Raw genomic sequence first — 72089 nt, 5'->3', positions numbered from 1 at the left:
ATTCATCCCACAGTCCCAAGATGTACTGAAGTAGGTTAATTTGTCATTACAAATGGTTCTGTAATTAGGCTAGGGTTAAATAGGTGGGTTGCTTGGCAGCATGGCTCACTGGACCACATTGTATATCTAAATAAAATAAATCTGTCTTTAACAATATGTTAATATGTCTGTCATTTGTTAAGCGACTGTCACTTAATGCCTTCACTGGTCTAATCATGAGCATTTTAATGAGGGCCAATTAACATGACCATTAAATTTATTGTCTTCTCCCTGTGGCACAGAATCTGAATGTCCCACACCCATTGATTTTTTGTTTGAATGGCCTTAAAGTACCAGTGGAAGTTAAATTGTGAGCAGCGTTTTTGAACACTGGGTTTCTTTTGATTAGTACTCACTATCTACATAATTCTATTATTCCTATAACATTCAAAATAATCATAGATCTCACCCACCCTGGCAATTCTCTCTTCTGCCTTATCGCATTGGACAGAAGATATAAAAGCATGTCCCACTAGGCTCAAGGACTGTCATCAGACTTTTGTATGGTAAAATGGACTCAACCTCACTACCTACTTTGTTATGTTCTTGCACTTGATCATTTCACTGCACTTCATTCCATTGGTAGATTACACACTTCATTTTGCATTGCTTTTATTTTATCTTGTATTGCCTCAATGCACTGAGCAAGGAGGCAATTTGTACAAACAGTATGCAAGGCAAGCCTCTTACTGAATCTTCCTATGTGACAATAAACCAATACAAAAACATTTGGTCAAACACCTCCATTTGCCTTGCTGTCACATCACATTTCCCTTGACCCAATATTGAACCAATGTGGTGCTGTGCAGAAGTCTGAAGCATGTATATATTTACCAAACATGACAAAATCTGCCAAAGCTAGAAATCCAAAGCACACACACAGAATTCTAGAGGCAGCATCTATGGGAAAGAGTAAACAGTCAATATTTCAGGGCCAAAACCCTTCTTCAGGACTGGAAAGAAAAAGGAAGTCAGTTTTAAAAGGTGGGGGTGGTGAGGAAGAAGCACAACGTGATAGTTGAAACCAGGAGGCCAGATGGTCTGCATCCCAGAGTGCTTAAAGAAGTAACCCAAGAAATAGTAGATGCATTAGTGATAATTTTTAAAAACTCCTTAGATTCTGGATTAATTCCTGAGGATTGGAGGGTGGCTAATGTAACCCCACTTTTTAGAAAAGGAGGGAGAGAAAAACCGGGAAATTATAGACTGGTGAGCCTGACATCAGTGGTGGGGAAAATGCTAGATCGGTTGTCAAAGATGTGATAACAGCATGTTTGGAAAGAGGTGAAATCATCGGACAAAGTCAGCATGGATTTGTGAAAGGAAAATCATGTCTGACGAATCTTATAGAATTTTTTGAAGATGTAACTAGTAGAGTGGATAGGGGAGGGCCAGTGGATGTGATATATTTAGATTTTCAAAAGGCTTTTGACAAGGTCCCACACAGGAGATTAGTGTGCAAACTTAAAGCACATGGTATTGGGGGTATGGTATTGATGTGGATAGAGAATTGGTTGGCAGACAGGAAGCAAAGAGTGGGAGTAAACGGACCTTTTCAGAATGGCAGGCAGTGACTAGTGGGGTACCGCAAGGCTCAGTGCTGGGACCCCAGTTGTTTACAATATATATTAATGATTTAGACGAGGGAATTAAATGCAGCATCTCCAAGTTTGTGGATGACATGAAGCTGGGCGGTGGTGTTAGCTGTGAGGAGGATGCTAAGTGGATGCAGGGTGACTTGGATAGGTTAGGTGAGTGGGCAAATTCATGGCAGATGCAATTTAATGTGGATAAATGTGAGGTTATCCACTTTGGTTGCAAGAACAGGAAAACAGATTATTATCTGAACGGTGGCCAAATGGGAAAAGGGGAGATGCAACGAGACCTGGGTGTCATTGTACACCAGTCATTGAAGGTGGGCATGCAGGTACAGCAGGCGGTGAAAAAGGCAAATGGTATGTTGGCATTCATAGCAAAACGATTTGAGTACAGGAGCAGGGAGGTTCTACTGCGGTTGTACAAGGCCTTGGTGAGACCGCACCTAGAATATTGTGTGCAGTTTTGGTCCCCTAATCTGAGGAAAGACATTCTTGCCATAGAGCGAGTACAAAGAATGTTCACCAGATTGATTCCTGGGATGGCAGGACTTTCATATGAATCGACTAGGCTTACACTCAGTGGAATTTAGAAGATTGAGGGGGGATCTTATTGAAACATATAAAATTCTAAAGGGATTGGACAGGCTAGATGCAGGAAGATTGTTTCCAATGTTGGGGAAGTCGAGAACGAGGGGGTCACAGTTTAAGGATAAAGGGGAAGCCTTTTAGGACTGAGATGAGGAAAAACTTCTTCACACAGAGAGTGGTAAATCTGTGGAATTCTCTGCCACTGGAAACAGTTGAGGTCGGTTCATTGGCTATATTTAAGAGGAAGTTAGATATGGCCCTTGTGGCTAAAGGGATCGGGGGTATGGAGAGAAAGCAGGTACAGGGTTCTGAGTTGGATGATCAGCCATGATCATACTGAATGGCGGTGCAGGCTCAAAGGGCCAAATGGCCTACTCCTGCACCTATTTTCTATGTTTCTATATTAGGAGATGGGAAGGAGGTGAAGTAAAGAGCTGGGAAGAAACTCTTCTTACCTGCCTATCACCTTTCCCTGGTGCTTCTCTTTCTTCCCTTTCTCCCATGTTCCATTCTCCTCTCTTATCAGATTCCTTCTTCTCCAGCCCTTTGCCATTTTCATTTATCACTTCCCAGCTTCTTACTTCATTCTCTCTTCCCCTACCCATCTGGCTCGACCTATCACCGTCTATCATGTCCTCTTCCCCTTCCTTTGCAGTTCTGATGAAGGTTCGCAGCCTAAAACATTGACAGTTCATTCATTTCCATAGATGTGGCCTGACCTGCTGAGTTCATGTAGCACTTTGTATCATGGTCCGGATCTGTTCCCCTTTAAATTTAGTTAGGTTGCTTTATGATCCAGACCATTGACTCTTTGTTCCCTTCCAATTCTGTTTCACGTTGATGCACCATCAATAACTCACTCTGAGACGTAAAGGCGAGATATCAGCTTTTATTGACTGGAAGAAGAAAGAAGCGGTGATTGACCACCATACTACATGCTGGAGACTGAGAGGCCGGGCTCAGGCCTTGATCGCCTTTATACAGGGGTCAGTGGGAGGAGCCACAGGAGCAGTCAGCAGGGGGGGTGTCCAGACAGGTATATGTAGTTCACCACACATGTGTCCCTTGAGCTGGCAATTAAGGTGATCTACTCTTGACCCGAACTGGCAGCTTATAAGCTTTAGCTGTTCGAGGCAAGAGTGTTAAGAAGCCTTAGCAAGTCGCCGTCGCCACGACAAGCCATGGTGTCCATATTTCTGGCTGTGGCGATCTATGGTGTCCACATTTCTGGCTGCGGCGATCCATGGGGTCCATGTTTTCTGGCTGTGGTGAATCAAGGTCCTAGTCTCCTAGTCCAAGGTCCGCGGTGGTCCCACTCCCCAGGGGAAAGGTCCCAGGGCCGTGGCTGTCCATGTTCCCACTGTCCAAGACATGGCCACGGCGATCCCAGTTCCCAGTTTCCAAGTTCCAGGTCCGCGGCGATCCAAGTCCCTAGTCCCCTAATCTGAGGTTAATGTTCCTTTGTCCCCCTTGATTTCCCAATTTTCTGTGTAGCAAGTAATAAACGTTATTTTATTGTACCTAAAAAAGACGTGTTTGTGTCCTGCTTGTGGCTCCTCTCCCAGCGTCCTTGTCCCCACCTCGTGACACTTTGTGTGTGTTGCTCAATATATTAATTATTGTTTATGCTGCAAGGTTTGAAGTTTTGAGGAAAATAAAAATACAAATTGGAACCTTCATTTGTGACAGCAAACTTTTATTCTGTATCTCAAAAAATTTTTGTAGAGATTCTTAATTCTGTAAGGACAGATTTCCAATCTCCAAATACTGTAGTGCAGAGGACTGTAGTTTGTTTTTACTTTTAAAAAGGACTATTACTGAACTTACAGTGAGGGTGCATTCTTTGCTTGGAGAAAACTTGATTTAGCATTTCTGCTGATGATTTACACCATACAAGGAGCAATGGAATGCATTGCACTTTAGGACAGGCAACATGTGTCAGTGCATTGAGAAATCCTGTTGGTTTGACAATTGTTGACATTATTTCACACCTAGTAACATCTCACTTACTGAGTGTCATTCATTGCAAGGCAACTGATTTGAAGTTAACCTAAATTATTGCTGGCTCATGAGAGATGCCTTCCTAATGGAGAGGACTGCTGCGCTAACAGAAGTGTGAAATAACTGCGACAGATGGCAGAACTGTTGTGTAATTCTTGTGATGAATGTGCTTGACCTTCAGTGTGGAGTCAAGTGCTGTCTCAAGAGACTTCTTATGCTTTTTGCTCCTTCCTCTACTTACAATGGCAGCCTTTGAGGGAGAGACTCCAATGAAACATTGATGAACATGAGCAGGTGGAAGGAAACATCTCAATGTAACCACACCCACCACCATCCACACCCCCAAAAAGTCTTTAATAACATGATGCCTTAAACACAAGGTATATGGACAACTAAGATGATGTTTGCCAGATTGATTGCTTGACCAATGCAGTGTGGCACCAAAGAAGGCAGTGCAGAGTGGTGATGGAGCTAAACGATGACTCCTTTGCTTGCATCTTCAGAAACAGCTCTATTTCCACCTTTAGTATGTTTATATTGCTGCCGCTTACATGCAGGAGGGAGGGGAGATGGGAGGGGGAGGACTTCAGGGTTCTAACATTTAACTGTCATTCATTCTTTGGGGCACTCCTCTGGTTTCGTGGATGGTTGCGAAGAAAAAGCATTTCAGAATGTATCTTGTATGCACTTCTCTGACATTAAATACTATCTTTGAACCTTTGATGATATCTGATTGCTGTGAACAGAGCTAAACCCTTGAACCATCAGCTCCTGGCCCAGTATGGCTTCACTAACCACACCACTGAACTGATTCCACAATTTATGGACTCACTTTCAAGGACTCTACAATTCATGTTATCAGTATTGTTTATTTACATTATTTTTGTTTTCTTTTTGCGTTTGAATAGCTCTCTTCCTTTTGCACGTTGATATTCAGGGTCATTTTTCATTGCTCCAGCAGATCCTGCTGCAGAACGCTGGAGCAGTGGCTGGAGAGGTCGCTGTGAGCCAGTCGAAGTTGGGGGCCGGGGCTTTGCTGGCCATTCATTACAGCGGACTCTTAAACTCCTCGGAGTGAAAGGACTACAGTGCAGAAGAGCCAACAAGAACATTCTGGAGGCTGCTGAAAAGGCCTTGAGGTGGCTGTGGATCTGGAGGGCGGATCTACGGATTGGCACGCCACTTGGACACCCCCGACTGGGTCGCCTGGGCGAGGGTGCCTGATGATTAAAGACCCAAAACATCCTACGACCCCAGGTTCATCACTGAAGACATACCAAGAAGGTGTATTCTACAACCACCTTGTTCTACTGCGAATGCCTGCAAGAAAATGACTCTCAGGGTAGTATATGGTGACATATATGTACTTTGATAATACATTTACTTTTGAAATGAGTTTCTTGTAAAGATATAAATTAGCTGTATTTGTCAAATGTACATTGAAACATACAGTGAAAAGTGTCATTTTGTGTCAACAAACAATACAGTACAAGGATAGTACTCGGGGGCTGCCCGCAAGTGTTGCTACACATCTGATGCCAACAAACCTTGCACACAACTCACTAATCATAACTGAATATCTTTGATGTGAACGGAAAGCGGAGCACCCAGAAGAAACCCACGTAGACAAGAGAGAGTATAAAATTCCTCACAGACGCCAATGAGAATCAAACACCGATTGGTATTTTCTAGCACTGTGAAGCATCACAAGGACTGCTATGCTACACTGCCACTCTGGCACTAACTTCATTGGCTGTTTCACCTTATGTATTTTGGACTGGTCTACCTGTTCATTGGCTTAAATTCAAGGATTTTTACCAGGGAGTTCCTACAGCTGTGGAATTCATTGGAATGAACCTTTTGCAGATCAATTCATATCACTACCTGCCATATGCCAAGGTGCTCATTATTTTGAGATGCCCTTGACACTTGGGGCATTGGCTTTGAAGGTGATTATCCATCGCCCGTCTGAGTTGGAAACTCAGAGTTGGAAATTCTTGAAACTGGGGCTGAGAGGGAAATGGATCACCTATGATGAAATGGGGGAGCAGACTCGATGGGCCAAATGGTCTAATTCTGCTGCTATATCTTATGGTCTTATTTGTAACAAGTTGTACAAGTAGACCTGCAGAACAGGGGAAGCAACTGTAGGGATCAGTGCTCGGTCTATTTTTGTTTATCATCTTTGTTACTGACTTTGATGATAATGTGATAAACTGGATCTATAGGTTTGTGGAATGCACCAAGATTGGGGGTGTGGCAGTGATCTTGGTGTGTCATCTTGACCAGCTGGGATAATAAGCTGTAAAATGGCAGATGGAATTTAATGCAATCCAGTGTGAGATGTTGACAGAATAGGACTTGCAGAGTGAATAGTAGAACTCCGAGGTATGCCATAAAACAGAGGGACCCGGGAATACATAAACACAAGGGATTCTGCAGATCTTGGAAATCCAGAGCAAAATGTACAAAATGTTGCAGGAACTTAGCAGGTCAAGCAGCATTCATGGAAAGGAATAAACGATCGCCATTTCAGGCCAAGCCCCTTTACCAGGACTGGAAATGAAGGAGAAAGAGACCAGACTAAGAAGGTGGAGGGGAGAGGAAAGAATAAAAACTGGAAGGTGATAGGTGAAGTTAGGTGGGTGGGGAAGGGGGTCAAGGTGTGTGAAGCTGTGGGTGATAGATGGAAAAAGGTAAAGGAACATTGAATGCAGCAGTGATGACACACACATTTCAGGAGCTTCATTAATTACATTTAAGCATGCACTGAATGTTATAATACAAAATTAGATTTACTGTTAGAACTGTGGGTATTCATTCTATTTTGCAATCAGAACCTATTCTGTTACTTCCGATAGGCACCATTCTATTAGCAGAATGTAGTTTTACTGGTAGTCTTGTCAACTGAGAATTTTCGGGTAGATCAGCTTCGACTGGTCTACTGGTGCACTGATTTGTTAATAAATCACCCATTATTTTAAATGCTATCTTCATGTGGCCTTTTAGTTTGCTCTCTCAATTAGCATAGTTGGCAGGATTCAGCCTTTGTAAAGAATGCTATTCTCTGCTGCAGTATCTCAGAATTGCATCCTTCACAAAAAAAACATGGTTGGAAGTTCAACTTTAAATTTTCTAAAAGTACCCAAATTGCAAAATTTTGTTTGCAAGTTTTCCTCATGCTTTTATTATTTGGGATTTAGCTGCCACGGACAAGCCTCATTGGCGAGACTCTCATCTAGGTATATAACTCAATTTCAGGCCATCACCTGTGCATGAGATCAGCTTTGGGAATTTGATTTGCCTCAGCATTTTGTTTCTGTAGAGTAGGAGTTCCCAACCTGGGGTCTACGAACCTCTTAGTTAATGGTAGGGGTCTATGGCATCAAAAAAGTTTGGGAAATCCTGCTGTAGAGTATTGTGATTTTAATAAACACTTCAGATGAAATGGTAAAACATTTGTCTTTGCTTTGATATCACAATTCATCTCAAGTATCTCTACAACAAACATAATTAGTCCATGAGCAAGGACCCCAAATTTGGGCCAACAGTACCATCTGGGGAGAATAATTCTTGTAGTGATTTTTGGAAAGGTATACACCCCTAGTGCTAGAAAATATGTGATAACGTTGCAGCGGTGATAGCTTTCTGTGGATATCAGAACTGATATCATACCCAACAAGATGATTGTACAGGTCACTTCTTTGATCATGAAACTTGAATCTTTCATGCTATCTGGTGGAGTTACAATCCTGAAAGATTCTACAAGGAAATGCATTCATAAGAAACTGGAATCTGAGTTAGGCAATTTTGTAGATATATTTCTAGACGACAAAGAAAAATTGTTAATTGTTCCTGAAAGTGCATCATTAAGGGATGTTGTCTTGGAAAGTCCAGTTCTACAGAGGGAACTCAAAGTTCCGAGGGCCAAGGCAACCAATTCTGGGTATGACTCTGAGGGAAGCCAGTCAGAGTAGCAGAATAGATGTTGTTTTTGACACATACATGGAGAACTTTATCAAGAATAGTGAAAGATCTCTTTGGGGTGAAGAGACTGGTCATGAGTTGCAAGGTATCACAGGCACACAGATGGTGAGGCAGTGGAAGAACTTCCTGACCAAAGTCAGTAACAAAAATAGTCTCATTAGCTTCATAGTCCATGAATGGAGGAAGGCGGAGTACAGAGCAAAGCTACAGAAGAAGATTCTGTATGCAACTGTGAATAACAAATGTTACAGAATCACATCTCAAGCCAGTGAGGAGGTGTCAGTTCTTCAGTGTCAACAAGAAGAAGCAGATGGCCGCCTACTTCTCCATGCCACAAGAGAGGGATACCAATCTGTAGTGACGTGCTCAGAAGACACAAATGTCCTTATCATGTCTTTAGCATTTTGTGACAAAATTGAGGCTCCATTGTTCCAGAAGTGTGGTACTAGAACCTGTACAAGGCATAGTAGACATCAGAAAGGTTGCTGCACTGTTGGCATAGACATTTGTAGGGCTCTCATCGGGTTGCACAGGATGTGACACTGTAAGCACTTTTGCAGGCAAAAGGAAGACAAGTGCCCTAAAACTTCTGACCAGCAACAGGGAAACTCAGGACACATTCTTAGAGTTGGGTCGGGAATGGGACCTCTCCTCAGAACTGATGGACAAACTGGAGGCACTTACATGTCTCCTGTATGCCCCAAAAGCATCGACCACCAAGGTCAATGAGCTCAGGCATCAACTTTTCTGTGCTAAAATAGGTGAAATTGAAAGTCAGCAACTCCCACCATGCAAGGACTGCTTAACAAAACATGCTCAGCGAGCCAGCTATCAGGCTGGTAAATGGAGAAGATGTTTGGAGAAGGACCCACAAGTGCCAAGCCCTATTGGAAGAGGATTGAAGATGGAGAGAGAAGAGGAAGCTGAACCAATGGTGGTGCATAGGATGGAAGGCCAGCCAGCACCCAATGCCATCCTGGATCTTCTGGCCTGTAACTGTCTAAAAAAATGTTCACTCCCAAGATGTATATGTGTTGCAAATGGCCTCAGGTGTATTGACATGTGTAGACTGGCAGACTGTGAGAACCAGGCATCCACCTCAGAGAGCGTGGAAAGTTCAAGTGAAGGTATGGAAGATTTGGAAGACTTGGAAAATTATTATGACTATTAATAGGTTATGAAAGTATGGAAAACAAAGTATTGAAAGCAGACTTTGATTAAATATATTCATTTTACAATCAAATGGGGCCTAGGTCATGGCCAGGTAGAACCCCACATTTGAATTATTGTGCTGATATTCTATTTGATATGACAAAAGCTTAAGATTGTTTTGATTTGATACAACAATTTGGAAGATATCATATAACCATATAACAATCACAGCACGGAAACAGGCCATCTCGGCCCTCCTAGTCCGTGCCGAACTCATAATCTCACCTAGTCCCACCTACCTGCACTCAGCCCATAACCCTCCACTCCTTTCCTGTCCATATACCTATCCAATTCTACCTTAAATGACACAACTGACCTGGCCTCTACTACTTCTACAGGAAGCTCATTCCACACAGCTATCACTCTCTGAGTAAAGAAATACCCCCTCGTATTTCCCTTAAACTTCTGCCCCCTAACTCTCAAATCATGTCCTCTCGTTTGAATCTCCCCTACCCTCAATGGAAACAGCCTTTTCACGTCAACTCTATCTATCCCTCTCAAAATTTTAAATACCTCGATTAAATCCCCCCTCAACCTTCTACGCTCCAATGAATAGAGACCTAACTTGTTCAACCTTTCTCTGTAACTTAAGTGCTGAAACCCAGGTAACATCCTAGTAAATCGTCTCTGCACTCTCTCTAATTTATTGATATCTTTCCTATAATTCGGTGACCAGAACTGCACACAATATTCTAAATTTGGCCTTACCAATGCCTTGTACAATTTTAACATTACATTCCAACTTCTGTACTCAATGCTTTGATTTATAAAGGCCAGCGTTCCAAAAGCCTTCTTCACCACCCTATCTACATGAGACTCCACCTTCAGGGAACTATGCACTGTGATTCCTAGATCTCTCTGTTCCTCAGCATTCCTCAATGCCCTACCATTTACCCTGTATGTTCTATTTGGATTATTCCTGCCAAAATATAGAACCTCACACTTCTCAGCATTAAACTCCATCTGCCAACATTCAGCCCATTCTTCTAACCAGCATAAATCTCCCTGCAAGCTTTGAAAACCCACCTCATTATCCACAACACCTCCTACCTTAGTATCATCGGCATACATACTAATCCAATTTACCACCCCATCATCCAGATCATTTATGTATATTACAAACAACATTGGGCCCAAAACAGATCCCTGAAGCACCCCGCTAGTCACCGGCCTCCATCCCGATAAACAATTATCCATCACTACTCTCTGGCATCTCCCATCTAGCCACTGTTGAATCCATTTTATTACTCCAGCATTAATACCTAACAACTGAACCATCTTAACTAACCTTCTATGTGGAACTTTGTCAAAGGCTTTGCTGAAGTCCATATAGACTACATCCACTGCCTTACCCTCGTCAACATTCCTCGTAACTTCTTCAAAAGATTCAATAAGGTTTGTCAAACAAGACCTTCCACGTACAAATCCATGCTGGCTACTCCTAATCAGATCCTGTCTATCCAGATAATTATTAATACTATCTCTAAGAATACTTTCCATTAATTTACCCACCACTGATGTCAAACTGACAGGTCTATAATTGCTAGGCTTTCTTCTAGAACCCTTTTTAAACAATGGAACCACATGTGCAATACGCCAATCCTCCGGCACAATCCCCGTTTCTAATGACATCTTAAAGATCTCCGTCAGAGCTCCTGCTATCTCTACACAAACTTCCCTCAAGGTCCTGGGGAATATCCTGTCAGGACCTGGAGATTTATCCACTTTTAAATTTCTTAAAAGCGCCGGTACTTCCACCTCTTTAATTGTCATAGGTTCCATAACTTCCTTACTTGTTTCCCATACCTTACACAATTCAAAATCCTTCTCCTTAGTGAATACCGAAGAGAAGAAATCGTTCAAAATCCCTCCCATCTCCCTCGGCTTCACACATAGCTAACCACTCTGATTCTCTAAGGGGCCAATTTTATCCCTCACTATCCTCTTGCTTCTTTTAATATAACTGTAGAAACCTTTTGAATTTACTTTCACCTTATTTGCCAAATCAACCTCATCTCTTCTTTTAGCTTTTCTAATCTCTTTCTTAAGATTCCTTTTACGTTCTTTATATTCCTCGAGCAATTCCTTTACTCCATGCTGCCTATATCTATTATAGACATCCCTCTTTTTCCAAACCAAATTTCTAATATCCCTTGAAAACCATGGTGCTTTCAAACCTTTAACCTTTCCTTTCAACCTAACAGGAACATAAAGATTCTGTACCCTCATAATTTCACCCTTAAATGACCTCCATTTCTCTATTACACCCTTCCCATAAAACAACTTGACCCAATCCACTCTCTCTAAATCCCTTCGCATCTCCTCAAAGTTAGCCTTTCTCCAATCAAAAATCTCAACTCTATGTCCAGTCCTGTCCTTCTTCATAATTATATTGAAGCTAATGCTATTGTGATCACTGGACCTGAAGTGCTCCCCAACACATACATCTGTCAACTGACCTATCGCATTCTCTAACAGGAGATCCAACACTGCCCCATCTCTAGTCGGTACTTCTATGTATTGTTGCAAAAAACTATCCTGCACACATTTCACAAACTCTAAACCATCCAGTTCTTTTACAGAATGAGCTTCCCACTCAACGTGTGGAAAATTAAAATCTCCCACAATCACCACCTTGTGTTTACTACAAATACCTGCTATCTCCTTACACATTTGCTCTTCCAACTCATGCTCCCCATTAGGTGGCCTATAATACACTCCTATCAGTGTTACTACACCTTTCGCATTCCTCAATTCCACCCAAATAGTCTCCCTTGAGGAGCTCTCTAATCTATCCTTCCAAAGCACCGCCATAAGATTTTCTCGGACAAGCAATGCAACACCTCCTCCTCTGGCTCCTCCTACTCTATCACACCTGAAGCAACTAAATCCAGGAATATTTAGTTGCCAATCACACCCTTCCTGCAACCATGTTTCACTAATAGCTACAACATCATAATTCCAGGTATCAATCCACGCTTTAAGCTCATCCACCTTTCTTACAATGCTCCTAGCATTAAAATAGATACATTTAAGATACTCTCCACCTCCTCCTCTCTTTTCATCCCTAACAATGCATTCAAATTTATTATCCTTTTCTTTCTTCTCCCCTACATCTTCGGGCTGAGCGCATCCCTTCTCTATCACCTGCCTTTCCTCCCTCACACTCTGTCTATTTACTTGCTCTACTGGTGAACTAACCTCCTCTCCCATAGTTTCCTCAAATTGATTCCCGCCCCCCCATCTCACTAGTTTAAAGTCTGCCCTGTAGCCCTAGCAAACCTCCCCGCTAGGATATTGGTCCCCCCAGGATTCAAGTTTAACCCGTCCTTCTTGAACAGGCCACGCCTGCCCCAGAAGAGGTCCCAATGATCCAGAAAGTTGAATCCCTGCCCCCTGCTCCAATCCCACAGCCACGCATTCATCCTCCACCTAATTCTATTCCTACTCTCACTGTCGTGTGGCACAGGCAGTAATCTCAAGATTACTACCTTTGCGGTCCTTCTTCTTAACTGCCTTCCTAACTCCCTATACTCTCGTTTCAGGACCTCTTCCCCTTTCCTACCTAAGTCATTGATACCTACATGTACCACGACCTCTGGCTCCTCACCCTCCCTCTTCAGGATATCTTGGACACGATCAGAAACATCCCGAACCCTGTCACCAGGGAGGCAAATTACCATCCGGGACTCCCGATCACCTCCACAGAACCGCCTGTCTGAACCCCTGACTATTGAGTCCCCTATTACTATGGCCCTCTTTCTTCTATTCCTACCCTTCTGAGCTATAGGGCCGTCCTCTGTGCCAGAGGCCCGGCCACTGTCACTTCCACCAGGTAGGCTGTCCCCCCCAACAGTACTCAAACATGAGTACTTATTGTCAAGGGGTACAGCCACTGGGGTACTCTCTAGTACCTGCCTCTTCCCCTTCCTGACTGTAACCCACCTATCTGCCTCCCGTAGCCCCGGAGTGACCACCTGCCTGTAACTCCTCTCTATCACCTCCTCACTCTCCCTGACCAGGCGAAGGTCATCGAGCTGCAGCTCCAGTTCCCTAACTCAGTCCCTTAGGAGCTGCAGTTCGGCGCACCTGGCGCAGATGTGGACGTCCGGGAGGCTCGGAGACTCCAGGACCTCCCAAATCCGACACCGAGAACAACAAGCTGCTCTCACACTCATACTTCCCGAATAACTGGAAAATAACAAGAACTAAAAGATAAGCCTATTGTGCCCTCTTCTGCCTAAGCCCTCTGAGCCCAAGCCCTACACTCTGCTCCCAGCACACTCCGCTGCCCGCTTCTTAAGGCTGCGTTCTTTTTATATCTTCCCTCCTTCCCAGGCCTCCTCACGCGCCTGCGCAGTCCTGCCTCTCAGAACTCCGATCTGAGATGCAATTGGACAATTTGAAAATGGCCGCCGCCGCACTTCCTCTCAAAGCATCGCTGTCCTCTTCCAAAAGAGAACTACCTCACTCAGTCTCTCCTTTTTATATCTTCCCTCCTTCCCAGGCCTCCTCACGTGCCTGTGCATGACATTGATAAAACTTCAGTAATCTCTCCAGATGAGGTTGTTAACCTTTTTTGGTTGGAGGGGTAACAGTTACTGTTGTACTGATGGCAATATGGAATATATACAAAAAGTGATTACTTATTTGAATTCCTGAATAAGTTCTCTACAAATCCATGTGATTATATGTATCCTAGGGTATTCCTGACATTCCCAAAATAAACAACAGGCAATATTTTTCTAAAAATGAAATGATTCACTCTACCAAATTATAGCACTGTACTGTGAGTGCCAGCAATGACATAGTTTTCAATGTAGAATTTTATAAGAACATTTGATGAAAAGTGCTTGAACTCAGCTATCATTGTGACAAATTTCAATGTTGAGGGATCACTGATGACAAAGTACCACAAGGTTGAATATATATGTAGTACTCTATATTGGCCACTTTTCAGAAATGTTTATTTTAGGGTAGTGTTATAAAATGCATGACAGCATACATAAAACTACCACTGGTGCAATGCTATCACATATTTTCTAACTCTAGAGATGTAGACCTTGTCAAAAATCACTATGAGCGTTATTCCACTCAGATGGTACCGACCAACCCTGCTGGCTCACGGACTAAATCGTGGGTCACTTTTCTGATTTTGGTATCTTTGCCAAATCACGACATAACTCTGGAGAAGGAGTTTGCATCAAAACTTCTCAGATTCAAATGTGACTGCAGAAAGATCTGAGTTTTCCACTTCATTGAAAACTTGCAGAAATAACTTGTATTGTATCAAGCACAAAACATTTCTGTGTCTTGTGCACTTTTAGGTGTATTAATGACTTTAATAATATTTGTCTGATATTAGGGGAATGCATTTCTTTCTTAATTGATGTCTTCTGTAAATGAATGTACAAACCATTTCAGCAACCCCCACACAACAACAGTCTCAATTATTCACAGTAAATCCTATCCTGATAAATATATGTTACTGTTCAAAGACTGCCAGAGATATTTTTACTAACATTTTTTGGAAACGCGAAGTAGTTGCAGAGTGAGTGGAAGGACTTTTGACTTTGCTTGCTCATGTAAAGTTTAAGACAAACTGTCACCCATTTGCATCTTCTATTTCCATTTGATAAGCCTCAAAAGGTGGCATTCATCATGATGAACCCCCACCATCGAGGACATGGCCCCTTCTCATGACCTGTTATCACCAGGGTGGAGGTACAGGAGCCTGAATACAGATTTCCCCCGCTATCCGAAAGTAGAGCGTTCCTATGAAACCTTTCATAAGCCGAAATGGCGTAAAGCGATGAAGTAATTGCCATTAATATATATGGGAAATATTTTTGAGCGTTCTCAAACCCAAAATATAACCTACCAAATCATACCAAATAGCACATAAAGCCTAAAATAAAACTAACATGTAGTAAAAGCAGGAATGATATGATAAATGCACAGCCTATATAAAGTAGAAATAATGTATGTACAGTATAGTTCCACTTACCAGAATTGGGAAGGTTTAGCCAAAACCGATCTGTAGATAAAAATAGGCACGTACACGCATGCGCACACACCTGCCTGCGCAAGGCTTCGCAGTCATGGTAGTCTTTCTCGGGGTAAACACAAGTTTAAAGCGGGCGCCTTTCTCTGTAAAAGTGAAAATCCGCTTCAGATTTCTTTTGATTAGCGAAAACAGGTACTAATGTAGGTCTTTCATAAAAGCGAAGTGGCGTAAAGTGAACTTTCGTAAAGCAGGGACACCTGTATACACACACACACTCAATGTTTTAGGAACAGCTTATTTCCCTCTGGAATGGTACATGAACCCACGAATATCACCTTAGTATTTTTGCTCTTTTTTGCACTATTATTTATCTTTTTTATTATATCTTTCTCATTGTAAATATATATTTATGTATTGTACTGTACTGTTGGCACAATGAATAAATTTCACACCGTATGCTAGTGATAATAAACCTGATTTAAGGCACAGAAAATGCTAGAAAAACTCAATAGTTCAGGCAGCATCTATGAAGAGAAATAAAGAGCTGACATTTCAGGCTGAAACCTTTCCTCAGGATCTGCAGGATCTATTGTGTTGATGATAAAATTTAACTCTGCTTCTGATTATGAAGTAAATTTCCATGATATTCATGGATTCAGATGATTTAACGATCTGAATCATTCAGATGATTTAATGCAAAACTGGCTCTGGACAATGCAGATCATAGTGTGTAAGAAATATTATAAAACTTAAAACTCAGTTTACCAGAAGTCAGACTGGTCACTTCACACTGAGTGGAACACTTCTAGTTGTTGGTCTCTAAACTTCCTTCAATTTCAAAGAGCGTACCCTAGATGTATTGCTTTTGGTTCCCATAATCCTAGGTATGGTGTTGATTTATCTAAAGAATCAATGGGTTCAACAAGAGTGAACAAAAAGTACGCAGCAGACTAAGATTAGCTGAAAATCTAAACAATCGCAGAAAATAACATAAAGGTGAGGAAGACTGAAGATGCTGAGATGCCAGAATAAAAAGGTAGGGGATGGAGAGGGTGGCTAGCTGGAAGGAGAAGCCAGGTGGGTGGGAAAGGCTGGAGGAGGAGGGATCTAATACAATGTTCCCTGTAATTTGTAATGATCAGCATGCCCAAAAATCTTGTGCTATACAATTTTTTTTTTGCCCAGTGACAATATGTGCACTCTGAATTTTTAAGTGGAAGTAAACCTGAAGCTGACCATAAGCCATTCTGCTTTAAATGAACTAGCAGTTATTTCGCACTTCATGCCCTTTGCTTCTTTGGAATTTGAGATAATGAATCAATAATTTCTTTAATAAAAACTGTATAAATAAGCCAGTTCAAAATCTGCAGACTGATCATTGCAAACTCTATGTTGTCAACACTGTCTGCATTAGAAACCGGAAAGGGAACTGTGATTGTGTACGGTCGTGAAATATACTTAACAGGCCAATGAGGTAGAGGGTGACAACCTTTTATGCCCAGTTTAAATTCTTTTGTGTGTTATTAGAAAAAGATGTGTGCACGTGCACACCTGAGAGGAAACGTTGATCTGATAGGAGAGGAGAGAGGACCGTAGGAGAAAGGGAAGGAGGAGCAGACTCAGGGAGAAGTGATAGGCAGGTAAAAACCAGTGTGGGGAATAGAGGAAGAGGGGAGGGGGAGGAAAAATGCTTGGCCTCCAGGAAGTTCTGCATTTGGCCAATGGATAGGGGTTCTTAATGAAGCGGCCCCCCATTTACAATGGGTCTCACCAGTAAAGAGAAGGCTGAACTGGGAGCACTGGAACAATAGAAGACCCAGCAGTTCCGCAGGTAAAAGGTTGCTGCAGTTGGAAGGACTGTTTGGGGCCCTGAATGGAGGTGAATGGGCAGGTATAGCACTTAAGCTGCTTTTGGATAAGTGCTGGGCGGGAGATTAGTGGGGAGGGACAAATGGACGTGGGAATCGTGGAGGGAGTATTCCCTGTGGAAAGTAGAGAGGGAGAGAAGTAAAGATCTGTTCACTGTTAGGATCCCTTTGGAGATAGCAGAAATTGCAGAGGATGTTATGTTGGATGTGGAGGCTCATGGGACAGTAGGTGAAGACAAGAGGAATGAGTTGACAATATCAACAACATTGCTGAAGTATACCCACAAACAGATACATTCTCTGTCATTTTGTACATCTGGCAATCATCATGGAATTTTGACACATAACTTAAGCATAGAGCCTTTCAAATACATTTTGTTAAAGTAAGGACAGTTACTGGTAAAACGGGGCACCTAAAAAGAAGAACCTGTTGTTTTATAGATGATGAGCTGAAAATTAGTAAAAGATAAGTCATAATTGCATTGCCTGAGTATCTTACAAAAGTGATGGACATGGTGGGTGTGTGTAACTACTTGGTTAATGGCTGAGGTGGATATATTAGAGACATTTAAGAAACTCTTAGGTAAGCATATGATTGATAGTAAAATTGAGGGATATAATGAGGGGAAGAGTTAGATTGATCTTAATGTGGTTTAAAATGTCAGCCGAACATTGTGAGCCAAAGAGCCAGTAATGTTCTATGATCTATATTCTATTAACTGAATGGGTATTCAGAACTCATACTGAAGGCAATAGTCCCAATCTTCTGACCAGATGATCATTGGTCTTGGGTTAACTCCTACTTGGCTGTTACTGGAGTCAAATGAGGGACTATAAAACTCTGCAATCTTCCCAGCACATAGGGAGGGAAATTTGCTCATTTCTGCAGCTGATTAACCTTGTGCTAACGTAGTGAGCTCATTCATTCCAATAGGAAGAAGCAGTTCAGAACAGAAGTGCCATTGAAATGTAACCTATATTTTGTTGTTTCAAGTGAGTGATGCATCGATGCCTTCTAGGATGTGCTGGGACACATCATCAGTGACGCAACCTGGTATCATCGAATGTTGCGAATTCTTCAACATCAGGCGCTCTTGCCCAGGTGATCCAACCAGTGTTGTTGCCCTGGCTTGTGTCCTAGCAGCATTGGTCCATGGGTCACACCTTTAGATCCATAGCCATCCGAAGATCCATTCAGCATCCTCTATGGCTCCTTTCTTTACGACCCCAATAATGCCAAGGACAGAGTTAGGCTCTACAGAGCGAGCAGCTATCAACACCTCTACAGGCTCCCATCATGTCCTCCACCCTGTTTCTGGCACTGCTCTACCAGTTCCTGGTATTTGTCTTTCTTAAGTTCAGATGCCTCCTCAATCCGGTCTTCTCACGGAACTGTCAGTTCTGCCAAAACCAGTTGCTTTGAGATTTCTGACAGAAATTAAACCAAATTGATCATTTAATTAAATAAAATTAATATTTATACTAAATATTTACATTATTTAAAAATAACAGGGTCTTTCATAAAGACTCAATTTAAAATGTTGATTTTATTTAGGGATACAGTGCAGGACAAACCTACCCCACCAAGCCTGACGAACTGCACATGCCCAGCAACCCGCTTATTTAACCCTAACCCAATCATGGGACAATTTACTATGACCAATTAATCTAATCGGTAGGTTTTTTGGAATGTGGGAGGAAACCGGAACACCCAGAGGAAACCCATATGATGACAGGGAGAACATATAATTTCTTTACAGAGAGTGGTGGAATTGATATCTGGGTCATTGGCACTGTAGTAGCGTTATTCTAACTGCTAAGCTATATTGTAGTCCGTGCCACTCCTATCTGTATTTCTGAGAGCTATTTTGAGTTTTTAAACCACATATTTAATTCAATTTTTGCTTTACAAACAATTTATACTAGTGTAACATTTGGGGAGAAAATGTCCTTTGACTGTAACATATAACATGTAATATTAAGTCATTTCCGTTTACCTCACCTTATGTGCAAACTTCATGAAGAATGGAATTCAACTGTGTTGTTAAATACGCTTTGATTAATTCTCACTGGCTTTGCAATGCCACTGAAGATGAATGCCCATTCCTTTTCCTTGTGTTATTGCCATCTGCTTGTTCAGCAAAACAGGATATTGTTCTGGATTGTCACTCTCAGTTAACCTACTCCACCTGGACCCAAATGTAAGAGTTCAGGACCTCTATGAATCATATGGATGAAGGCACCAGCCTTTTCTATTTTAATTTGCAATTGCAAATGCACAATCTAGGCTGCAGCTATATAAAAAAAATCCAATGGGGGAACCTCAGTTGTACAATAAGAGAAGTTATCATGGCCAAGAGAGGCATGAGGAGTTTTTTTAAAAAAAAAATTACTTTCCCATTAAAATAGTCTCAGGATAGTATTGATGGTACAGAGACCAATATGAAGCACTGTTCACAAACAAAACACATTAGTAACCAACTCAGATTCAGAATCAGATTCAATTTCTCATCACATGTACATCAAAACATACTGTGAAATGTATTGTTTGCATTAACAACCAACTCAACCTACTCACGTGCTGTTGGCAGCCCGCAAGTATCTGGATCAGAAGCTGAATGAAATTTAATATTTAATATGGCATTTACTGCAATTTTTTTCCACTTTATGGCAGCAGTTCAATCAAGTACATGATAAATAAATATAGAGAAAAAGACTGAGTTACATCAGGTATATATATTACACAGTTAGTTTAAAATAAGTATTGCAAAACAAAAACAGAAATAAAAAAGTAGTGAGGTACTGTTCATGGGTTCAATGTCCTTTTAGAAATTGAATGGCAGCAGTGAAGAAGCTGTTCCTGAATCACTGAGTGTGTACTTTCAGGCTTCTGTGCCTCCCTCCTGACATTGCCACACATTTTGGTGGTGACATAGCATGCCCAAGGTATTCAGCAAAACAACCCAAGCAACAACAGCAAGCCAACAGCAACAAAACAGCAACAGCAGAACAAGCCCTTTTCCTTCCTCATCTGCACAGTCAGTCCTCCAACTCCAGGACATGCTTCCTCCAAGCCTCAATGCCAAGCAGCAGGCACGGAGTTGTTGATGGGTTAATCTGTGTGGTGACGATGGAGAAGAGAGGAACACCACATTTGAAATGGTTGACAAATAAAAAAAGTAGGGCACAGGAAAGGGAGGTCACACTAAGGCATTCACATATTGAAGTCCAGGACTTAGCATTACCTCAAAGTTCATATCTGGTATTAACACTAAATAGTGTGAAAGCAGTTTCACTTATCATCTCCCGGCTCCTTATTTAATTCTGCACTCCCCCACCTATCTATCTTCTCCCTTTACTTGGTTTTACCTATCACTTGCCAGCTTTTATTCCTTCCCTGACCTCCCACCTTCTTATTCTAGCTTATACCCCTTCCTTTCCAGACAGACAGACATACTTTATTGATCTCGAGGGAAATTGGGTTTCGTTACAGTCACACCAACCAAGAATAGTGTAGAAATATAGCAATATAAAACCATAAATAATTAAATAATAATAAGTTAATCATGCCAAGATTAATAAGTCCAGGACCAGCCTATTGATTCCAGTCCTGATGAAAGGTCCCATTCTGAAATGGTAACTGTTTATTCCACTTCATAGATGCTGTCTGAATTGCTGAGTTCCTCCAGCATTTTGTGCATGTTCCTCAAAATGTTCAGCATTTGCAGAATGCCTTTTGTTTATGGCCAATAATATACTTGTTCATACAATTGTTGATTTTAACTATTTGAAACCATTTGAACTGCCATTAGCATATTTTTCAGGTGGGAATTTTTCACTTATGGTTTTCATCACGTGACTTCCTAACATCCAGGTAGGCTGGCACCTCCGAGCTACTAAAGTCACATGCAGCTGCAGGAGGGTGTGGGGGATTCGGTGAAAACTTCAGGCTGAGTCGGGCAGAGTCCACCATGTTGCCACCTGCCTTATACCACCTCAAATTTGGAAGTTCAAAATGGAGCCTGTGATTCCCCTTGGCTGGGTATACAAAATGGGTCACAAAATCACCGTACAGACCACTCAGTCCGTGATGTTATGCAACCTTTTCACCTACTCAAGACTATCTAACCCTTTGCACTCACATAGCCCTCCATTACCTCAGACAGCCGTGGAGACCCAGTCGTTGAGTATATTTAAAGCGAAGGTTGATAGGTTCTTGATTAATCAGGGTTTTAAAAGTTACATGGAAAAGGCAGAATGGAGTTGAGAAGGATAATATTTCAGCCAGAATGAAATGACAGAGCAGACTCGATGGGCCGAGTGGTCTATTTGTACTTCTATGTCGTATGGTTTTGGCTCCAAAGAATAAACCCCAGCTCGCTCAAACTTTCTGATTAAGACATACTCTCTAATTCAGGCAGAATCCTGGTAAATCTCCTCTGCACTCTCTCTATACCCTTCCTTATCCTTTCTATAATGACCAGAAGTAAACACACAGTACTCCAATAGTATGTTTACTTTATAATGTCTACTTCAACAATCTGTTGCTTCTAACCTCTGTTAGGAATTGGAAGCTAGCTTCCTAATCAATTTTCAATCCCTAACTATTGGAATTACATTACAGACCCTGAAGTAGATTTCCCCCATAATTTCAAAGATTGACAAAATGGAGGACATTCTCAACGTCATCGAAGTCAGTGAATGGAACACTACAGCACAGAAGCAGGCCCTTTGGCCCATCTAGTCTGTGTCAAACTATTATTCTGCTTTGTTGCATTCACCTGCACCTGTACCATAGCCCACTATACCCTTCCCATTCATGTTCCTATTCAAATTTCTCTTAAATGTTGAAATCGACCCTGTTGGATCTCTGTTGTTTTTCTAATCAGAGTTCCTCTGAGGGTCAAGAATGGTGAGGAATTTTAATTCTTAATGATTATTTATTTTAAAATTTAAACAAATATGCAAATACTAAGCAAAGCAGAGTTTCAGTGAAAAGCAAAGATGTAGAAGGTGAAAATAAAAAGTAAAGATGAAGACAAAGAGTTGAGGGAGAAGATGGCACCTCTGAAAAATTCATCACTTTTATAGTCAAGATGAAGAGAAAATTCCTTAGATAAAAATAAGCCAATCACCAGTTGCACAATTACATCACATGGGTAATGTGCTGACACTTGTCCAATGAACAATGAGAAAAGTGATAAAGCGTTGTGTAACTGCTGTACCGCTTTCTGCCAGTAAGTGGGGTTGAACAATCACATACTGTGAAAAAAATTCATGAGTTTGTTAAAAAAGTACAAATTATGATTAATCTATGACTTTAGTTTTACATTAATTCATCTAATATCTATAAAAAGTATTAAAAAACAGTGGAACCCAATAACACCCATCCCACCACTTTATCCGGCAGCTCATTCCAAATTTCAACCACATTCAGAGTGAAGAAGATCCCCTCATGTTTCCCTCAAGCATTTCACCTTTCACCCCTAATCTATGACCTTTAGTTTTTGTCCCACCCAACCTCAGGACCTGATGAAGAGCCTTGTTCCAAAACATCAACTGTACACGTTTCCATAGATGCCCTCTGGCCTGCTGAGGTTTGTGCATATTGCTTGGATTTCCAGCATCTGCAGTTTTCCATTGTTTGTGATTGGAAAAAAGTCTGCTTACATTTACTCTGTCAAAACCTCTATCTTTCCTCATTCTCCTACGCTTCAGGGAATGAAGTCCTAATCTATTGAACTTTTCCCTATAACTCAGATCCTCAAGTCCCAGCAACATACTTGTAAATTCTCTCTTTCAATCTTACTGATATCTTTCTTGTATTTGGGTAACCAGAAATGCATGTAATATTACAAATTTCAATGTAATGTCTTATACAACTTCACCAATGTCTTATACAATGTCTTATCTCACCAATGTCTTATACAACTTCAACATAACATCACAATATCCCAAAGATCTGTTACACTCCATTTATTCCATTAAGTAATTCAGATGGATGCATCTTATGTAAATACAATACAAACTCCTAGACATATTAGTTGTTACATTCTGTAAATTGCTGTGGGATGATTATGCTAGGCTCTGACAAGCAACAAGCTTGTGTATAATATAACAAAAATAATACATTTAAATGAACATCACTGATTTCTACCAGTACTGTATTTTAGCAGATTAGTCGTGATTACATAGCTGATAACTATATGGTAATGCAGAAGACATACTGTCTCTTAGAAGTATAGAAGACATTATATATTCAGGGAGGTAAATCTTGTTTTCTTCTGTGACAATTTGAAGAATGATGTTTATATAATCAGAATATAATGATAACTGAAAGTATTGGAGATACGTAATCTGTTCAGTGATTAGAGAACCACTGCAGCATAACAAAACGTAAGATGGTTTCTGCTGATGAATCAAAAGCTGATTTTGTGAGAAGCTGTTCATGTATTAGTAATAGATGTTTACTTGAAATACAAACACCCAGAAAATGCAATCTGAAGAGATGGCCAGCACAGTGGCACAGATCTAGTAACCTGGATCAATCCAACATGTCAGTCCATAGCCTCCTCTTCTGCCTCAATGAAGCCACACTCAGGTTGGAGGAGCAACATCTTATATTCCATCTGGGTAGTGTCGTGGTTTCTCGTGCCCCACAAATGACCAGAGGACGCAGAAGATTCTTCAAGAAGGGTTAAACTTTAATTTGCAAGTCAAAGCTGAGACATTCATTGAGCTAGTCGCTGATTGCCCACCTTGGACATAACATTTTTTATAGCAATCTCCTGGTTTAGTTGCATTAGCATATCCAATCCGTCTATAGTTGCGTATCACACGTACATCCGCCACTATTGTTTCTACCCATTGACTTAATCCTGTTCTAATCTACATCTCTTAGCTACCTCTCATTATCACACCATTGTTTTCTACATTCTTAAGATTTCATTCTCCTACTAAATTGGATACATGCATAGCAAATAGCAAGTTTCAAAGCTGACTACATAGTTTTGGTTACACAGCAAACGATTTCAACTTTTATACTCCAATAGTAGCCTCCAACCTGGTGGCATGAACGTTGATTTCTTGAACATCTGGTAATTTCCCAACCCGCCATTTACCCTTCCTCATTCCTATTACCCTCACTCAACATATCTGCCCATCACTTCCCTCTGGTGCTCCTCCCCTTCCCTTTCTTCCATGGCCTCCTGTCTTCTCCATCTCTTTATCTCTTTCACCAATCGACTTCCCTGCTCTTTACTTCATCCCTCCCCCCTCACCTATCACCAAATACCTTGTATTTCTTCCTCCCCTCCTCCACCTTTTTATTCTGACTTCTCATCTTTTTTCTCCAGTCCTGATGAAGGGTCTCAGCCTGAAACATCAGTTGTTTACTCTTTACCATAGATGCTGCCTGGCCTGCTGAGTTCCTGCAGCGTTTTGTGTGTGTAACCCGGATCATACCTCCTGGTACTGTTCATGTGGAGTTTAGCCATGTGTCTCTTCTGGGTACTTCAACATCCCACCACATCCCAAAAATAAAAGACCGAAGTAACCTGTCTGAACGACTGGCATCCTGTTGCACTCACCTCAATAATAAGCAAATGCTTTGCGAGGCTGGTCAAGGATTACATCTACAGCAGGCTGCCGTCTACACTGGACCCCCCTACAATTCGCCTACTGACACAACCAACAGACAGATGATGCAATAGACACAGCTCTACACACCATCATCACACATCTGGAAAAGAGGGATGCTTGTGTGAGAATGCTGTTCTTGGACTACAGTTCAGCATTCAACACCGTAATTCCCTCCAGGCTCAACAAGAAGCTCAGAGACCTCAGCCTTCACCCTGCCTTTTGAAGCTGGATCCTGGACTTCCTGTCAGATTGCCGGTAGGTGGTAAGAGTGGTCTCCCTCCCCTCTATGCCTCCAACCCTCAGCACAGGTGCCTCTCAGGGCTGTGTACTAAGCCCCCTCCTTTACTCTCTGTATACCCATGATAGTGTCGCCACCCATGGATCCAATCTGTTAATTAAATTTGCTGACAACACTACACTAATCGGCCTAGATAATAATGAGGCAGCGTACAGAGAGGAAATCATCACCCTGACACAGTGCCATCAAGAAATCAACCTCTCCCTCAACGTCACAAATACAAAGGAGCTGGTTGTGCACTACAGGAGGAATGGAGACAGGCTAAACCCAAAAGACATCAAAGGATCTGGGGTTGAGATGGTGAACAGCTTTAAGTTCCTCTGCATAAACGTCACTGAGGATCTCACAACAGAACCTCTTTCACCTCAGATGGTTGAAGGAGTTTGGTATTGCCCTCCCAAATTCTAAGAAATTTCTACAGGGGCACAATTGAGAGCATCCTGACTGGCTACATCGCCGCCTGGGATCAGAACTGTACTTCCTTCAATCACAGGACTCTCCAGAGAGTGGTACAGACAGCCCAGCACATCTGTAGATGTGAACTTCAGGACATTTACAAAGACAGGTGTGTAAAAAGGGCCTGAAGGATCATTGGGACCCTGAGTCACCCCAACCACAAACTGTTCCATCTGCTATGATCTGGGAAATGGTACCACAGCATGAAGGCCAGGACCAACAGCATCCGGGACAGCTTCTTCCACCAGGCCATCAGACTGCTTAATTCATGCTGACGCAACTGTATTTCTATGTTATATTGACTATCCCGTTGTACATAATATTTATTATAAATTACAATAATTGTACATTGCACATTTGAAAGAAGACATAACGTAATGGTTTTTACTCCTCGTGTATATGAAGGATATAAGTGATGAAGTCAATTCAATTTTTTTTACTAAAATTGGCCACTATAAATCACCCACAATGTCTAAGTGAGTGTACAACCATGGGGAAGTGTAAGGAGAACACGAGGAATGGATGTAGGCTTGGTAAAGGGGGTTATTCATTGATCAGTGTGGAATGAAAGGCCATATCCGTGCAGGATGACTTCATTACACCAAATTGTGACTAAAATTTGTGACACTTGTTAGCAGAGAGAGTTCATTTAAATAGACAGAATTGTAACTTACATTCACTTCAAGGGAATGTTTTCACAGCTATGATTCATTATTTGGATAATAGCATAGATTCTGGATATCTGATTTAGGCACATTTTATTCCATGTCCATACTTTAACTTCCAAATTTATTTTTATACATTAATTTTACATTCTTATCATTGTTGATTGTTGTGTTTTGTTGCATGTCACACCCTGACCAACACACCAGGGCAAATTCCTAATACTGTACATGTAAATGTATGTAGCGAATACAGTTAACCTTGATCTTTAACCTCTACCATAAAGTTTATTTCTCTGGTGCTCCTCTGTCAAACTGCTTCTTCTGCAGTAGTGCTTGTTCTCCTTCCTTTTCCTGTCCCGGTGAAGGGTCTCAGCTGAAATGCTGACTGCTTATTTCCCTCTAAAGATGTTAACAGACCAGTCGAGTTCCTCCAGCACTTTGTGTGTGTTGCATAAGATTTCTCAGCTTCTGGAGCAACTCTGTGCTTGTCTGTTTGCGTTTCACAAATGCCTTTGGATGTGAGCACCTCACTTGTGGTATCTATTACGCAGGTTGTATTTCGGTGAGGGCATGAACAGGTGCCTATCAGAAGCATCCTGAAAAAAACTAAAGGTGTAGTATTGCCACATGGGTTCTCAACAACTGCTATCTGTCCTTCAAAGAAAGGTTCTTACAGTTAAATTTTAACTGATTCTTATTGGCTACATGTGATTTCACAAGGGCTTGAAGATTTATATGGCCCTTTAAAGTTGCTAACATTTTAGAATCAGAATCACTTACTTAATTACTGACCATTACGCAGCTGGTGTTTAAGGCAGCAATAAAGGTCCTCCATCTCTAGTGGTGTTCACGGATTCCTTCATCACATCAGTAGCTTCCTCTCAGTTTTCACTACTGTTAGTTATGCAAGTTCTGGGTGAAGACTCAGAATACCATCATATTCAGATGTAGAGGAATTCTTCATTGCTCTTTGCATAACCATCTTGTTTTATTAGTGGGGGGTGTTAGCCCTGAGCTGAACCCCTGAACCTGGAGGACCGGTGGACCACTCTTAGTCTGGCCTCTAGCCATTGGCCTGTTTGGCATGGTTGACCATTCCAAAAGCCAAAGCACAAGGCCATCGCTCCAGCCAACATAGCTCTCCAGGTCACTGAGGCATGCAAGCCTCCAAATCACAACAAGGTTGTGGTCCTTTTGGAGGAGAATCAGAAAATAGAATCAGATTTAGTATCACTTGCATATGTCATTAAATTTGTTGTTTTGCAGTAGCAGTACAGTGCAATACATAATAAAAGAACTATAAGCTACAACAAGAAGTACAGGGGCACATTTCTACAGGGGCACAATCGAGAGCATCCTGACTGGCTGCATTACTGTCTGGTATTGGAACTGTACCTCCCTGAATCAAAGGATTCTACAGAGAGTGGTATGGACAGCCCAGCACATCTGTAGTTGTGAACTTCCCATGATTCTGGACATTTACAAAGACAAAGGATCACGGGAGACCTGAGTCACCCCAACCACAATCTACCATCCAGAAAACAGTACCGCAGCATTAAAGCCAGGACCAACATGCTCTTCCACCAGGCCATCAGACTGATTACCTCACGCAGACTTAGGGTATTTCTATGTTGCATCGACTGTTCTCTTTATTATAATTTATCATAAGTTGCAGTGATAGCATATTTAAATGGAGATGTAACATAAAGATTTTTACTCCTCATGTATGTGAAGGATATAAGAAATAAAGTCAATTCAGTTCAATTCTACATATAAATTAAGTTAAATTAGTAGTGCGAAAAGAGAGTAAAAATAGTGAGATAGTGTACATGGATTCATTGTCCGTTCAGAAATCAGATTTCAGAGGGGAAGATGTTGTTCCTAAAATGTTGGTTGTATGTCTTCAGGCTCCTGTACTTCCTCTTTGAAGGTAACACTGAGAAGAAAGCATATCCTGGGTGATAGAGTCCTCAAGGTTGCATATTGACTTTTTGAGACATCACCTTGTTAAGACGTCCTTGATGCTGGCGAGGCTAGTGCCATGATGTAGCTGGCTGAATTTGCAAGTTCTTGCAGCTTTTTATGATCCCATGCAGAGGCATCTACAGAAGGTGATGTGACTTTTCAGAAGGCTCTCCATGTGGAAATTTACTTGAATCTTTGATGATATACCAAGTCTCCTCAAACTCCTAATGGAATATAGTCACTGACTATTTGTAATTGCATCCATATGTTGGGTCTTAGCTAGATCTTCAGAGATGTTGATACTAGGAATTTGAAACTGCTCACTCTTTCCACTGCTGATCCATCGATACTTGTTCCCACGACTTCCCCTTTCTGAAGGCTGCAATCAATTCCTAGCTCTTGCTGATGCTGAGGGCAAGATTGTTCAAGTTCAGATTTAGTTATCATTCAACCATCTTTGAATATAGCCAAACAGGGACAGCATTCCTCTGGGGCCAAGGTGCAAAACGCATTACCAACTGCACACAGCACACTGTACATAGCACATGGATACGATTTCAGAAAAAACATGCAGTCATAAAGAAAAAGGATAATAATATAGCCAAGTCCCTGAGTGGCATGACTTTTGATTGATTGAATGTTGTCCTGTACCAAGCAGAGGGCTGCACAGAGCAAACACCAGATGGCAGCACTGATGTTAGGGGCCAGCCTCCAACCCAGTACAGTCTCACAGAGGCCCCTGCTCTCTCCTACACTACCTCCAGTATCTCCACCCCTAGACAACTGCGTGGAACTAGTCCTCACCACAACCAAGGCAATGCAGTTCCCCTGCCATCAGTCTCCACACTCAACCAGTAAACCACACTTCAGTATTCTATGTTATCAATGTCCAACAGGTTCTAATGATCACAATAACAATATCCAAGAAAATCATTTGCACTGCGCATCTTTTGGTACAATGGTACACAAGAAGTCCAGGCAACACCACAACAAAGTTACGCAAGAAATCCAGCCCCTTCACTATCGAGCAACTGACTGGTGGATAGTCCCCAAATACATGATGTTCCAGCAGTACTTGCAATTGTGAAAAAGATAAACAAAACAAACAAATACACTTTTGATTAGATCTTGAGTGGCCACTGTTCTTGTGCTGCCATCTTACTGGAAACCTGGTATGAAATTGTTTTAACACCACTTAACCAGCTGAACTATCTTACTCCTGTATACCTCCTCATCACCATATGAAATTCTACCAACAACAGATTGACCATTGGCAAACTTATAGATGGCATTTGAGCATGCTGTGTTAAATAGGCATGGGTGCAGAGAGAGTAGAAGAATGGGTTAAGCACACATCCTTGAGGTGCTCCAGTGTTGATTGTCAGTGAGGAGGAGATGTTATTTCTGACCTGTACTGACTGTCGTCTCCCAATGAGGATGTCGCTGAACCAGCTGCAGTGGGAGGTACAGAGGCTTAGATTTTGGAGCGTGTTGATCAGTACTGATGGTGTGGAACACTGAGCTGTAATCAATAAACAACACCCTGATGTAGATATTGTTATTGTCAAGTTTTATCTACAAGTTATGGTTGAAGCAAGTCCATTTCCAGAACACGAGCATTTCCATTTTACAATTCATTATTTCATTTCCAAGTGTCTCCGCCTTTATGATCTAAAGCCTGAACTACCCACTCTAACACTGGACCACTCCCACAATGGCAGCTCCCTTAAATCTAATTTCTTTTTATTAGCCCTTTCCAAATGCCTAATTAATTCACAATCCAATGCCTCTAAGAGAAAGTGGCATACAGAATTTGCCAAATATCCTGCTTACTTCTTTTGAAATCTTTCTCTCATTATGCAGTCCAACATCTCCAAGGGAACTGTGACATACAGAATGTCACAAAATAAGTCTTATGGCCTTATTGTCTTATAGGATTTGCAGTAGAATCAACTGGAATTGTGTTTTGCTCCTTGCTATAACTTTTCCCTGTTGTTTCATTAAGTTGTCTTATCAAATGCCAAACTTCTTACACTACGTAAAAAAACAACTGAAAACCATTTGCATCAGAGCAATAAACTAATGTTTAACAGCTGTCAATCAAACAAGCTTTTATCAGTGAAACACTGCTTGTCACACTCTGCAGAGCAGATTTTTAAACAGCATTGTTACCATTTCTATAGTGAACATCTCCTTGGCATTCGTGTCAAAGTCTTCCTTACTGAGCTGCAGCTGATAACTTGGCAGGATGTAAACCCTTGTGAACAGATGGGTTTGACAAAGTGTGAGTTGGATGGAGTGTTAAATATGTTAAACTTTCTGATGCATCAGACTCATGAAGTCAACAGACCTACTAAAATCCTAAATACAACTTCTTTACTAATTTAAATATGCTGAATGCTCTTTAAAAGTAACTTTAAATGAAACCATGACATATACCAGGTGCAGAATTATGCCATTCGGTCCATTGTGTCTGCTCCACCATTACATCATGGCTGATTTATTTTCCCTCTTAACCCCATTCTCCTGCCTTCTCCACGTAACCTTTGACATCTTTATGAATCAAGAAACTATCAAACTCTGCCTTAATATACCCAAAAACTTGTTCTCCATGGCCAAATTTGCCACAGATTCACCATCTTATGGCAAAAAATATTCCTCTTCTTCTCTGTCCTAAAGGGATGTTCTTGTATTCTGAGCTTTGGTCCTAGACTCCCCCACTATAGGGGGTCCTAGACTCCCCCACATCCATTCTATCTGGGCTTTCCAATGTTCAATAAGTTTCAATGAGATCCCCCTCGTCCTTCAAGAGAGCCATAAAATACTCCTCATACTGTTAGTCAACTCTTTCATTCCCATCATTTTTGTAATCCTCTCCAATGCCAGCACGTTCTGTTTTAAATAAGGGATCCAAAACTGCTCACAGTACTCCAAGTGCAGTCTGATCCATGCTCTCTGAAAGGAGACACTTGCCACAGGAAGTTAGTGGACCAGAGTTCCTGTCAAGCTGCCGTAGTTCAGGCAGAGTAGAACTGTTTATGAAGAGAACAGAGAACTGGGAAAAATAAACTGCATAGAAAAAACTTGTACTGGATCACTGTGGCAAATAGACAAGCTCAGAGATGCTCTAAAGAAGACCCTGACATCCGTGCTTGTGCAGTTCTTGAATATATTGAACTAAATAAACTTGGAATTAGAATGAGTGTCAATGAACGAAGTCCAAAGTCAAAGCCAAATACCTCCTATATACAGAGGTACGCACAGTGTTAATGGTAAAGTTTGCCTAGATTCGGCCTGTCATCTAAACCTTGACACACTTCTAGAGATGCACAGTAGAGGGTATTCTGACTGGTTCCACCAACACCAGTGACAGGAGTCTACAATAGGAGGTGGATGCAGACTAGTCTATTCCAGGCAACGTCCTCTCCACCAATAAGCACATTTACAAGAGGTGTTGGCATAAGAAAGCAGCACCCACCATCCAGGACCCCCCCCCCCATCTAGGCTATGTTCTCTTCTCACTTCTACCAAAGGGCAGGAGGTGCAGGAGCCTTAGGTCCCACCGGATTTAGAAACAACTATTTACCATCAGGCTCCTGTACCAGTGTGGAAAATGTCACTCACCTCAACTCTGAACTGATTCCATAACCTGCAGGTACACTTCCAAGGACTCTACAACTCACGGTCTCAGTATTATTTATTTGTCTTTCTTATTTTGCACAATTTGTTTTCTGTTGCATATTGATTGTTGTCAGTCTTTTTATGTACAGTTTTGCATTTTTTTTTTGTATTTTGTTAGTTTCCCGTAAATGCCTGCAAGAGAAATACTTTGATAATAGGCTTACATAGACTTTAAGTTTAGTGATACCTTTTCAGTGCAGTGTGGTTAGTGCAAGGCAAACACAAGGAGTATGGTGTCCAATCTGAAGTGAACAGCACAGCTGCAAACCAGAAAGAGAAACCGAAGATGAAGGGGATTGGTGCAGCAAGAGTCTGAGGAAAGAAGACGGTGGAAAATCACAACATCTAAATAGCTATACAGGTGTAAATCAGTGCACAGGCATAGGCCATCTGCAGGTTGTGACCTGTAGACTCACTTTCAATGACTCTCCAAGTATTTATTATTTTTTAATTCGTCTTATTTTGTTGTTTTATCTTTCTGGATTTGCACAGTTTGTTGTCTTTTGAACATTGGATATTTGGTTGTCTTTGTTGTGTGTGATTTTTCATTGATTCTATTTTGTTTCTTGGCATTTACTGTGAATGCCCATAAGAAAATCAATCTCAGGATTGTATAAGGTGACATACATGTACTTTGATCATAAATTTACTTTGATCTTTGAAAGAGGAAGAATTAATTGGCTTTAGGGGAAGATCAATGGAAGAGGAATAGTTCAAAGCAAATTTATGATCAAAGTGCATATATGTCATCATATACAACCCTGAGATTCATTTTCTTGTGGGCATATTCAATAAATCTATATAATGACAGAATTAATGAAAGAATGCCTAACTTGGGCATTCAGCCAGAGTGCAGAAGAAAATAAACTGTGCAAATACAGAAAGGAAGAAACCATAATAATGAATAAATAAGCAGTAAATATTGAGAACATGAGATGAAGAGTCGTTGAAATTGGGAACATTGGTTGTGGGCCAAACACAAACAAATGAAGTCTGTAGGTGCTGGAAATTCAAGCAACACTCACAGAATGCTGGAGAAACTCAGCAGGCTAGGCAGCATCCATGGAAAAGAGTAAAGACCATGTTTCAGGCCGAGATCTTTCTCAGGAAACGTAGAAACATTTTAATGATGGGGCAAGGGATACTTTCCACTTTGATTCAAAAGTTATCCAAGGGTTCATGTGAACCTATGGGTGTGCCAAATCTAGTTAATTTTTCATCTGGATTGTGAATCATAATAAATTCTATTGTATTTCCTTATTTTTCTGTAAATGCCTGTAGGAAAACAAATCACAATGTAGTACAGTATATACATGCAATTTGATAATAAAGTTACTTTGAACTTTTGAAGGAACAAGCATGTGCAGTATTTCACCTTCCAGTAATCTTCCCCTTAAGCCAAATAATTCTTCCTCTTCCTCTTTGAATAATAACACATTAAAGTTACAGTTTGGAAATACTACATCAAATGCAATGTAAAAAAAAAATGAATAGAACTTGAGAGATTAAAATTCCGTGTAACTACTGTGCATTGTAATGTCATGTATGTGAATCTGTTACTTGTGTTCTCAGGGTATCCAAGTGACCAATTAAATTATGTTTATCTGTTTATAGAGCCTTGTTCTCTTGTTTCTTTTCAAGCAAGAAGTTGTGTTTGTTAGCCGTTAGGACAAGCGCTACCTTGATCAGTTGCCACTACTCTAATGGGATTCAGACTTGTAAATTTGTTCTACCATGCATGTAGTTTAGCTGAAGGCTAATTCCTATTAGTAAGGAATGCGCGCAGAATCAGAATCAGGTTTATTGTCACTGGCGTTAGGTGCAGAATTTGTTGTTTTGCAGTAGCAGTGCAATGCAGGAATAACAAATTACTGTACTATCAGTTACAGTACAAAGTATATAAATAAATAGCACAGAAATGTAACAAAGAGATGGTGTCCATGGTGTCACGCCTTGCTGCAGTACATCACAAACTCCTCAGAAATCTGCTTGCAAAGGAGAAGGAACTGTTCCTTGAACACTCAGTGTAGGACTTCAGGCTCTTTTACCCTTGTGCTGATAGTAGTGATGCTCTGCATCTAAGAAGGTTTGCTAAATTTAAATTGCCTGGACAACTTAAATGCCGGTCTAGATAGACTGGAAAGGATGAGTGTCAGGCTGATTTCGCTTGCTGCCCCATGGTGATCATTCATCTCTCGGTGGTGAACTGCTCCAGCTGCTGTACTGCTGAGAACGAGGCTCGGGCCTACTCCGGCTGCTCCAGGGAGCGTGTCTAAGGATGAAATCTGATTCGGAATGCTGACACTTGCTTTTCTACTGGCAGCAGGATTGTGTCTTATGTTTCTCTTTCTCTGCGCAATGGTTTTGGTCTTTCTTTTTTAAATTGGGTTCTAGACAATTTTAATGTTAAGCAGCATCCTTACAGAAGTATCTAAATAAAACTTGCCCTTTATTGCAAGTTTACTTAATTAACTGATGCCAAATGAACAAATTACGATAATATCATATTAGCTCGAGATATTAGGATTGCTCAGAGAGAGGGGGCTGAGCATTGAGGTATGAAGCTCAACTCAACAGTAACGGACTGGATTAAGATGTGGCACAATATATTGAACGTGAAGAACGGATTACAGCAAAATGTCTCAATTCTGGAGGGGATTCTTACTGGGAAAAGAAAAATCTCAATTAGTTACGGAGTCTGAAATGGTGCACTAACTGTGGAGGAGCTCCATATCACGCCTTGCTGCAGTACATCAGCAGGTCAATATTGAGTCCATTTGTAATAGCATTTCGCTGACCGCGACACTTCCATGGGCACCATGGTAGCGTAGCGGTTACTGCGACGCTATTACAGCTCTGGGCTTTCTGGAGTTCTGACTAAAACTCTTGTACTGCTCTGCAAGGAGTCTCTGTATGTCCTCCCCGGGGAGTGCCTGGGTTTTCCCCGGGTCCTCTCGTTTCCTCCCATTGTTGAAAGATGTATGGGTAGGTGAACTGGTCGTTGTAAATTGCCTCATGATTAAATTAGCATTAATTGGATTTGCTGGGGGTTGCTGGGGTGGTGTTGCTCAAAGGGTCAGAAGGGCCTACTCCATGTGTATCACTCAGCACATGAATGAATAAATAAAATGAACCTGTGATGCACCACCATCAATAACTCACACTGAGACGTAAGGCGAATTTGCTCCCGGGAGCCGGCGGTGGCGGGGTCTGAGGTGTCCACGGAACCGGCGGGGAATCGCGCGACTGGACAGCGTCAGCATTATGCAAAGCCGCTTCCATAGCGTTGGCCTTCTCTATCGCCGAGCGTAAGATAAAGTCTGCATTTTCCAGCAGTCGCTGGCGCATGTACACTGACCTCAGTCCCGTCACAAAGGTGTCTCGCACCAGCAGCTCCGCATGCTGTTCTGCCGTGAGCGTCTTGCAGTCACAAGCTCGGACGAGCGTCTGTAGTGCTCGGAGAAACTCAGCGCACGATTCGCCAGGCCGCTGTTGCCGGGTAGCTAAACGATGTCTTGCGTAGACGGTGTTCACTGGCCGCAGGTACTGTCTTTTGAGGGCGTCCAGTGCCCCATCGTAGGTCGGCAGGTCCCGGATAATGGAGTAAACTTTGGGGGTGACCCTCGAGAGTAGAATTCTGTGCATAATGGCGGGTTCAGTTGCACGAACCTCCTCCAAGTACGATTGGAAGCATGCAAGCCAGTGTTCAAAAGCGAGAGCTGCATCAGGGTCTTGAAGGTCCAAATCCAACCGGTCCGGACGCAAAACGGTTTCCCTGTTTTAAAACTTCCAGTCAATAAAATTGATGCACCATCAATAACTCACACTGAGACGTAAGGCGAGATATCGGCTTTTATTGACTGGAAGAAGGAACCAGGAGTGAGTGTCTATCATCCTATGTCCTGGAGACTGAGGCCGAGCGTCAGGCCTCAGATCGCCTTTATACAGGGGCCTGTGGGAGGAGCCACAGGAGCAGTCAGCAGGGGGCGTGTCCAGACAGGCACATAGTTCACCACAACCTGTTACTCAGCCTGCTTTATCCTGGACACTAACCTCCCACATGTGAAGACAGCTTTGGAGCCATATAAAATATCCTGAAATACCTGCTGAAGTATAGCTGCTGACATGCCTTCTTGGTAAATGCATCAATATGTTGGTCCCAGGATAGATCTCCAGATATCCAGGTGTTGTCAACCGAGAAGTTACCACTGATGGTATGACTGTAGGTCCAGGGGTGGGGGTGCTTGATTCTAGGCGGCTTTACATGGTCCTTATGCAATGCAGATGTTACTCTGTCTCACACAAAATGCTGAAAGAACTCAGTAGGCCAGGTAGCATCTATGGAGAAGAGTAAACAGTTGACAACTTGGGTCAAGACCCTTCATTAGGATTAGAAAAAAACAGTTCAGAAGGCTGAGTATGATGTGGGAGGAGGGGAAGAGGTACAAGGTAGTAAGTGAAATGGGAGAGTGGGCAGGGTGCAGTAAAGATCTGGGAAGTCAATTGGTGAAAGAGATAAAGGTATGCAGAAGGGGGAATCTAATAGGAGAGGATCGAAAACCATGGAAGAAAGGGAAGGCGTGGACCACCAGAGGGAGGTGATGGGCAGGTTAAGAGATAAGGTGAGAGAGGGAAATGGGAATGGGGAACGGTGAAGGAGAAGTGGAGGGGCAATGATTGGAAGTTCGAGAAATCGATGTTCATGCCATCAGGTTGGAGGCTAACAAAACAGAATGTAAAATGTTACTCCTCCAATCTAAGTGTGGCCTTATTGCGGCTTTAGAGGAGGACATGGATTGACGTGTCAGAGTGGGAATGGGAGGTAGAATTGAAATGGGAGGCTACTGGAAGTTCTTGCTTTTTCTGGTGGTGCTTGGTGAAGTGGTCTCCCAATATTCCTTCTGGGTAGCCTCCAACCTGATGGCAGGACTGTCAATTACACTTTCTGGTATATTTTATTTCTGCGTCCCCTCCCTCTTCTATTCCCCACACTGACTTCTTACTACTTCTCACCTGCCTATCAGACAGACAGACAGACAGACATACTTTATTGATCCCAAGGGAAATTAGGTTTCGTTACAGCCGCACCAACCAAGAGTACTGAAGAAATATAGCAAAATAAAACCATAAATAATTAAATAATAATAAGTTAATCATGCCAAGTGGAAATAAGTCCAGGACAAGCCTATTGGCTCAGGGTGTCTGACCATCCGAGGGAGGAGTTGTAAAGTTTGATGGCCACAGGCAGGAATGACTTCCTATGATGCTCAGCGTTTCATCTAGGTGAAACGAGTCTCTGGCTGAATGTACTCTTGTGTCTAACCAGTACATTATGGAGTGGATGGGAGTCATTGTCCAAGATGGCATACAACTTGGACAGCATCCTTTTTTCAGACACCACCATCAGAGAGTCCAGTTCCACCCCCACAACAACACTGGCCTTACGAATGAGTTTGTTGATTCTGTTGGTGTCTGCTACCCTCAGCCTGCTGCCCCAGCACACAACAGCAAACATGATAGCACTGGCCACCACAGACTTGTAGAACATCCTCAGCATCGTCCAGTAGATGTTAAAAGACCTCAGTCTTCTCAGGAAGTAGAGACAGCTCCCCATGAGTCCCCTTCTCCTTCCCTTTCTCTTATGGTCCACTCTCCCCTCCTATCAATTCCTTCCTCTCCAGCCCTTTATCTTTCCAACCCACCTGGTTTCACCTATCACCTTCTAGCTTTCCTCGTTCCCTACCCCACCCACCTTTTTCCTCTGGCAGCTTCTCGAAACATTGACTGCTTACTCGTTTCCGTAGAAGCTGCCTGACCTGCAGAGTTCCTCCATCATTTTGAGTGTGCTGTTTTAGATTTCCAGCATCCGCAAACTATCTCATGCATTTAATGCAGACAATACTTGTCACGGTCAACAAATCATTGGTTGTTCTCCAAATCCTTTTACTGGCTGTGACTCCACCATACAAAGTACAAAGTCTTGCCTTGATATATATATACATATCTTTTAGTGATACATTTTGATAATTTCAGTGTTTTGGGGCATCAGACTTGTTGTCAAAGCAAGTTCTTTTCAGTTCTTCAAAATTAAATTAATCCACTAGAGCTAAAAACCATTTACTGTGCTGATTACAAGGTTCTTTTGTACATTACATTTAATCAGTTATTCTACTGTGTCCTAATTAAAAGCAATCATCAACTAATTTGATGACACAACTTTAACATTAACACAACAACTGGTTTATACTAACAAACAAAATAATAAGTCACATTATTTTGGTCACGTCCAATGGAGAATCAGAAAAAAAACATTATATCTGCACAATTGAAATACGAACAAAGATAACTATTTCACTCTCTGTGTGGGTCAGGCAGCTCTTGCCCACACACTTTTTAAGGAGATCGGTGGGGTTAGCTTGTAATTAGACTGGGGTTTTATCAGATTCTTTCATGAAGGACTTTAGAGCAGCATGTTAGCATAGTGGTTTGCACAACACTTCACAGCACTAGTGGCCTGGGTTCAATTCCTGCTGCTGCCTGTAAGGAGTTTGTATGTTCTCCCTGTGACCACGTGGGTTTCCTCTGGGTGCTCTGTGCCACAGTCCAAAGGCATACAAGTTTGTAAATGAAATTATATTGTAAATTGTCCCATGATTAAACTGAGGGATTGCTGACTTGAAGGGCCGGGAGGGCCTATTCCACACTATATATCAATAAATAAATAAATAAACAAATAAATAAATAAAATGATTTTAATATATGTCAAAATTCCACAATGATTGTCAGATGTACAAAATGACGGAGAATATTTCTGTTTCTGGGTATATTTCAGGGACTTTGTTGATATTGTCAACTTGTTGTGCTATGTTTTAGATTCTGAACTACTCCTAGTCTGCTGCCGTCCAAGTCTGACAAGCCTCACCAGCCCGATTAGGACCATAATATAGGAGCAAAATTTACCCATTTGGGTCATCGAGTATGCTCTGCCATTTCATCATGGCTATTCAGTTTTTCTCTCGGCCCTGATCTCCTGCCTTCTCACTGTATCCCTTCATGCTCTGACCAATCAAGACTCTGTCAAACTTTGCTTTAAATATACATAAAGGCCAGGTGTCCACAGCTGCCTGTGGCAAATAATTCCACTGTCTGGCTGAAGAAATTCCTCCTGATCTCTGCTGTAACAGGATTCCTTTCTATTCTGAGGCTGTGTCCTCTGGTCCTAGACTTTCCCACTATAGGAAATATCCTCTCCACATCCGCTCTAACAAGGCCATTTCACCATTCGATAGGTTTCAATTAGGTCATTTCTCATTCTTCTGAATTCCAGTGAATGCAAGCCCAGAGCCACCAAATGCTCTTCATGTGACAAGCCATTCAATCCTGAAATCCAATTTATGAACCTCTTTTGAACCCTCTCAGTTTTAGCACATTCTTTCTCAGATGAGAGCCTAAAACTGCAATGAATACTCCGAGTGAATCCCTCAACGTTAGATCCTTGCTTTTATATTATAGTCCTGTGGTGTGTCACAGGGATCAGTGTTGGGTCCATTGTTATTTGTAATCTATATCAATGATCTGGATGATAATGTGGTAAATTGGATCAGCAAATTTGCTGATGATACAAAGATTGGAGGTGTAGTGGACAGTGAGGAAGTTTTTCAAAGCTTGCAGAGGGATTTGGACCAGCTGAAAAAATGGGCTGAAAAATGGCAGATGGAATTTAATACAGAGAACTGTGAGGTGTTGCACTTTGGAAGATAGAACACACAAGGTAAATGGTAGGGCACTGCAGAGTGCAGTAGAACAGAGGGATCTGGGAATACAGATACATAATTCCCTAAAGCTGGCGTCACAGGTAGATAGAGTCATAAAGAGAGCTTTTGGTACATTGGCCTTTATAAATCAAAGTATTAAGTATAAGAGTTGGAATGTTATGGTGAGGTTGTATAAGGCATTACTGAGGCTGAATTTGGAGTATTGTGTGCAGTTTTTGTCACCGAATTACAGGAAGGATATTAATAAGGTTGAACGAGTGCAGAGAAGGTTTACAAGGATGTTGCCGGGACTTGAGAAACTGAGTTACAGAGAAAGTTGAATAGGTTAGGACTTTATTCCCTGGAGCGTAGAAGAATGAGGGGAGATTTGATAGAGGTGTATAAAATTATGATGGGTATAGATGGAGTGAATGCAAGCAGGCTTTTTCCACTGAGGCTAGGGGAGAAAAAAAAACAGAGGACATGGGTTAAGGGTGAAGGGGGAAAAGTTTAAAGGGACCATGAGGGGGGCTTCTTCACACACAGAGTGGTGGGAGTGTGGAATGAGCTGTCAGATGAAGTGGTGAATGCGGGCTCATTTTTAATATTTAAGAAAAACTTGGATCAGTACATGGATGAGAAGTGTGTGGAGGGATATGGTCCTGGTGCAGGTCAAAGTGGGACTAGGCAGAAAAATGGTTCGACACAGCCAAGAAGGGCCAAAAGGCCTGTTTCTGTGTTGTAACGTTCTATGGTTCTATGGTTCTTCTTGAAAAGAATGCTAACATTGCATTTGCCTTCCTCACCACAGAGAATTGTAACCCTTCCCTCCCACATAGCCAGGCCTCATCTTACACATCTCTATCAAGTCACCTCACATTCTCCTTCACTGTAAAGAAAAAAAACCCAAGCCAGCTTAAACTTTTCTCATAAGACATGTTCTTTCTAAGAATCCTGCTCAATCTCCTCTGTATTCTCTCTAAAGCTTCCACATCCTCATTTGTGCCTTGATGTTGGGCAACTACAGCTCATTTCTTTTGAGAGCAGTGCACTTAGCCCAACCCATATTACAAATGTTGCTTCGTAAGACCCCTCCCAAAATCAAGACTTATTATAGCAGTAAAGTTGCACACCTAGCTGAAGAGTGTCAATGAGGTGTGGGATGGAAAAAGATATTAATCTTACCAGTGTGTGCATTTGTTAAGATTATCATGAGGTAATTTATTAGTGGATTGTGGGCTTCTACTTGAGAGTAACATTCTATTCTTCAGGGAAGACAGCAGTTTTTAAAATGATGAAAACGTCATTTAGCTAGCTTCAGGAGGAGGCACAGGATCCTGAAGACCCACGTGTGAAGTTTTAGGAAATGCTTTGCCCCTCCCAACATCAGATTTCTGAATGGTCCATGAACTCATGAGCACTACCTCACTATTCCACTTTTGTTCTATTTGTTCATTTAGTTATTTTTCTAATTTATAGCATTTATTATGTCTTGCTGCCACAAAACAACAGATTTCATGACATATGTCAGTGATAGTAAATCTGATTCTGATTCATTTAGTGGAACTAATTGTTGTTAAGATGTTTTTACTTGTGATCATAAACATAAGATAGTTATTAATAGGTTCACTGTTCCAAATAAGAAGTAGTTAATACGTGGAGTCTGCAACCACTTGGAGTCGCTGACATGACCTTAATTGAAGACTAGGCTAGCACATAAGATAGAAAGACTGGCAGGATATCATAATAGCCTTGATTAAATAAAATGGCTCCCATGGAGTGCAAGCTCTGGCACAAGATCGGTTTGACTGAATGAGGTTTTAGTGTTGTAAATGCTATATAATTCTGAGCAAATTCAAACTGATTGTCATTGTTCAGTATGTAGACAGATGAAAGGAGATTGCCAGTGGTGTGGGCGAAGAACTGATATCTCCACTAACCAAATAGAGACTAGAGCAGGCTGCTTTTCTGATGAGTCAGTAGGCCTCAGCCTGTAGTCTGTGAGATCAGGAGGCCCTTTGTTTGGCTATTGTTAGGGTTCTACGAGCTCTAAGAAACACTGTATATTTTGTGTCAGTGTTTTATCTTACCTTCCTTTGTAACATTGGAAAGGAAAAGCCATGAAGAACAGCCTTTATCAGATTACTCGAGATTGGTCTGTCCAGTAGAGTTGCAAGTCCTCAGCCTTATCTGCTTAAGATGGCTCTCCCAAGGATATTGCTTGGTGATTTGTTAGTCCCACCTGATTTATTTTCGACATAAAGGTGGAGCAATTCAATTTCTGCTCCTGCTTGAAGCACAATACCCAGCTCTCACAGCTCTGTTCAGTCGTAATGAGGTTATAAGTCTGCTTCGATATGGTGTACTCTTTCAATAAGTTTCTAATCATGCAGAAGGAGGACAGGAAAAAGAAGGGGGGACAGTAACAATTACTTCAGCTTTAAGCATATCTTGTAGTTCAGAGATAGTACCCCAATATGTTCTATAAGGGTAAAATTCCACATGTTATTTTTAGTCAATAAATTAGTATAAATTAGATATCATGATTTCACACTAAAGCCAGAATTTTCAATGATGCCATTGAGGTCCAAGTTATCTAACAAAGTTCAGGAAAAGATAAAAATAATGATGTTAACTGAAAGTATATCCTGATTGGCTGCATCACTGCCTGGCTTGGGAACTATACCTCCCTTAATCACAGGACTCTGCAGAGAGTGGTGTGGACAGCCCAGTGCATCTGCAGTTGTGAATTTCCTATGATTCAGGACATTTACAAGGACAGATGTGTAAAAAGGGCCCGTAGGATCATTGGGGACCTGAGTCACCCCAACCACAATCTATTCCAGCTGCTACCATCCGGGAAACAGTACCACAGCATAAAAGCCAGGATCAACAGACTCCGAGACAGATTTCCACCAGGCCATCAGACTGATTAATGCACGCTGATTTGAGTTATGTTACATTGACTGTTTTATTTATTATGAATTACTATGATTGCACATTGCACATTTAGATGGAGATACACTGTAAAGATTTTTACTCCTCATGTATGTGAAAAATGTAAGAAATAAAGTCAATTCAGTTCAATTCTTTATAAGACAAAATAGAATTAGTGTAATGGGCTGGGTCGATCAGACCCACAAGACCCAAATCAATTTGAGTGTCCAGGAGATGTGGTAATAAGTGTACAAGCACACGAGAGGATCTTAAGCCTAATCTATTATCATAAAGCAGAAAACACAAACAAACCACACTAAATACTACTGTGGTGAACTACATATACCTGTCTGGACACGCCCCCCCGCTGACTGCTCCTGTGGCTCCTCCCACTGACCGTGGGTCCTCCCACGGATCCCGGTATAAAGGCGATTGGGGACTCTGCCCCGGCCTCAGTCTCCAGGATCCAGTGTGGTGGTCAATTGCTGCTTGTTCTTTCTTCCAGCCGATAAAAGCCTGTATCTCGCCTCACGTCTCCAAGAGTAATTGATGGTGCATCAACTACCTAGCAAGTTACAAAGATTTCCACAAAGACTTCAGGGCTGATGATTCTTAGTCTCCACTTGATTGTTGAAGCTGTCAGGTGAACTCCGAATTCCGACTCGTGAAACTGCTCTGTGTCTGTCCTAGGCACCAATCAATTGTGATTTCTTGGTTTAGGTGAAGTCCCAAGAATCAAGCAAAGGGCGGCTCAATAATTAGTAGTTCAATCCACAGGCACGGTGACACATGCAGAGACAGATACACACAAAATGCTGGAGGAACTCAGCAGACTGGGCAGCTGTGGTGAACTACATATACCTGTCTGGACACGCACCCCCCCCCCCGCTGACTGTTCCTGTGGCTCCTCCCACAGACCCCGGTATAAAGGTGATTGGCGCCTGAGCCCGGCCTCTCAGTCTCCGGGATGTAGCGTGGCGGTCAATTGCTGCTTGTTCTTTCTTCCAGCCAATAAAAGCCTATATCTCGCCTCACGTCTTGGAGAGTTATTGATGGTGCATCAGCAGCATCAATGGAAAAGAGTATAGTCAACGTTTCAGGCCGAGACCCTTCTGTAGGACTGGTCTTTTGTTTTCATGCCTCTGGTGCCTTGGAGCCAAGAAAGAATTCAGAGGCTATCAGCAAACATTTAACATATCTACAATGTTTAACTTGTACAGACATCTTACATTCTGCGAGCTCACCATGAGTTAAAGTGTCACTTGGAATTGTTCAGTCTTTCATCTGACATTTTTACAAAGTTTAATACAACAGAACACAATTCCACATTAATCAAATTACTGAATCAGCATTTTAATAGCTTAATAACCTATGTGAGAAGACAGAAAATATAGTGTGTTGCTCATGAACATTACTGTGCAGCAGACTTCTTGCTAGTGACCTAGCAGTGAACAACCAGTTGTCAAATATAATAACTTCATTATTTTCTGGGGTTTCTGTATGCTTTCTGCAAACTGACTTGCAATATGTTACATACCCCGGAGGATTCAAGTGCTGCTCCCTTTTAAGAAAATCCCAGGAGGTTTGACAATTAGAATCCTGCCCAAAAACATTTCATGCTGAGCACAAAGCAAGAATAAAACAGATAAAGTGCATCCGACAACATCAACCCGTCACTGTAAACTAAGAGACTCCATTGACAGCTGAGCCAAGATTCAACGTCATTTGAGCAGTTACCATGTATGTGGTCTGCTCCAGTTTCTTTAGCCATGTTACCGTCAATCACAACAAGTGTGACAGAAATAGGATTGTCTGTACATTAGGAATATTTGTTCAGGTACCGATTTATTTGTTTTTCATTTTAATAAGTAAATTGTTTATAAAATGGTTTAGTGCAAGATAAGCACTTTGTACCCATGGGCTTTCCACAGCTATTCTTGATCTATTGAATTAGGGAAAGCACATAAACTCTCATACTTGTTGTTCTATTAACAATCTGTTAATTTAGTAATGTTACGAATGAGGAGCAACTCTGATGGGCAGAAGGGTACAGAATCGCCAATGCCCCCCCCCCCCCCTTTTGGAGAATCGCAAATCGCTACTATTTCGATGCTGTTAGCAAAGGAAATGAGAGAGATAAACAGCTCATACAAATTTATGAGAGAGAAGCACAGCACAGGTTGGAATGTCTCCTATTGACAAAGAGAGAGATTACTGCTATTGTCTCTTGGAGAAGGAATCCTGTATTGAGTACTATTCTATTCATTGAAACCCCTCAGGGGGCAACCAGAGTGGTGTAGTTGAGGGATTGCATCATCCCAACCTGATTGATATCTGAGACCCCATGAGTGGGGATAAAAGTAGGGTCTGGGGAACACCCCTCAGACGCACCAGGAGAGACGCTACGAGACTGGTGGGGCTTGTGTGTGTGTGTCCACCCTTGCCTGGGTGACAAGTCCTCCACGGAACGGTCTAGCTAAAGGACGGAGTAGTCATCCGTGAATGGCCACAGCAACAATGCATTGACGGGTCCAGATCGTAAAAGGAAAGTCGGCAAGTTAAATAGCTGTTATTCTCTCTCTCTTTCTCTCTTTCCAACAATTGCAACACAGCGAACAACAACTACTGCAGTCTGCATGAACTGAACGGAACTTTATATTTCCATCGGACAATTCATTATCCCCTAGACAATGATAGAGCTTATTTCTTATTGATTATTATTATACCCGCACTTTTGGGTTTAGTATTGATGATGTATATTATCTGTATATTTGCATTGATATTATTTTTGTGTATTTTTACTAATAAATACTATTAAAATAGTATCATCAGACTTCAACAGATACTCCTATCTTTGCTGGTAAGGCACCCAGTTACAGGGTTTGTAAAAACCTGGGGATTTGTCCCGGATTTGGTGCCAAATTGGAGGGCCAGTGAATCAGGCTTTTAAGTCCAGACTTGGATCTGGTTGCATGGGTAGCCAGACGGGAAACCAGCAAAGATGGACGTAGACGAATTTACACAAAACCCGACTTTGAAGGCGCTAGAGGAAGCCACAAAGACGGACTTGGTAAATATTGCAGAAGGACTAAATCTCGCAGAGATGAGGTCGTCAATGAAAAAGTGGAAGATGCGGAGGGCCATAACTCAGTATTATATTGAAAAGAATGTGTTTCCAGCTGAGGTATTGGAAAATATTCCTGAAAAGGTACCAGCTATTGGGATGGCTCAGTTAGAGTTGGACAAATTAAGGTTGGAACATGAAATTAAGTTAAAACATCTGGAAGCAGCTGAAAAGGAGAAGGAAAGAGCTGAAAAGCAGGGGGAGCATGAAAGAGCTGAAAGGGAGAAGGAGAAACAGAGGCAGCATGAGCTGGACATGGAGAAGTTAAAGCACGAGAGAAGGGTCCAAGGGGCGGACCAAGAGGAGAGGTTTAATGTTAGTAGGGAGTTTAGGTTAGTACCTCTGTTCGAGGAGACGGATGTTGATAGTTATTTCTTGCATTTTGAAAAAGGTGGCAGTGAATCAGAAGTGGCCCAGAGATCAGTGGGTGGAGTTGTTACAATGTTTGTTAAAAGGGAAGGCACAACGGGCATATGCGGCATTGGCCATGGAGGAGGAGGTGTATGAGAATTATGAGGAAGTAAAACAGGCCAATCTTCAGGCCTACAAATTGGTACCTGAAGCATATAGACAAAAGTTCAGAGATTTAAAGAAAGTGTGGAATCAGACGTATGCAGAGTTTGCCTATGAGAAGGGTGTGCTCTTGGATCGTTGGTGTACAGCAGAAAGGGTGGAAGAGGATTTTTGGTGTTTCAGGGAGTTGGTTCTGATTGAGGAATTTAAAGGTTGTATTTCGGATGATATCCGGATGTATTTGAATGAGAAGCCGAATAAGTCCATATCCGAATTTGCCAGGTTTGCAGATGAATATGTCCTAACCCACAAGACAAAGTTTTCCTCGAATAAGAGTTACCAGAAAGACTGTAGGGACAGTAGAGAAAGCCTGCTGGCTAAGGTAGAAATTCAGCCGGGAGCTAGGGGTAAAAGTAAGGAGGAAGAAAGTCAAGATGGCAGGAGGGTTCCTCGCTTGACCTGTTTTAATTGTGGAAAGGTGGGTCATATTGCATCTAAGTGCTTTGCTCTGAGGAAGGAGACAGGATAGGGGAAAGCAGCAGTCCCTACAGGGTGTATTGTGTTGATCAGCAAATTGACGAGAAAGCCCTAGGTAGATAAAATATGAGAGAGGCATGAGAAATTTATTTCAGAAGGGACCGTGTCTGTGAAAGAGGGGGAAACCCCAATTCCAGTGCGGATCTGGAGAGATACTGGAGCTGAGCAGTCACTGATTCTCAGTAAGGTACTAGATTTTGGTCCTGAGACTGGAGAGGTAGTTTTGAGAGGCATAGGAAAAGGGACAGAAGCTGTTCCTCTTCATGGGATCATTATAAATTGTGATCTGGTATCTGGACCAGTTGAAATAGGGGTGCAATCGGAATTCCCAAGAGCTGGTGTGGATGTCCTTCTTGGTGATGATTTAGCAGGTGGTGATGTGTGTTCAGCTGTGAAGCTGACGAGCCAACCTGTAAGTGTTGAGGACCTGCTCCTAGGTTCCAAGATCTATCCCGCATGTGCGATCACTCGCAGCATGTCGAGAAAGGCAGCTGAGAAAGAGACCAGTTCAAATCAGTCCAGTATCGATTTGGCTGAGACGTTTTTACTGACCCTGTACCAAGAGGGGTTAGGGGATGGTAAAACGGAGAATAGGGAGGTGAAAGAGAGTAAAGGAGAGGAGGTAGACCTACCCTTAGCCAGGAGGAAATTTATATAACCATATAACCTTATAACAATCACAGCACAGAAACAGGCCATCTCGGCCCTCCTAGTCCATGCCGAACTCTTAATCTCACCTAGTCCCACCTACCCGCACTCAGCCCATAACCCTCCACTCCTTTCCTGTCCATATACCTATCCAATTTTACCTTAAATGACACAACTGAACTGGCCTCTACTACTTCTACAGGAAGCTCATTCTACACAGCCATCACTCTCTGAGTAAAGAAATGCCCCCTCGTGTTTCCCTTAAACTTTTGCCCTCTAACTCTCAAATCATGTCCTCTCGTTTGAATCTCCCCTACTCTGAATGGAACCAGCCTATTCACGTCAACTCTATCTATCCCTCTCAAAATTTTAAATACCTCGATCAAATCCCCCCTCAACCTTCTACACTCCACTGAATAGAGACCTAACTTGTTCAACCTTTCTCTGTAACTTAAGTGCTGAAACCCAGGTAACATCCTAGTAAATCGTCTCTGCACTCTCTCTAATTTATTGATATCTTTCCTATAATTCGGTGACCAGAACTGTACACAATATTCCAAATTTGGCCTTACCAATGCCTTGTACAATTTTAACATTACATTCCAACTGCTGTACTCAATGCTCTGATTTATAAAGGCCAGCGTTCCAAAAGCCTTCCTCACCACCCTATCTACATGAGACTCCACCTTCAGGGAACAATGCACTGTTATTCCTAGATCTCTCTGTTCCACTGCATTCCTCAATGCCCTACCATTTACCCTGTATGTTCTATTTGGATTATTCCTGCCAAAATATAGAACCTCACACTTCTCAGCATTAAACTCCATCTGCCAACATTCAGCCCATTCTTCTAACCAGCATAAATCTCCCTGCAAGCTTTGAAAACCCACCTCATTATCCACAACACCTCCTACCTTAGTATCATCGGCATACATACTAATCCAATTTACCACCCCATCATCCAGATCATTTATGTATATTACAAACAACATTGGGCCCAAAACAGATCCCTGAAGCACCCCGCTAGTCACCGGCCTCCATCCCGATAAACAATTATCCATCACTACTCTCTGGCATCTCCCATCTAGCCACTGTTGAATCCATTTTATTACTCCAGCATTAATACCTAACAACTGAACCATCTTAACTAATCTTCTATGTGGAACTTTGTCAAAGGCTTTGCTGAAGTCCATATAGACTACATCCACTGCCTTACCCTCGTCAACATTCCTCGTAACTTCTTCAAAAAATTCAATAAGGTTTGTCAAACAAGACCTTCCACGTACAAATCCATGCTGGCTACTCCTAATCAGATCCTGTCTATCCAGATAATTATTAATACTATCTCTAAGAATACTTTCCATTAATTTACCCACCACTGATGTCAAACTGACAGGTCTATAATTGCTAGGTTTACTTCTAGAACCCTTTGTAAACAATGGAACCACATGAGCAATACGCCAATCCTCCGGCACAATCCCCGTTTCTAATGACATATTAAAGATCTCCGTCAGAGCTCCTGCTATCTCTACACAAACTTCCCTCAAGGTCCTGGGGAATATCCTGTCAGGACCTGGAGATTTATCCACTTTTAAATTTCCTAAAGGCGCCAGTACTTCCACCTCTTTAATTGTCATAGGTTCCATAACTTCCTTACTTGTTTCCCACACCTTACACAATTCAATATCATTCTCCTTAGTGAATACCGAAGAGAAGAAATAGATCAAAATCTTCAAAATAGTTCAGGTATAGACTTATTCCTTTTACAATGGATAATAAACTTTTACATAATTGGTTCCAAAAGGGGATTAAATATATAGGTGATTTTTTTGAAGGAGGTATATTGTTATTGTTTGATCAATTAAAAAATAAATATAAAATATCAACTAACACTCTTTTCTGTTATTTTCAATTAAAGGCTTATTTACGAGAAAAGCTGGGACAAACAATGTTGATGCCAAAACCTAGTGAAATAGAAATATTAATTCAAAATGGAAAAATTAAAAAAAAATTACATCTTGTATGTATAATTAGATAAAACAACAGACAATTAAATCAGGAATTCATAAATCAAGACAAAAATGGGAATCTGATTTGAATGTTAAAATTGATGGAAAAAACTGGTCAAGATTATGTTCTGATAGTATGAGAAATACAATAAATGTTTGACTTAGATTAATACAATATAATTTTTTACATCAATTATATATAACATCACAGAAAATAAATAGATTAAATTCAAATATGTCTGACCAATGTTTTTGATGTAATCAAGAAATTGGTACTTTTTTACATTCTACTTGGTCTTGTTTTAAAATTCAACCAGTTTGGATAAATCTAAGACTTGTATTAGAACAAATTACTGGAGTACAACTCCCAAATAGTCCAGTATTATTTTTATTAGGAGACGTTGAAGGGACAATACTGAAACTTAAATTGAATAAATATCAGAAAAAAATTATAAAAATTGCATTGGCAGTAGCCAAAAAAGTTACCGCAATTACTTGGAAATCTGATTTATATTTAACTATGAATTGTTGGAATAATGAAATAGTTGTATTTCACTTGAAAAAATTACATATAATTTAAGAAATGAAAATGATATATTTTTGAAAATTTGGCTCCCATACTTACATAGGTCCTTCGAAGAAAAAAATATAAAGTAATTGGGGAAAGTAAAAATAAATATTAAAATTATTTTGAACTCTATGGAGTATATGGGGATCCTCCGATATCCAGGCAATCTTTCTCTTCCTTTTTTTTCTTTCTTTAGATAAAGGTTAAGGGGGGTTGGTTAAGGGGAGGGGGAGGGTTAATATTATTTTTCTCACTATTTCATCATCTCTTTTATTCTTGTAATTTTCTAAAAATTAATAAATAAATATGATATTAAGATATTAAAGGAAGTGACAATGTAATCGCTAAATGTTTAGATGCTAAATTGAATGTATAACTGTATTACTCTGTAGTGAAAAACTCTTTTGTATTGTGTTAGATTCTGAGATTCTGTAAGACTCTGTATTAGTTATTTTTTCCCTGTGGTAAAAATTCTTAGAAGGATGGGGGTGTTATGAATGAGGAGCAATCCTGATGGGCAGAAGGGTACAGAATCGCCAAAGCACCCCCCCCTTTGGAGAATAGCAAATCGCTACTATTCTGAAGCTGTTATCAAAGGAAATGAGAGAGATAAACAGCTCATACAAATTTATGAGAGAGAGGCACAGCACAGGTTGGAATATCTCCTATTGACAAAGAGAGAGATTACTATTATTGTCTCTTGGAGAAGGAATCATGTATTGAGTACTATTCTATTCATTGAAACCCCTCAGGGGGCAACCAGAGTGGTGTAGTTGAGGGATTGCATCATCCCAACCTGATTGATATCTGAGACCCCGTGAGTGGGGATAAAAGTAGGGTCTGGGGAAACACCCCTCAGATTCACCAGGAGAGACGCTAAGAGACTGGTGGGGTTTGTGTGTGTGTCCACCCTTGCCTGGGTGACGAGTCCTCCACGGAACAGTCTAGCTAAAGGACGGAGTGGTCATCCGCGAATGGCCACAGCAACAACGTATCGATGGGTCCAGATCGTAAAAGGAAAGTTGGCAAGTTAAATAGCTGTTATTCTCTCTCTCTCTTTCTCTCTCTCCAACCATTGCAACACCGCAAACAACTACTGCAGTCTGCATGAACTGAGCGGAACTTTATATTTCCATCGGACAATTCATTATCCCCTAGACAATGTTGGAGCTTATTTCTTATTGATTATTATTATACCCGCACTTTTAGGTTTAGTATTGATAACATATATTATCTGTATATTTGCATTGATATTATTTTTGTGTTTCTTTACTAATAAATACTGTTAAAAATAGCATCATCAGACTTCAACGGATACTCCTATCTTTGCTGGTAAGACACCCAGTTATGGGGTTTGTAACAGCAGGTATCAATTCAGGATACTTTAATATCCACAAAACAAGAATACTGGATTTGGATGGCTTTGAATGATCCATATTTAAAGTAAATCTTTAATAGCATTGACTCTTTACAGTCTAAGTTGGGCTGACCAATACTTGTAATTTGCTGTTTTTCTAGCTCTTTATAAAGACCCAGAATCCAATTGCATGTTCCTTTAAACCTTTGATAGATACATAACAGATAAAGGCAATTTCTTGGATACAATATCCTCTGTTGAGTACTATTTGAATAATATTGGAAAAATTTCCAGTTTCTGACTAAATAATTTGCATGATCACAGATGTACTCTGTTATGCAGTGTAACCATTATTTTTCAATTCTATAAAAATATTCCTTAATCTACTTAAGACCTGTTATGACATGTTAATAAAAAGTGAAAAAGTTATCACTCAGAATGTGCATTTTTATGAAGACCTCCCCAGTCAGTAAATGAGACCATAAGACCATATGATACAGCAGCAGAATTAGGCCATTTGGCCCATTAGGTCTGCTTCACTGTTTCATCACGGCTGATGCATTTTCCCTCTCAACCTCAATAGCTTTCCTTCTCTCTGAATCCCTACATGCCCTGACTAATCATGAATCTATCAACCTCTGCCTGAAATATACCCAATGACTTGGTCTCCACAGCTGCCTGTGGCAATGTATGCCACAGACTCACTGCTCACTGGCTAAGTAAATTCCTCCTCATCTCCATTCTAAATGGATATCGATCTATTCTGAAGCTGGATCCTCTGGTCTTAGATTCACCCATCACAGGAATCATCCTCTTCACATCCACTCTATCAAAGCCTTCCAAAAGTCATTAGGTTTCAATGAGGTCACCCCTCATTTTTCTGAATCCCAGTGAGTAGAGGCCCAGAGCCAACAGATGCTCCTCATATGACAAGCCTTTCAATCCCGGAATCATTTTCGTGAACCTCCTTTGAACTCTCTCCAACGTCAAATACCGAAGGTATGTAGCTTTGTGAAAAAGGTGGCACAGTGGCTCCGCTCATAGAGCTGCTACATTACAGCTCTCGTGATCCAGGTTCAGTCCTAATTTCTGGTGCTGTCTGTTTGCGCTGTTCCTCTGACTTTGTGGGTGTCTTCCAGCTACTCCAGTTTCTTCCACCATCTTAAAAATATCTGGGTTGGTGGATGAATTATCTGGAAGTTATTCCTGTGCGCTGATGAGTGGTAGAATGTGGAGGAAGTAAATGGGACAATTGGTGTAAAGATGAATGCTCTGCGACTGAAACAGACTCTGTCAGCTGAAAGGCCTGGATGGCAGGGTAAGGTTGTGTCTCTACCAAAAGAGGTGTAAGGCGCTCCTTCTATATCCTGCTATTTACTGAGAATTCTGCCGTCTCATTGCCCTTTCAAATATACACCTCGATTGTGCTCCATTTGCCACTTTCTGGCTGAGCTCACCGGGCCATCTATATCTTGCTGCAGTCACAAGTTCCCTTCCTCACTCACAATGACGCAGACAATTCTGACATCATCCATAAACTTCCTTTTCATGCTCTCTACATTTGATTCTAAATCATGAATAGGCACAATAAATAGCAAAGGACCTTGAACCCTATGGTACTATTTTGTGAATCAATTTGCAAGTCTCTCTTAGATTCCACAGCCTTACACTTCTTTTGACTAGCTTGTCCCAAAGGAAACACGCTAAGACAGTAGCGCGATATTAATACGCAGCAGCCTCTCCGGACTCTGGATTGGGGATTGCCAAACATTATGTGGATTTTCTGGTGTAGTCTGTTTTGTCATATGCTTTTGTGATATCATTCTGGGGGAATGTTGTCTCATTTTTTAACTGCATTTGCATTTGTGGTTTCTAAATGACAATAAACTGAATCCAAATCTGAATCTGAAAAGCCTAGCTAAAATACACAGAGACTGCATCACATGCACTGCCTATTGACTTTCCATGTTACAATACCCTTGAAAAGAGTTAGTCAAGTTTGTTGAACGCAGACACAGTTAACATTTCTATATCAAACATTCTGATTAATTAGTTTTCACTTAGATTTGTAACATGATAATTTTCACCCCTTGCACTGTACTGTTGCCACAAAGTGATTTTTACAACATGTATCTGTGATAATAAACCAGGTTTGGTTCTGAGATACAGTGAAAAACTTGTCTTGCATTCCGTTCATATAGATTCAATTCATTACAACAGCTCCTTGGGATAGTACAAGGTAAAACAATAAGAGTGCAGAATAAAGTATTATAGTTACAAAAAAGTTGCTGTGCCTGTAGACAATAAAGAGCAGGTAGAATGTGAGGTCAAGAGTCCATTCATTGTATTAAGGAAATATTGGGTAGTTTTCTACAGCAGGAGAGAAGCTGACTTGAGCCTGGTGGTGTGTGCTTTTAAGCTTTTGCCTGATGGGGGGGAGGGGGGGAAGAAGAGGGAATGTCGAGGTTGAGTGGAGTCGTGGAGTCTTTGGTAATGCTGGCTACTTTACCATAGCAAGGTGACAGGATAGACATACGTTCCTGCCAAAGGAGGTGTAAATCAATCCTTCCCTTCACTACCCTTAGGTAAGGTGTAGAATCTGCTTACCTCCTCAGGGTCTTGTGAAGCCATGGGACCAGGTGGTGGATGGTTGTATGAGCAACTGGTGCATTGCACAAGTCCTGGCTGGGCGACCACTGACACCAGGCAGACAATCTTTTAAGAGTATTGATAATGGCAGGGGTGATCCATCTTGTAAACTACCCAGAAGAAGGCAATGGGAAACTAATTCTGCAGAAAACTTTACCATGACCAATCATGGTCGTGGAAAGACCATGTTCACCTACTGTATGTCATACGAATCAGCACATAATGAGCAGACTTTACCATGGCATAGTGCCTGGAGGGGAGACTGGTTTCTATGATGTGCTGAACTAAGCCCACAGCTCTCTGCAGTTTCTTAGTCACAGAGCAGATGCCAAACTATCCATGACGCATAGAGATAGGATTCTTTCTATGGTGCATCAATTAAAATTGATGAGGTCAAAGTGATCTGCCAAAAGAGGAAATGGAGATGCTTGTGGGCTTTCTTGGCCATGGCATCAGCGTGGTTGGACTAGGTTAGTCTCAGAGGCAGGACATCCAATTGAACTCAAAGAAGGGTGGGTTTTGAGAGCTTGGTGTTGTCAGTGTTACGTTCAGATACTTTCCTATCTTCCACCATCTTCACCTAGAAGTTACATTGAAGTTACATTGGTAATGCCATGCACATTAAGAGGAGATGAAAGCTCTTGCCTCTCAAGTCCTATGCTCTTCCATCTTTCCACAGGGGAAGCATTCTGAAATAGGGATTGGATTGGAAGGAGATGAATTTTCTGTTCATATATACACCTATTGTCAATTAGGTGACACAAGGTAGATATTATTATATCTGAGCACTTTACATTACAACGGTAAGTCAAACAGCAGAAATTTATTTAAAGTGTAATGCTCAAGGTAGAGAAATATTTTAGCTTTATGGCCATCTTGCTCATGAATTAATACTTTGAGTGCCCAGAAAAAAAGATAAGTCATACAGCAATCATATTTATTGTTCAATAATAAAATAAAACCAACACTGTCCAGATAGAAGAGTCTGTATATGAGAATCTTGTTTTTCCTATACCTTTATGTCCTTGAAAAAGTATGTACACAATTATATTTTTGTTCTCCTTTGGTTTATAGATTTCACATTAGCACTCTCAAGCACAACTCAAAAGATATCTTTAAACACTGAAGGATCATTCATCAAGGTCAGATATGCATTGAAACAAGGGTAGGACACCTGACTGTCATGGTAATAATGTAATTTTTCTGGAGCAGTCAATTGCCAATGTGGGAAAACATAGAAATGTAATTGCACATCTAGAAATTTAATTGGGAATTTAATGCTGGCATGGAGTATCATTGTGGAGTTCTGGTGTTACCAGTGTTGTCAAATTTCACAATTCATTCTTAATAATCAGCAGAGAGTTGGAAGAAGTTATTGCCAGTTTTGTCATGAAACTTCTCCAAGAGGACCTCAACCTTGTCATTAGGTTTGGAAGCTTGCATGCCTCAATGACCTAGAGAACTATGTTGACTGGAGTCAGGGTCTTGAGCTTTGAATCTTGGTAGGGTCACCAATGCTAAACAGGGAAAAGGATAGAGGCCAGGCTAAGAGTAGTCTACCGCTCTTCCAAGTTCGGGAATTCAGTTCAGAGCTAACAACCTTGACTGGTCAAAGAAAATTGTTATGGAAACAGCAATGAAGATGGAGGAGCTTCTTTGTTGCCCTAAGTGCCTGCAGTGCAATGGGCAGTAAGTAAACCTGTGGCAGTCAATTGTCATTGAGTGAGAAATTGGAAATTTAATTGCAGATATGGAAATTTGATTAGGATTGTATTGCTGGTGTAGACCATCATTGTAGAATTCTGGTAGTACCAGTGTTGATTGGAGTCAAAATTCACTCTTGATAATCAGTGTTGGAAGGTGCCATCACCAGTTTTGTCATGAAACTTATTCACTAAGAACCAAAAGAACTGTAGTCATTCACCCCCACTTTATCACAGGCAGTTAATGATGGTCAAATTATGCGGAGCTTGTCTGCAATATCCACATCCTGAAAAAAGACAATAAACATTTATTAGGGAAATCATACCTCTGAACTAACGTGCTCACACCTTGGTCTTATATTTGACCCCCAAAATGAGTGGGCTTAATTTCCCACTCTCAGTGTCTATTTCCGGTTCAATTTTAATTAGCCCCTTTGATTTTTGCAACTCTCTAAATAGCTTTTCATGCATTGTTGTTTTGCTGCTATTGTGCTGTAGTGATCTTGTGTAATTCTGCTCAACATTGCAGGTGTTCTAGGTTGGTGCTGGAATGTATGGCAGAACTGTAGTATGCTCCTAGCATATTCTTGGGTTGTGTTTGTTGTTAATGCAAATGATGCATTTCACTGTATGTTCTGATATACATGTGGTAGTTCAATGAATTTGAATCTGAACTTTCAAATCTGTTAACCTGCCATGCTGAACTGCTAATCATCTTATAACTTGAACCAGGCCCCAAGTCTTTGTTCAATCATTACCCTTAGCCTGTTGACCAATACCAGGCTCACATTCTGTTCACTTTCACCCTTCAGACACTCCCTGCTGACCTGCATTCCTCCTGTTTACGCAAAAGATTGCTTTTAAGACTGTCATACTGGGACTTCATCTTTCCCCTACCATTGTAATTTCTTGGGATATCAAGACCCTCCAAGATTCCTATGTGTACAGGGCTAAAGGCAGGATTCTAAACGGTATGTTGGAAGAGGGATCTTGGTGGTCCTTGTCCACAAACCCCACAAGTTGCCACACAAGCCAATAGGATTATTAAGAAGCCATTTAGGAAGGATATGGAAGTTTTAGAGAGGATGCAAAGGAGATTTGCCAGGATGGTATCTGATTAGAGAATATTTATTATGAGGAAATATTCAGTGATCAAGGGCTTTTCTCTTCGGAGTGATTGAGGATGAGAGGTGACTTGATAGAGGTGTATAAGATGATAAAAGGCATTGATCAGATGGATAACCAGCATCTTTTTCCAAGGGCAGAGCATATAATTTTGAGCTAAATGTAGGGGAGATGTCAGAGGTAGGCACATGGATGAAAGGAAAATGGAGATGGGGAAGGCCTAGGTTGATCTTAGAGCAGGTTAAAAGGTTATGACATCATGAGTGATACTTCATTTTTCTTTACTGATATTTGAACTTAATCCCTGCAAAGTTGGGTTCTCTGCAACCAAAGTCTTACATTCTGGAATTGTACTTCTGGATTTTTATGTAATTATGGTTCTCTTCCTCCTCAAAAATGTCCTTACATCATACCTCTGATAGTAGCTTGGGCCATATTCTGGAAAATTTCCTCATCTATACTAGCTGCAGTTCTTCATTGGATAATGATTCATGAAGAGTCTTGGGATATATTTGTCTTATAAATGATTGTGCCTGCTGGAATAAAGTATGTAAATCCAGAACTTGGCATTGCTTCTGCTTTGTGTGATCGGATACCTATTCTCTGCAGTACCTCTTCTGTCTCGGAAATATTATTGAAGCATTCTGCACTCTAATTAGCAAAAAGGAGGAAATGAAGTCTTAATGGCTTCAGGGATGAAACAATGCTAGGCAAAAGAAAAGCATTTCAAAATGACATTCATTTTATAAAGTAAACTTTGGAAAAGGAAACAGAAATCCACCCTCCTCCCACCCCTTGACATACTTTCAAGCTCTTAATGTACACCACAGAATGAAATCCCTGAGAATAGAGCCCATTAGGAAAGAACACAGACAGGACAAAAAAAAATGATGGATTATAAATTTAAAATGTTTTTTATTATCACTGACATATGTCATTAAAATGTGTTGTTTTGTGCAAAACAATTATTTTCAATTACACTAAGAAAATACTGAGAAAAACAGCATTTTCATGGACTATTCAGAAATCTGATGGCAGAGGGGAAGCTGTTCTTAAAATGTTGACTGGGTATCTTCAGGCTTCTGTATCTCTTAGTTATTGATGTCTAATCTCAACTCCCATCTGACCAGCATGAATGGTACAGGTTTAGAGGGTCTTCTTTGAACCCCAGACAGCTAAAATATCAGACTTGGCTGAGCAGAAGTATCAGATTAAGAATACAAATCTATTAAGCGATTGAACTTAGTGCTTCTCTTCCAAATGCAAATTAACTCCAAATTCTGGAATTCAGAGTCACAGGAACCTACTCAGTCGCTGTGCTGACAGAGCTTGGAAAGATCAAGCCATTAGCTCATTATAAACATAGAAGCTTTGTGCAGCTTCACTTTAGTTGGGCAGGATGCCAGAAACCTGAGTGTTAGTATGACCAACAACATCATTCTCCTGATCAATCAGCCCAGCATACACTATAATGAGAATAATGACTGATGCAACCACAATAGGTAGATTCTGCAAGTTCAGCAAGAGAATACCGATTTTTTTTTCTTCTTTCCAGTTTAAGATAGTGCTGGTGAAGCACAGCAACTACTTGCCGGTGTCAAACAAAAAAAAAATCAAACTGCTAACTACTTTATTACTCACATTTTTCTGGTAATTGATCAGTGTAATCAAGTCTGTAACTTTACTTTCAGAGTCGAGCTTTTGAACCACCTGCATGACCTAGCACTTTTGTGGGGGAAACTGATTTTGAAGATGCAGTAGATTGTGGTATGGTGCGTATAGGCGAGATTGAGGTGGTGGTCCCCAAGCCCAAAAGTCAGGAACAGGCCTATGTTTGGCCATTATTGGAGAGGACTTGGAGGCAATTCAATGCGGCTGAGTTGAGGTGAGGTGAGGCGAGGCTGATTTGAGGCAGCAGGGCCTGGAAACTGATTGCGAGGGAAGGCCCAAGGTTTGACTGATTTAAGCGCCGGGCTGAATCGAAGTGGCAGGGCCTGGGTTCATGAGTGAGGAACAACCCGAGGTTTGGATAATTTCAGCGCTGGGCCAGATTGAAAAGATAAGGGTGTCAGGGCTGAAGATGAGGGATGGACGGGCCAGGTCAGCTCGTTGCTCTGCAAGGCTTACTCATGTTTGCACTGAACTCAGGCTGTGGCCTGCAACTAATGGGCTCCTGGATCAGCTGCAATGACGACTGATTTTGTGGCTGCAGACTCACTTTTGTGTACTTCAGTTCTTAATGTCAGTTGCTTGCTTTTATTGTTTGCAAGATTTGTTTTTTTCCCCTGCACATTGGATGTTTGACAGTTTTTTTAAAAAATGGGTTCTATTGAGGTTTTTTGTTTTGTGACTTCCCAGAAGGAGACAGATCTCAGAGATGTATATATTGTACATATTTTAATAAAGGTACTTGTAGAATATCTGACAATAGGTCCTATGGATGATATTTTCCTTGCTTCAGCAGATGACATCATATAGAAAATTAGTATGACTTGTTCATGTCCTGGACCGCTCTGTTAGAGTAGTTGCAAAGCAGAAGGAGAACTGTGAAGCAAATGCAGAGCACTTTTAAAAAAAAGATTGATCATCGTTTGAAACAGCTAAGCTGTTGTAAAAACCTAATGATAATGCAGGTTTTATTTAGACCAGATGGGCTATTATAAAGGACTATGAGGAAAATGGAGCTATATTCGTGGGCTCCATTCATCTGTGACATAGCACAATTATGCAAAAAAATGACTCCAAACAACTTCTCTGGTTATTCAACCATAATCAAGAGCCTGTTTTCCGAGTTGGCCTACCATCCCTACTCACGGCCTGTATTCAAAGTTGAATGTATGTGTCACCATATGCTACCTCAAGATTCATTTTCTTGCAGACATTCGCAATAGAAAAGAGAAAGTCAACAGAATTAAAAAAGAAATCTATGCACAAAGACTAACACAACGTGCAAAGGAAGATAAAATGAATAAAAAATTAAATAGAAAGATATATAGATTAGTACAACTGAGAACCTGAATTTCAGAGTGCTTGAAAGTGAGTCTATAGATTTCTCACTTCCCTTAACTTACCTTGGCATTCAGAAGTCTGATCCGGTAACATCAATTGAACATGGAACTCCAGCAGTGACCTCTTCCTTGGCAATGGTGCCTCAAGTGATGCAACTGAAACACATCAAAAAAACACTGAAGATTCTGGGAATCTGAGATAAAAAACAGAATTCTTGAGATACTCAACAAATCAGGCAACGATTGTGGACAAAATTAAAATGAATCACTAGAGCCTGCCCAGTGTGTTTAGGATCGCAGTATTCTCAAAGGTTTTAAAAGATAGCAGCAACTTTGAGAAACATTCAGTGCTGTAGTCTTGGCAAAATCTGTGCCAAATATTCAGCTAAAATCTGATCTAAGCAAAAAAGGGATTTAGACTGTAATATATAGAAGCAAAGTTAGGCTATTTAGCTTATTACGTCTGCTCCACCATTTCATAATGGTTGATCCATTTTCTCCTCTCAGTCCTGGTCTCCTGTTTTAACCCCATATCCCTTCTTGCCCTGACCAATCAAGAATCTATCAACCTCTACCTTAAATATACACAGCTGTCTGAGGCAATGAATTTCACAGATTCACTCCTCACTGGCTAAAGAAATTCCTCCTTATTTCCATTCTAAAAGAACACCATTCTATTCTGAAGCTGTGTCATATGGTCTTAGACTCTCCCACCGTAGGAAACAACTTCATACTGTATCAAGGCCTTTCACCATTCAATAGGTTTCAATCAGGTCACCCCTCCATTCTTCTGAATTCCAGTGAATGCAGGCCCAGGCCCAGGCCATCAAATGGACTTCATATTACAAGCCATTTAATCCTGGAATTATTTTTGTAAACATCCTTTGAACTTTCTCCAATGTTAGCACATCCTTTCCAAGATGAAGGACCCAAAACTGCTCAATTCTCTAAGTGAGGCTTCACCAATATTCTATAATTATATATTATTATATAATATTCTATAACATTACATTCTTGCTTTTATATTCAAATCCTCTTGAAATAAATGCTAATATTGCATTTGCCTTCCTCACCACAGATTCAAACTACATATTCACCTTTAGGGAATCCTGCACAAGGATTCCCAAATCCCTTTGCACCTCAGATTTTTGTATTTTCTCCCCATTTTGTCACAAGGGGACATGGAGACTGGACCCAAATGCAGGACACAGGCACTGAAGTACTAGGGGCAGGACAGGAACAACTAAAGGATAGAACAGATGGGGAGACCATGGTGTGCATGAGAGACATTGCATTCAAATGTGATCCTGGGGTTCAGAGATAGTTCATGGCAAGGCAGGATCTTGGCTAGGCCAGAGGAGAGGTCTATGGGACAAAGAATGTTGGGAGGATAGTCCCCTGGGTGGGCCACATAACTTCTGGGCAGGGCCCAGTCTCCCAGGCAGGAACACAGGGGCCTGGGCAGGTCACAGGGCACATGGGTAGGTGCAGGGCACAACCCATCAGAAGAGAGGGGTACAAAAGGGACAGAATCCCCCACCAGGTAACAACAGTCCAGCCTGTTTACCCAACAGAGGCAACAGATCAGAAGGGAGCTCAGTCCAGGATGACTCCAAGAACAGACATACAGAACTAGTTGATTAACAGTGGGTATTCCAAGCCAGGATAGACAGTCAAACAAGACAACCCCCAACTAGAGTCAGTCCCAGAGCCCCTTATATTTACCTGCCAGCCAACAGGCATCAGGTGCACCTCCTTAAGCCAAGATGATCTTATTTGGGCCTAAGGGTAAAAGGAGGGATGGCTGCAAGACCTGGAGTCCATGGACTGGATCAAGACCCAGAATGCGGGCTCCGGACCGGACCATAACACATTTAGAAAATAGTCAACCCTTTCATTTCTTCTACCAAAGTGCATGACCATACACTTCCCAACATGATGTTGCATCTGCCACTTTTTTGCCCATTCTCCTAATCTAAGTCTTTCTGTAGCCTCTCTGTTTCCTCAAAACTTCCTGCTCCTCCTTTGTATTGTCTGCAAACTTTGTAACAAAGCCATCAACTTCATCATCCAAATCATTACCATATAATGTGAAAAAGAATCAGTCCCAGCACAGACCCCCGTGGAAAACTGTCAGCCAACCAGTAAAGGCTCCCTTTATTCCCACTCTTTAACTCCTGCCAATCAGCCCTGCTTTATCGATGCCAGAATTTTTCCTGTAAAGTCATGAGCGTGTAGCTTGTTAAGCAGCCTCATGTGTAGCACTAAGTCAAAGGTCTTCTGAAAATCCAAATGCAGACCATCAATCGAATTTCTTTTGTCTAGCCTGCTTGTTATTTCTTCAAAAACTCCAACAGATCAGTCAAGCAAGATGTTCCTTGGTGAAGCCATGCTGACTACAGCCTATCTTATTATGTGCCTCCAAGAACCTTGAAACCACATCCTTAGTAATCGACCCCAACATCTTCCCAACCACTGATTTGCTTTCTTCTGTCTCTTTTCCTTCTTCAAGAGTGGAGTGGCATTTGCAATTTTCCATTCTTCTGGAACCACTCAAGAATCAGGTGATTCTTGAAAGATCATTACTAATGCCTCCACAATCTCTTCAGCCACCTCTTTCAGAACCCTGTTGTATACATCTTCTGGTCCAGGTGATTTATCTAACTTCAAACCTTTTAGTTTCCCAAACGTTCTCTCTAGTTATGGCAACTTCACACACTTCATGGTCCCTGATACCAAGAATTTCTATCATACTGCTTGTGTCTTCCAGTGTTAAGACCGAGGCAAAATACTTATTCAGTTCATCTACCATTTCCTTGTCTCCATTACTACCTCTCCAGCATCACTTTCCAGTGTTCCAATATCTATTTTCATCTCTCTTTTGCACTTTATGTACCTGAAGAAACTTCTGGTATCTTCTTAATATTATTGGTTAGCTTACTTTCATATTCCATCTTTACATTCCTAATGACTTTTTATTTGCCTTCTGTTGCTATTTCAAAACCCAATCCTCTAACTTCCCACTAATTTTTACTCTATTATATGCCCTCTCTTTGGCTTTTATGTTGGCTTTGACTTCCCTTGTCAGCCATGGCTGTGTCATCTTGCCTTTAGAATACTTCTTCCTCTTTGGGATGTATTTATCTTGTGCCTTCTGAATTGCTTGCAGAATTTCAGCCATTGCTGTTCTGCTTTCATCTATGCCAGTGTTCTTTTCCAATCTTTTCCAAGTTCCTCTCTCATGCCTCTGTAATTTCCTTTATTCCTCTATTATACTGATACAACTGACTTTAGTTTCTCCTTCTCAAATTTCAGGGTGAATTTAATCATTTTATTATCACTCAGCCTTTAGTTCTTTTTCCTTAAGCTCTCTAATCAATTCTGATTCATTGCACAACACCCGATCCAGGATAACTTATCCCCTAGTGGGTTCAACCATGAGCTGCTTTATTCACATTGATTATGCACCTTCCAATCCTAATGACATAATTTCATTTTTTAGCCAGCAGAACTATGCCACATCCTCTGCCTTCCTGCCTATCCTGATGGTACAATCTGCATCCTTGGACATTAAGATCCCTGCTATAATCTTCTTTCAGCCATGATTCAGTGATGCTTACAACATCATCCTTGCCAAGCCGTAACTGTGCTACGTGTTCATTGACCTTATTCTGTAAACTGCACGCATTTAGGTATGACACCTTTAGCCCTGCAATCATCTTTTTAGTGTTGTCCACCTTTTACATTGCAACTCATCCTGTTGCCTGTAATTTTGATCTTTCATGAGCCGCTCCTTGCTGTAAGTCTCACAGCACATTGCCCCTGTTTATCAACTACCTCATCTTCAAAACTATCAATCCGGTTCTCCTTCCCCTGCCAAATTAGTTTAACCCCTCTGAACAACTATAGCCAACCTGCCTGCAAGGATATTGGCCCCTCTCGGGTTCAGGTATAACCTGTCCCTTTTGTACAGGTCATACCTTCCCCAGAAGAGATCAAAATGATCCATAAGTTTGAGCCCCTGCTCCTTGCACCAGTTCTTCAGTCATGCATCCACCTGCTGAATCATCCAATTCTTACCCTCACCGGTACATGGCACAGGCAGCAATCCTCTTGCACAGCTTTCTACCTAGCTCCATAAAACCTCTCTTCAGGACCTTCTTATCCTGCCTACCTATGTCATTGATGCCAATCTATACAAAAACTTCTGGCTGCCTTGAGAATGCTATGGACATGATCCAAGACATTCCTGATCTTGGCACCAGGAAGTTAACGTACCATCTGGGTGTCTCTTTTGAGCTCACAAAACCTTGTCACTGTTCCTCTGACTAAAGAATCTCCTATCAACACTGCACATCTTTACCTCTCTGCTCTTCTGAACCACAGCACCAGACTTAGTGCCAGAGACTCAGTCACTGTAGCTGCCCACTGGTAGATTGCCTCCCTCAATGGTATCTAAAGTTGTATACTTATTACTGAGGGGAATGACCACAGGTGTTCTCTGCACTGGCTGTGCATTTCCTCTCCTTCTCATAGCAGTCCCTGTAGCTCCTGTCGATCACCTCCTCATTCTCCCGTGTGAGTCGAAGGGTATTGAGCTGCAGCCTCATTTCCTTAATACATTCTCTCAGGAGTAGCAGCTAAGCACCTGGTGCAGCTAATGTTATCTAGGAGAACTCCTTGTAAATCCAGGCAACATCCTTGGAAATCTCCTCTGCTCTCTCTCTATAGTATCCACGTCCTTCTTTTAGTAGAAAAAAATATTGTTAATGTTCCAGAATAGCTGTATCCTCCTAGAGGTACATTCATAATGGTCATGGCCTCGTTTTAGTGTAAGATTCCTAAGCAAGAATAAAAATTGCACAGAAATCTGACAAGAGTAATCGGGAATAGCGAGATCTACTGCTGATAAGGACCATTTGCAGCAACTTATGCCTTGTTAAGATTGAAGGCTATCAAATGCGTTCACAGTGAATTTTGTAAAGCTTTTCACCTTGTGCCACATGCATTTGTGAAATTAAAGTCTAAATTTCCAGGAGTTCAAGCTAAAATTTGGATATTGTTCAAGATTTCCATACTGTCTCTATGGAACTGGCATTTATGTAACATATTTCAAACCCTCAAGTCATCTTAGAGCATGCTGCACATATTGAATTATGTTTGAAAGGAACTTGGGCAAATGTGTCAGCTAATTTAGATGCAGCAGGGTTCCAGAAAGCATCATTAATGCATGAGTTATAATTGGCTGCGATAGCATTTTTTTATTGCAAGAACATTGGCCAAAGTGTTGGGAGTGCTCCATGATTTTGTGAAAAAGTGGCAATAGGAGCTCACCATGAAAGTACATCAATCTAACAATCAAAGACTCCGTAGGTCTTTGTCAGTCAAAGCTTTATAAGGCACTAGTCAGACCACACTTGGAGTATTGTGAGCAGTTCTGGGCATCCATTTTTAAGAAGGGGTGCACTGGTATTGGAGAGGACCCAGAGCTGGTTCACAAGAATGATCCCGGGAGTGAAAGGGTTAATATGTTAGCATGAGGAGTGTTTGATGGCTCTGAGCCTGTACTTACTGGGCTTTAGAAGAATTGTGGGGGGGGGGTGGTATCTTATTGAAACATACCAAATATTGACAGGCCTAGACAATGGATGTGGGGAGTAAGTTTCCTATAGTGGATGAGTGGACCAGAGGGCACAGACTCAGAGGGACATCCTTGTAGAATGGAAATGAGGAGGAATTTTGTTAGCTGGAGGGTAGAAAATCTGTGAAACTCATTGCCACCTGAGTCAGAGGAGGTCAATTCAATTTAAAGTGGAGGTTGATAGATTCTTGATTAGTCGGGGTGTCAAAGGTTACGGGAAGAAGGCAGTTGAATAGGGTTGGGAGAGATAATAAATCAGCCATGATGGAATGGTGGACCACAGTCAATGGGCCAAATAGCTTAATTTTTCTCCTATAGCTTATGGTACTATAGTGTCAGCCTTGGATGCTTAGAATGAGTAGAGAATGCAACCACCGATTCATGAAAATGTTTAAAAATCTTAGCTACACAAGATTTTATGTGTTGATGGAGAAATGCTGTTTGACCTCTTCTAATTTCATTATACAATTAATTTGTTTTGCATCCACATGATGTTTGTTTAACATGTTAGTGTATTTAAGCTGAATAATTAATCTAAAATTTAGTTCTCACAAGTGCCAAGTTAAAATATTTTTTCCAAATATCTGCTTAACAACTTAAGTGCAAAAGAATGCTTGGATAACTTCACTCACTTCAACACTGAATTGATTCTACAACCTATAGACTGACTTTCAAGAAATCTACAACTCATGTTCTCAGTATTATTTATGTATTTATTCATAATTATTTCATTTTTTGTATTTGCACAGTTGGTCTTCTCACATTTGTTGTTTGCCAGTCTTTACATGTTGTTTTTCATTGCTTCTATTGTATTTATTTTTTCCCTACTGTGAATGCCTGCAAGAAAATAAATCTCACAGTAGGAAACAGTGACATATAAACACATTGATAATCAATTTACTTTGAACACTCACTGGAATAAGCATTGTCTGTAATTAATGCAATAACATAAGCTCCAGTGTGTATGCTTTGAAATTCCATCCAGTTTAACCTTGTCAAAAAGAATACCACAAGGAAGTTGAAAAGATTTTCCAGCCTACTATTAACTTACTGTATTCTAGATTCAACAGATTTCTGTTCCCACATCAGACTGTTACAGGGTCTTGGCAGGAAAAAAATGAACCCAAGTGCAGGACTCTGACATGGAGGCAGAATCTCCATAGCAAGTGTAGAATTGAGACCAGGACTGACTGGAGCTGTCAGGGTCTTATCATCCGGTGGCTAATGGAAACCAGGTGCTGGTGATTGAGAGGAATTGGGAAAGACTGGGAATCAAGTGTGGGGATTAAGGACCAATTAGGGAGGAAAGGGAAAAGGTGGGAAATTCTAGCCAGGACCATGACACAGACTCATTTTGTCCTTCCTTCCTCTTTACTTAGTGGGTGATGGATCTGTGGAATTCATTACTATAGACAGCTGTGGAAGCCAAATCACTGGGTATATTTAAATTTGAGGTTGATAGGATCTTGATTAGTTAGGGTGTCAGAGTCTACAGGGAGAAGACAGGAGAGTGGTGTTGAGGGTGTTAATAAATCAGGCATTGTAAAATAGTGGAGCAGACTTAATGGTCCAAATAGCCTATTTCTACTCCTTAATCTTGGGTATTCAGACCTTTTCTAGTTCTGTATTTCACTGCTTCCTGTACTTTGATTCCCAACCCTTCTTCAGCTGTTGACAATGTCAAGCATGAAGCTTCCAGTGATGAAATGTTGCCAGAGGTATGATCACTGAGACACCCATTGAATCAGTTGCTTAGCAGTTAAATGCTATAACAAATGCTCCATGCTGCTGTGAACATACACAGGGAGCTCAATGGTTGGCAGCTGATTTCATAACTGTCTTGTGACATGTTCCTAAGTCAGCAGATTTGCCTTTTAAATCCAACTAACTGAAAAGGACAGTGAGCCTGTTCACTGACTTGTTTTCTAGATCTGAATTATATGAGAAGGAGTAGGAATATAAATTGCATAATCATTGGCAATATTTCCTCTCTCCCCTTCTTCATCATAAAATATAACTTGACCTTCTAACTTTTCCAAATTCTGATGAAAGGTCATTGCTTTGAAAGGATAACTGCTTCTCTCTCCACCGATGTATTTTTTCACAGAGAGAGTGGTAGTTGTCTGAAACATAATCAGGGGTGATAGTAGAGGCCGATGCAACAGGGCAATCCATACAACAAAAATGGAAGAATATGGGCTGCGTAAGAAGGAAGGGTTAGATTGATCGTGCAGTAGATTTGCATACTGTCAGCACAATTTTGTGGGCCAAAGGTCCATACTGTGCTGTAAAGTTCTATGTTCCATGTTACATGTTCTACTGTATGTCCAGCAGCTTTTCTTTTCATGATGCCAATTCAATCTTCTTTCTGTGTATAATATGCCCTCTGTGCATTAAACATGTAGCAGAGGGCTGCACGATGTTCCCTGCTGTAGTTCTAAATTAATTAATTAATTAAAGACTAAAGAGATCAAAGATTAGTTTTATTTGTCACATGTTCATCAAAACATACAGTGAAATGCATATTTGCCTGAAATTAAATCATCGACGATTGTGCTTGGGCAGCCTGCAAGTATTATCGCAAACACGAGGACATCTGCAGATGCTGGAAATTCAAGCAACACACTTAAAATGCTGGTGGAACGCAGCAGGCCAGGCAGCATCTATAGGGAGAAGCGCTGCTGACATTTCAGGCTGAGACCCTTCGTCAGGACGCCAGCTGCGTTCCACCAGCATTTTCTGTGTGCTGCAAGTATTATCACGCTTCTGACACCAACATTGTATGTATTAGGGGATATTCTGGAGTGACGTGAAATAGCAGATATTAATTAAAACAAAATCAGGCTTCAGTTCTTATTGTAAGTGTAAATAAGTTCAGGAAGTTTGCAATTAACCTCCAGTTTTTTTTGTAAACTGCAAGTGGTAAATTGAAGTTAAAAGTGCAGGCTGCTCCACAGACTAGGAGATTGCATATGCAATAGCCAAGCGTTATGACAATTTGGTTGTGGGTTTACGTCAAAGCAGGCAACATGGCTAAGTTATTTGCACCATTGGGACTGAGTTCAAGCTGACAGACCAGACAGATGTTGACAACTAGCATACAAAGCATGGTCACAGATGTAGGCAATCAATAGATTTTGTGTACATGATATTTGTGTACTCAGAGACAGCCCTCATGTCCCAGAAGCTTTTAGTCAACTTGTGTGAATTACTTTGTGACAAAGGTGTTTGAACATTCAGAGCATCTGTCACTATAGATATGCAATTCAAAGAAAGTATTGTAAACCCAAAATATAAAAGGAACCAATGTCATTTTAACTATTGAAATTGTACTCTGCTATTGTTACCTTTGATCTTAAAGATGCAAAAATGTGATGCATCTTTGGGTTTGTGAGCCGGTACTAAGAAGGTCTCCAGAACGATGCCTGCTTGGTGTAATCAATAAAAATTTCTATATCATCAGTTTTGGTGTCACTCCAGAGACTTTGATTAAGCACAATAGTGTGCTCATTACTAACCATAACAATAACTATGCTTCTTTGGAATGTGTGAGGAAGTCAGAACACCTGGAGGAAACCCACGTGGTTTCATGGGGAGAAGATACAAACACCTTACAGGCAGCCACAGGAATCGGACCTATAAAGACACAATGTTGTGTACATGGACTGATAATATGTACATAAAGTGATTCTAGGTGATGCGTATGTAGTGATGTTGGGCAGTGGAGGGGTGGAGGTGTTGTTCAGCTTTGGGGACTTTGTTTTACCTAGCTGATGTGGTCATTGCAGTGCCACTCTTTTCTGCTTAGTCAATCACTTCTGATTGATACCACCCTACTAGGTACTACGTGGTGGTGGCTTCCGTCGGTCTCGAGAGTCCTCGAGAGTCCAGGGCACAGGCCTGGGCAGGGTTGTATGGGAGACTGGCAGTTGCCCAAGCTGCAGGCCTTCCCCTCTCCACGCCACCGATGTTGTCCAAGGGAAGGGCACTAGGACCCATGCAGCTTGGCACCGGTGACGTCGCAGAGCAATGTGTTGTTAAGTGCTTTGCTCAAGGACACAAACACGCTGCCTCAGCTGAGGATCGAACCAGTGACCTTCAGGTTACTAGTCTGATGCCTTGCCCACTAGGCCACACCCCAACAACTAGGATCAGACATTAGGTATCTCTTAATCTCTTAATCCTGTGCATTAAACAAGGCCTGGAGAGAAGAGGAAGGCCTGAGCTGATGTTTCCTTCCACTGTGAAAGCTCTTGTATGTTCTCCAGCCTCTCACAGATTTACTCTCTGAGAGGCTTCCATTATAAGTGCAGGAAGATGAGACCAAGGAAGAGAAGAATCTTGCGATGTCAGTTGATTCCTTATTAGAGGTCACACTCATGGCAGCTTTGGTGGGGGGAGGGAAGCATCTGTTTCACTTATTTCATGCCTGTGATGCACTGCAGTGAACTGATCCTTTTCATTTCCTGCGCAACAATCAATACTGACTTCAAGCCAACCTCTAAACTAGGGATTCCCAACTTTTTTTTATGCCATGGACTAATACCATTAAGCAAAGGGTCCATGAACCCCTGGTTGGAATCCCCTGCTCAAAACTGATGCTTCCCTCCTCCTCGTGGTCACACAGTTGTCTGTAGTGACTCACAAGAAGCCCTAAAAAGCAGGGCTCCAGACAATTTGAAGTAACGGTCTAGGATGGCTGACTGTGGGACACAGATAAATATAGGGTGCATAAGGAATAAGAGACCATGGTAGAAGGTGAATTATTGATTATTGAAGGGCACAGCAATTTTCTGACATGGGATAACAGATAATCTGTCAAAGCTCTGGGAAAATGGTGCTGAAACTGTCTGCTCAAACTCAGACAACATCCACTCTGTCTCTAGACTCTGTGCAGATCTGGCTGAATCAAGAGTGTCTGCCTTCACTTTCCTTCTCAGCGTCATCTCTCTGCTCACGCAGGACTGCAGACTGCTGATGAGCCTAATCTCTCAGTCCGTGGGAAGCAGCTTGTCTTCTATGTACAGCATTGATTTGTTCCTGGAGAACTGCAGGTTCTCCTGCGCAGCCTCTCTGTGTTGCATATGGCTATTTGAATCACGTTCATCTTCCTATCATCTTCTACCAGCCTGGCCATTCTCCTCTGATGGCAGTTTTATTTACACTGAATGTTCTATTTGTTTTGCCCTGTCTAGGGACTGTTGTGTGTGAAAATCCCAGAGATTAGTAGTTTCTGCAAAATTAAAATCATCCTGGCACCAACAAACATTCTACAGTCAAAGTCACTAACATCAAATTTCTTCCCCATTCTAACATTGGTCTGAATAACTGAACCTCCTGAGCATGCCTGAATGCTGTTATGCACTGAGCTGTTGCCATACAATTGGCTGATCAGATATTTGCTATCAGATATTGCGAATTGTCAGGAGGGAGCTCCCAGGACTGGACACTATCTGTTCCAGCAGACTCAGGAAGAAAGCAATCAGCATAATCAGAGACACCACATACCCTGGCCACTCTCTGTTTGACCTGCTTCCGTCCAGCAAAAGTTTCAGGACACTAAAAACCAGAACAAACAGACGGAGAAACAGCTTCTACCCCAGAGCTGTGGCCTCCATCACACCACTCCACAGAACAATGACTGAAACTGTGAGCACACACAAGGACTCAAATACTTGCACTAACGTCACTTGCTGCATTATTGTGACATTCTGGTGCTGCTGTAATTTATTTTCTGCTACTTAGCTATTTAATACCATTTTTCTATTACCATCTTGTTTTTATCTACCGCTTTGTTTGATTGCCTGAGAGGAAGCCAAACAGAGTTTCATTCTACCAATGTACAATGATAATAAAGATCATTCAATTCAATTCAATAAGCAGGCGTACCTAATGAAGTGGCCAATGAATGTACTGTAAATACAAGGTTAAGTAAGATACTCCTTAATTTTTATTAAGACCAGGGAAACATAAATTTGAAATGTAAGGAAACCAAATGTGCAAATCCTAAGGATATTTTGTAGCTAAATGATAAAATAATATTGCTATCAAGTTATTCAATTTCAAGTACAAGTCATTCAATCATATACATGTATATCACCAAATGAAACAACATTCCTCTGGATCAAGGTGCACTACAGAGTATATATAACTCATAATACATGAAGCAATATTACTACACATAAATTAACAAATACTAAAATATTTTACATAAGATTAACTTCTAGTATAATTTGTGAAACAAGTATTACACTACTGGTGCTTCATATTATTTGATTGCTGAGAAGTTAAGTTTGCAGGTAAGATAAAGTGGGGCACAAGGAAGTCGTCCTTGTTTGTTTATCTCGAGTGAACTGCCCCCAGAGGATAGCACTGCTGCCAGGCTTATATTTGTATGCAACACCCGGGTGAATTGGAACCAGATGTATCTGCTGATGTTACAGGAAGGTACATCGTAGGAATACCCTAATGTCCCATTTACAAGGTAAATAATCTAAGAATGCATACCTC

Source organism: Hypanus sabinus, chromosome 1 (genome assembly GCF_030144855.1).
Source record: "Hypanus sabinus isolate sHypSab1 chromosome 1, sHypSab1.hap1, whole genome shotgun sequence".
In the NCBI taxonomy this organism is placed as follows: domain Eukaryota; kingdom Metazoa; phylum Chordata; class Chondrichthyes; order Myliobatiformes; family Dasyatidae; genus Hypanus; species Hypanus sabinus.
Note: the sequence above shows the minus strand (reverse complement) of the source record.